Source organism: Balaenoptera borealis (genome assembly GCF_965194805.1).
Source record: "Balaenoptera borealis genome assembly, chromosome: 17".
NCBI lineage: Eukaryota > Metazoa > Chordata > Mammalia > Artiodactyla > Balaenopteridae > Balaenoptera > Balaenoptera borealis.
Genome location: NC_138876.1, coordinates 35,430,450 through 35,502,538, shown reverse-complemented (window position 1 = coordinate 35,502,538; position 72,089 = coordinate 35,430,450). Strand labels below are relative to the sequence as shown.

Here is a 72,089-nt window from a genome sequence, read left to right as displayed (position 1 = left end):
ATACATGGTGCTGGGAAAATTGGACAGCTACATGTAAAAGAATGAAATTAGAACACTTCCTAAAACCATACACAAAAATAAATTCAAAATGGATTAAAGACCTAAATGTAAGGCCAGACACTATAAAAAAATTAGAGGAAAACATAGGCAGAACACTCTATGACATAAATCACAGCAAGATCCTTTTTGACCCAACTCCTAGAGAAATGGAAATAAAAACAAAAATAAACAAATGGGACCTAATGAAACTTAAAAGCTTTTGCACAGCAAAGGAAACCATAAGCAAGATGAAAAGACAGCCCTCAGAATGGGAGAAAATATTTGCAAATGAAGCAACTGACAAAGGATTAATCTCCAAAATATACAAGCAGCTCATGCAGCTCAATATCAAAAAAACAAACAACCCAATCCAAAAACGGGCAGAAGACCTAAATACACATTTCTCCAAGGAAGATATACAGATTGTCAACAAACACATGAGAGAATGTTCAACATCACTAATCATTAGAGAAGTGCAAATCAAAACTACAATGAGGGGCTTCCCTGGTGGTGCAGTGGTTGAGAATCTGCCTGCCAATGCAGGGGACACGGGCTCGAGCCCTGGTCTGGGAAGATCCCACATGCCGCAGAGCAACTAGGCTCGTGAGCCACAACTACTGAGCCTGCACGTCTGGAGCCTGTGCTCCGCAACAAGAGAGGCCACGATAGTGAGAGGCCCGCGCACCGCGATGAAGAGTGGCCCCCGTTTGCCGCAACTGGAGAAAGCCCTCGCATAGAAACGAAGACCCAACACAGCCAAAAATAAATAAATAAATAAATTAATTAAAAAAAAAAACAGAACTACAATGAGGTATCATCTCACACCAGTCAGAATGGCCATCATCAAAAAATCTACAAACAATAAATGCTGGAGAGGGTGTGGAGAAAAGGGAACCCTCTTGCACTGTTAGTGGGAATGTAAATTGATACAGCCACTATGGAGAACAGTATGGAGATTCCTTAAAAAACTAAAAATAGAACTACCATACAACCCAGCAATCCCACTACTGGGCATATACCCTGAGAAAACCATAATTCAAAAAGAGTCATGTACCACAATGTTCATTGCAGCACCATTTACAATTGCCAGGACATGGAAGCAACCTAAGTGTCCATCAACAGATGAACGGATAAAGATGTGGTACATATAGACAATGGAATATTACTAAGCCATAAAAAGGAATGAAATTGGGTCATTTGTAGAGGTGTGGATGGACCTAGAGACTGTCATACAGAGTGAAGTAAATCAGAAAGAGAAAAACTAATATCATATATTAACAGATATATGTGGAACCTAGAAAAATGGTACAGATGAACTGGTTTGCAGGGCAGCAGTAGAGACACAGATGTAGAGAACAAACGTATGGACACCAAGGGGGGGAAATTGGTGGTGGGGTGGTGGTGGTGGAGTGAACTGGAAGATTGGGATTGACTTGTATACACTGATGTGTATAAAATAGATAACTAAGAAACTGCTCTATAAAAAATAAATAAAATAAAATTCAAAAATTCAAAAAAAAAAACCATTTAGCAGAACCATAGTACAAGGATCAAAATTCAGAAGTCAGGACTTCCCTGGTGGCACAGTGGATAGGACTCTGTGCTCCCAATGCAGGGGGCCCGGGTTCGATCCCTGGTCAGGGAACTAGATCCCACATGCATGCCACAACTAAAAGTTTGCATGCCACAACTAAGGAGCCAGCAAGCCGCCACTAAGGAGGCTGCCTGCCTCAACTAAGACCCTGGTGCAACCAAATTAATAAATAAATATTTTTTAAAAAAATTTCAGAAGTCAACACAAGTGCAATACTATTAACTAAACTACTGCCTTTGTTCAGATTCCACCAGTTTTTCTACTCATGTCCTTTTCCTGTTCCTTTCTCCAATCCAGGATCCCACACTATATTTAGTTGTCACATCTAGTTGGCTCTTCCATGGCAGTTCTTCTGTCTTTCCTTGTCTATCGTGACTTTGACACTTTGGAAGAGTATTGGTCAATTATTTTGTAGAATTGTCTTTAACTTGTGATTGTTCAGTGTTTTCTCATGATTAAGTTGAAATCATACATTTTTGGTAAGAATACAGTTCTCAGTGCAAGATCTTCAGAGGGTACACACGTAGATATGTCTTAATACTGGTTATCTCAGCCTCAATTGCTTGGTTAGGGTGGTGTCTGCTGCTGCATTTCTCCACTGTAAGGTTACTATTTCTCTCTCTCTCTTTTTTTTTTTTTTTTGGCCACACCACGTGGAATGCAGGATCTTAGTTCCGCGACCAGGGATCAAACCTGCGCCCCCTGCATTGGAAAAGCAGAGCCTTAACCACTGGACCACCAGGGCCCACTATTTTCTCTTTGTAAATAATAGGTACGATGGGAGACACACTTTGAGACTATGCAAATATCCTGTTTCTCCTCAAACTTTTGCCTGCTAATTCTAGCATCCATCAGTGGACCTTGCACGTAGCAGTTATTACTGTGGTGTTCTAACTGTGATTTTCTATTTTCTTCATTCTTTCTACATTTATTAAGTGGAATTCTTTTGTAAGGAAGAGCTGCTCTTTCTCCTACATTTATTTATTTGTTCAGTTATTTATTTATACCAGGATGGATTCATGGATATTTATTTTATACTTTGACGCTTTAAGAAATTAATCAAACGTCAAATTATTTGTAAAAATTCCCTCTTCTCCCTCCCATGTTCACTTTCCATCCCTTCCTCTTGTGCCCCAGACTTGTTGGTACCCTAACTCCTGGCTGTCGAGTTGTTGCTCTGAAGAGATGGGAGTGAGTTCGTGGACAGCGGCCATTCAGAGGATGGTCCGGGAGGCCTCTTCATTCTGGGCTTGGGGGCAGGTACTGCGAAGGCGTGTTCTCAATGCTGCTGTGACTCACTGGAATGAGGGGCTGAACCCCTGAGGTCCAGGGTGGGGAAGGGGGGGATCCTCACCTCCAGCCATGATGGGCAGGAAAGAGGAAAGGAGTGCTTAGGAAAGCCAGGATGTCGATAATGTCTTACACCTGGTATTTCTCAAGTCCTATGGCTCTGGTCTGAAGAAAATATGATTACGTAGGTCAAAGTCTCTAACCGTAGAAAACCAGGCATTGGCTGGGGATAATCTCAAGGCCACCTCCGTAATGAATATCTGTTTACTCTTTGTGTTAGTCCTGATTTGGGCATGCGAGGACCAGGTGATTATTTGGGTTAAAGGTCTCCTTCATGAAAGGATTCACTTTGAATGCAGAAAACACCCCCCTCTTCTTCCAAGTACACTTGATAATTATTCCTTTTTTTAAGGGGTCAAACTGGGACTTGGTAATCCAGCCAAAATTGGATTCAGGGGGTGAATGAGCCTTATTGACCATCCATGTGTTCACAGATCACCTTGCAGTTTCCAACCTGACCTTGTGTATGGCTGTCCTACCGAGTCAGAGGTCCCCAAAGGAGCAGGGGAGATTGTCTTGTTAGGAAGAAGAACCCAGGCTCACCTCCCACCACTGCAGGATTAGAACTCTTCATAGACAGACTGCCCCTCTGCGTGGTCTCTTAGCCTCACTTCTGCAGGAAATATAAGGCTTTTCCCCCAGGCGAGTAATTTAGGGCAAGGCAGACCTGTACTCTGCAGTAACCTTGGTTTTCCTGTCACCCAGTGTAATGGTTTGTGCGTATGTCTGTCTGCCTGTCCCTTGCTGAGCCTCTTCTATGTACCAGGCCCCAGGCAGAATGCTCTTCTGTCATAACGAAACTTTCAGAAGTACTGTTAGGCCACTTTACAGGTGAAGAAACTGAGACCCAGCGGTTCCCATCACTAGGGAGGGTGGGGCTAGGACTGAGGTCTCTCTAGCTCCAAGGTCGAGCCTCCTTCCATCAGGCCACACCACCTTTAGGAGGGAGTACGTCCAGTTTCAGCCCTTATTTCATTCCCTGTCCTCGTGATCGTCAAATGTTGTGTGTTCGGAACCTCTTTCTTGGCTTTAGGCTTTAAAACTGAGGTTTAGATCTATGAAGAGCCTATCCAAGGTCATACCATAAGTGACAGGGCCAGCATTTAAATTGTCTGTGCTCAGCCCATTGCACATTTTAACCTCTGCTTGACTCCAAACGTGGCAGGAAATAAAAGTACTCAGAGCTGCTCTGCTTGGTTTCCACTTGAGAAACTAGTTATGGCTGACATTCAAATTCATTTTCACTGGGAATGATGAGTAGATTTTCTTATAAATTGATAGGCTAGAGAGCATCTGGGAACACCTTCTCAAAGAGATTAGTGAAACAAAACTCCAGGCATGTCTGGGGAGGGGAGGAGAAGGGTGTGGGACTTTCCCATTCTCGCTAAGGAAATACCTTGTCCTTTCTGTTTTTTCCAACTTCGTGTGCTTTCTTCTTTGGTTCCCTTTCTGCTCTGATTAATGGACTACCAACCTCGGCTCTCCGTTCACGTGGGCTCCAGGAGTTGTTGGCATTTCCCACTGCTGCCTCCCCACGGCTGCTGGGAAGCCTCTTCCTCTTTTCTTAAGTCAGGTCTCTCTTTACCACGTCATTGGCCCCATCGGTCAAGGTTCTCGCAAATCCTCTCGTCTGCTGACGCGAACCCGGTCGCATAACCACCCGTTAACTGAATAGCAGAGAAATAGGATGATTTCACATAAACATCCTCCGAGTCATTCTAGAACTTAAGGGTTTGACATTCTTACTGTTTCAGGGGATTGGAGAGGACAGAAGTGAGATGTATGTGTGTGTCTAGGTGCCTGTGTACATGTGTGTGCGTGTGTGTGTTATTGCCGCTCTGCCAAGGCTCCTGCCTCCTCCAAGTCACCAAGAATGTGAGTACCCAGCCAGCTACTTAGCAAGACACCAGCTTCCAGGGAGCAGAGGAGAAAAGCAAGAGAGACACTGACTTTTTGGCCCTTGAATCTCTGCATTTCAGCTGGACTTGACCTCACTAAGTTATCGTTACAGGCCATTCCCTCTGGATAATGAGGAGAGATTGTGGTGAATTTACACACAGTTGGTTAACTTCACCTTTATATTTTTTCGAGTAAGTATATTGTCCATTGGAGATGTTTGAAGCATGTCCAAACTTTGGTGGGGCACAGCAATTGCTAGTATTTATTCAGGTTATTTGGTGGAGTCTGACATGGGCAAAGGAAAACTAAAAAAAAAATGGATCTGCCCCTTTTAAAATTTTATTTTTCCACACTGATCCCTCTTCTTGTGAAATCCTGTTTACCCCTGATGATCCTATGAAAGATACTCTTTTGTTCTTCAACTTAGAAAACAAGCCACGGAAAGTAACGGGAACGTTACTGATTTTTATTAAGGGCTGATGAATACTTGGGTCAAATCTCTTAATTACAGAGATCAAAGGAGAATTATACATTTTCACTCAAGTTCTTTTTTTCTTCGAAAGAATAGACCTCAGTGAAAACAAGTATTTCCTAACCCAATAAAGAACTCTTTGACAATCTATTTTACGAGCTAATTTACTTCTGTGTTGAAATTATGCATGGTGTGGTGAGTCTTGCCCTCTCTGTGTTTTTTACAACTCAAGCCAGTGAACTAAATACCAGCAAAGATTTTCACGGGCACAGTTTCTTCTGACAATGAAGCAGTCCCTCATTGCTTTGTTTACATATTCCCAGACTCACAGTTCCCATCAAAGCCTCTCTTCTCTCACCTTTGATTCCAGCTCATGTTCTCTGCCCTCGACATTGCAGACTTCTGGTGACACATGGTTTTATATTCAGCTTCTTTATCTTCTTATTCTATACACTGTCCCTCTGTGACTATCCAATGCTATGACTTGCTTGCTCACCTAGAAGCTGGAGACTCTGATGTGTATTCATCCCTGTTAAGCTCTAGAGCTCAGAACTCAATGTCATCCTCTTGGATTCTCTGTTGGGATATTCCACAAGCACCTCAAACTCAACATGCCCCAAAGTGTACTTGTCATTCACAGCTGCCCTTCTTCCCTCCATCACTACCAACTCCCTCCTCCTCCTCCTCAAACCTGTTCTCTCTCTTAGTCTTCAAGCTCAATGGATGGTGTCATCATTTATCCATCTCCTAAGCTGGAGTCATTCTCAGGTCACCCTCCATGACTCTGTCATCCTTCAAATCTGATTAACTCTTCTTCCCAACCACGTTCTTCAGTCACTCTACTTTCCAACCAGCGTTGGGGGCCGTTCCCCTTCTCCATCTCACTGCCATTGTCTTGGTGTAGACGCTCCTTTTTCCTAACCTGCACTCCAAGACCACTAGACACTAATTCCTACAGCCCTGGGTTAGCTTCACTCCCATCCATCCTAACCCTCACCTCAAACCAGCCTTCACACTGTGCTCTCCACTGGAGCTAACTTTCTCAAACACAAATCTGATTTTGTTTTCACCTCCTTAAAGCTCTTCAAGTGTTCCTCTTCATTTTCAAAATAAAGTCCTACCTCCTTAGCACCATATTCCAGGCCTTCCATGTTCTGGCCTCATTGTCTGCCTCTTCTCTTGCCGTATCTTGCCTTGCATGTTTAGATAATTGGCTACTTTTCACGGATCCTTGAACATAGCAAGTGGCTTTAAAACTTTGGGTCTCTATACGTGAAATTCCCTCTACCTAGAATTCTCTTTCCCCTCCTCCACCTAGAAGACACCTACAAGTTCATTCGACAAACATCAATGGGGGTCTACTATGTACCTGAAGACTGTGCCAGGCACTGAAGACAAAAAGAAGGCATGGCTCTTTTTCTAACCATCCAGTTGAAATATCACTCCTTGAAACTTCCTTTAAATATCCCCTCAGCAGCCACACCACCCCTGCATAGTAGACCAATTCTTCCTTTTGCTTTGTGTATCATTTTTCATTGCATGTACATGATATCATTTTTGTTTGTCTGCCTGGGCTCAGAACCAATGCCCATAACCTCGGGGAGAGGAAGTGAGTAGTTTAAAGAATATGTGGGCACTGACATCTGTGTGGTAGGCAGAATTCTAAAATGGTCTCCCAAGATTCCTGACCCTTGGCAAATTCTATGATGCTGATGAATCTTAGATAAGGTCCTGGAAACAAAATCTTAAAGTTGCAAAAATATTAGTATTCTTAGAGAGTACTCCAAAGGAGGTGTCTGTTAATAAGATATTCTCCTCTCCTGACCACTCTCCTGAGCCAGTAACTATCTCTTACCACAATCAAGTATTAATATCCAGATGTTTGTGTTGAGGGTTGATGGTATTAGTGTAGTGTTTTGCCAGCTGTTAATGCAAAAAATTTTTTGATCGAATGATAAAGACAAATTTGAAATTCTTACTTTAGTTATTCAATCAAACATCTTCAAATTCCTAGTAATAGGAGGGATATTATGACCTAAGAGTAAAAATAAAGGGAGTACTTATATATAACAGGTGATGAGATTTTGTTTTATTTATTTATTGCTCTGAAATGATATGGAAGACTCAGTCACTGATAGAGGGAGGTAAAAGAAAATCCTGCTGTAACTGTTGCTGCTATAGTTTGTACTCACACAACATATTTAATTATAAGTATGATCATAACTATTGACTTGTCATTGGTACATTTGGCAACTGTCTTTAGACTAAGATCCCAGAGGTATCCTTGCTTATTATCCAGGGATCTAATAGAATGTTAATTCTCTGAGCTATGTTTCAACATCAAGAGATGTCTCTGGCTAATCTTGCCTCTTAACAAGAGGAAATAGGAGAGGGACTTCCCTGGTAGCGCAGAGGTTAAGAATCCGAACACCAATGCAGGTGACATGGGTTCGATCCCTGGTTCGGGAAGATCCCACATGCCTCAGAGCAACTAAGCCTGTGCGCCACAACTACTGAAGCCCGGGCACTCTAGGGGCCGTGCTCTGCAACAAGAGGAGCCACTGCAATGAGAAGCCCGCACACCACAACGAAAAGTAGCCCCAACTCGCTGCAACTAGAGAAAGCCCGCACTCAGCAATGAAGACCCAATGCAGCCAATAAATAAATAAATAAATAAATAAATAAAAATAAAATGGCAACAGATACATTTTAAAAAAAAGGAAACTGAAGAAAAGTTTCTAGCAGGAGCAAGCCTTGGGTGGAGGGAGATGAGGAATCCCATATGATACGCAGCGCTAGCTCTATCCTGAGCCATAAGTCTTATGTTAAACTTTTTCCTTCCAGTTTTATTGAGATATAATTGACAAACAGCACTGTATAACTTTAAGGTGTATAGCATAATGATTTGACTTCCATACATCATGAAATGATGACCACAATAAGTTTAGTGAACATTCATCATCTCATATAGATACAAAATTAAGGAAATAAAAAAGTATAGTTTTGGGACTTCCCTGGTGGCACAGTGGTTAAGAATCCGCCTGCCAATGCAGGGGACACGGGTTCAAGCCCTGGTCTGGGAAGATCCCACATGCCGTGGAGCAACTAAGCCCATGCGCCACAACTACTGAGCCTGCGCTCTAGAGCCCGCGAGCCACAACTACTGAGCCCACGTACCACAACTACTGAAGCCTGTGCGCCTAGAGCCCGTGCTCCGCAACAAGAGAAGTCACAGCAATGAGAAGCCTCTGCACCGCAATGAAGAGTAGCTCCCACTCGCCACAACTAGAGAAAGCCCACGTGCAGCAGCTAAGACCCAACGCAGCCAAAAAATAAAGAAATTTATTTAAAAAAAAAGTTTTCCTTGTGATGAGGACTCAGGATTTACTCTTAACGATTTTTATATAAAATGTACAGTAGTGTTAATTATATTTATCATGTTATACAATATATCATTGGTATTTATTTATCTTATAATGGGAAGTTTGTACCTTTGGACTGCCTTCATCCAGTTCCCCCTATCCAAACCTCCTGCCTCTGATAACCACAAATATGATCTCTTTTTCTATGAGTTTGTTTGTTTCTTTTTGAAGTATAATTGACCTACAACACTATGTTACTTCCTGGTACACAACATAGTGATTTGATATTTCTATGCATTTCAAAATTATCACCATGATAAATCTAGTTACGATATGTCACCAAAAAAAGATATTACATAATTATTGACTATATTCCCCACACTGTACATTTCATACCTGTGACTCATTTATTTTGCAACTGGAAGTTTGTAGCTCTTAATTCCCCTCACCTATTTCTTCCCTCCCCCTTCTCCCCTCCCCTCTGGCAACCACCTGTTTGTTATCTGTATCTATAACTCTGTTTATGTTTTGTTTTGTTTGTTCATTTGTTTTGTTTTCTAGTTCCACATATAAGTGAAATCATATAGGACTTCTCTGTCTGATTTACTTTACTTAGAATAATTCCGTCTAGGTCTATCCATGTTGTTGCAAGTAACAGATTTAATTCTCTTTTATGGCTGAGTAGTATTCAATTTTATGTATATATCATATCTTCTTTATCCATTCATCTCTGGATGGACACTTAGATTGCTTCTACATCTTGGTCATCATAAATAATGCTGCTATGAACCTAAGGGTGTATGTATCTTTTCTAAATAGAGATTTAATTTTCTTCAGATAAATACCCAGGAGTGGAACTGCTGGATTATACGGTACTTCTATTTTCAATTTTTTGAGGAATCGCCATACTCTTTTCCATAATGGCTGCACCAATTTATATCCCCACCTATAGCGTACAAGGGTTCCGTTTTCTCCACATCCTCGCCAACACATGTTATTTTTTGTCTTTTTTGATAATATCCATTTTGACATATTTGAAGTGATATCTCATTGTGGTTATTTATTTATTTGGTTGTGCTGGGTCTTAGTTGTGGCAGGTGGACTCCTTAGCTGCGGCTTGTGGGCTCCTTAGTTGTGGTTCACCTGTTCCTTAGTTGTGGCACATGGGCTCCTTAGTTGTGGTATGCAAACTCTTAGTTGTGGCACGCATGTGGATCTAATTCCCTGACCAGGGATCGAACTCGGGCCCCCTGCATTGGGAGTGTGGAGTCTTAACCACTGCACCACCAGGGAAGTTCCTCATTGTGGTTTTGATTTGCATTTCCCTGATGATTAGTAATGAGTAATGTTGAGCATCTTTTAATGTGCCTGTTGGCCATCCATATGTCTTCCTTGGAAAAATGTCTATCCAGATCTTCTGCTCATTTTTAATCAGGTTTTTTTTTTTTTGATGTTGAGTTGTATAAGTTATTTGTATATTTTGAACATTAACCCCTTGTCAGATATATAATTTGCAAATATCTTACCCCATTTGGTAGGTGATGTTTTTGTTTTGTTGAGAGTTTCCTCCACCATGTGAAAGTTTTTAGTTTGTTGTAGTCCTATTTGTTGATTTTTGCTTTTATTTCTCTTGCCTGAGGAGAAATATCCAAAAAATATTACTACGATTGATGTCATTTAGCCATCAAATGATACCTACATTTTCTTCTAGAAGTTTTACGGTTTCAAATCTTACATTTAAGTCTTTAATTCATTTTGAATTTATTTTTGTACAAGAGAATAGTCTAGCTTGATTCTTTTGCATGTAGCTGTCCAGTTTTCCCAATACCATTTATTGAAGAGGCTGTCTTTTTCCCATTGTATATTCTTGCCTCCTTTGTGGTATATTAATTGCCCATATAAATGTGGGTTTATTTCTGGTCTTTCTATTCCATTCCATTGATCTATGTGTCTGCTTTTGTGCCAGTACCATACTGTTTTTATTACTGTAGTTTTTAGTATAGTTTGAAATCAGGGCATGTGTTACCACCAGTTTAGTTCTTTCTCAAGGTTGTTTTGGCTATTTGGAGTCTTTTGTGTTTCCATACAGTTATTAGAATTTTTTGTTCTAGTTCTGTGAAAAATGTCATTGGTATTTTGATGGAATTGCATTGAATCTTTAGATTACTTTGGGTAGCATGGTTATTTTAATAATATTAATTCTTCCAGTCCATGAACATGATATATCTTTTCATCTGTTTGTTTCATCTTCAATTTCTTTTAACAGTGTCTTACAGTTTTTCGAAAACAGGTCTTTTACCTTCTTCATTAGATTTACTCCTAGATAGTTTATTCTTTTTGGTGCAATTGTAAACGGGATTGTTTTCTTAATTTCTTCTTCTGGTAGCTTGTTGTTAGTGTATAGAAATGCAACAGATTTCTGTATATTAATTTTGTATCCTACAACTCTCAAATTCATTGATGAGTTTTAGTAGTTTGTTGGTGACATCTTTAGGATTTTCTATGAATAGCATCATGTCATCTGCAAACAGTGACGGTTTTACTTCTTCCTTTCCAATTTGGATTCCTTTTTTTCATTTTCTTCTCTGATTACTGTGCTAGGACTTCCAAATTTATGTTGAATAAAAGTGGCAACATCCTTGTCTTGTTCCTGATCTTAGAGGAAATGCTTTCAGATTGTCACCATTGAGTATGATGTTAGCTTTGGCTTGTCATACATGGCCTTTATAATGTGGAGAGTTTTCATCATAAATGGATGTTGAATTTTGTCAAAAGTTTTTTCTGCATCTATTGAGAGGATCATATGATTTTTATTTTCCAGTTTGTTAATGTAGTGCATCACATTGATTGATTTGTGGGTATTGAAACATCCTTGTATCCCTGGGATAAATCCCACTTTATCATGGTGTATGATCCTTTATGTATTGTTAAATTCTCTTTGTAATATTTTGTTGAGGATTTTTGCATCTACGTTCATCAGTGATATTGGCCTGTAATTTTCTTTTTTTGTGTTATATTTGTCTGGTTTTGGTGTCAGGGTGATGCTGGCCTTGTAGAATGAGTTCGGAAGCATCCCTTCCTCTGCAATTTTTTGGAATAATTTGAGAAGGATAAGTGTCAATTCTTCTCTAAATGTTTGGTGGAATTTACCTGTGAAGCCATCTGATGATCCTGGACTTTTGTTTGTTGGGAGTTGTCCTTTTTTATAACTGATTCAATTTCATTACTAGTAATTGCTCTGTTCATATTTGCTATTTCTTCCTGGTTCAGTCTTGGGAGGTTGTACATTTCTAGGAATTTGTCCATTTCTTCTAGGTTGTCCATTTTATTGGCATACAATTGTTCACAGGGATCTCATAACATCCTTTGAATTTCTGTGGTGTTGGTTGTGACTTTTTCTTTTACATTTCTGATTTTATTTTATTAGGTCCTCTCTCTTTTTTTCTTGATGAGTCTGGTAAAGGCTTGTCCATTTTGTTTATCTATTCAAAGAACCAGCTCTTAGTTTCAATGGTCTTTTCTATTTTTTTTTTCTATCGCATTTATTTATGCTCTGATCATTACAATTTCTTTCCTTCTACTAATTTTGGATTTTGTTTGTTTTTCTTTTTCTGTTTCCTTTAGGTGTAAGGTTAGGTTTTTCATTTGAGATTTTTCTTGTTTCCTGAGGTAGGCTTGTATCACTATAAACTGCATTCTTAGAACTGCTTTTGCTGTGTCCCCTAGATTTTGGATCATTGTGTTTTCATTTTCATTTGTCTCCAGGTATTTTTTGTTTCCTCTTTGATTTCTTCAGTGACCCATTGGTTATTTAGTAGCATATTGTTTAGCCTCCACGTGTTTGTGTTTTCTGCAGTTTTTTCCCCCTGTGGTTGAATCCTAGTCTCAAAGTGTTGTGGTCAGAAAAGTTGCTTGATATGATTTCAGTTTCTTAAATTTACTGAGAATTGTTCTGTGGCCTAGCATGTGATCTATCCTAAAGAATGTTCCATGTGCACTTGAGAACAGTGTGTACTCTGCTGCTTTTGGTTAGAATGTTTTATATTTATAAAGCTATTCTGGCTTTCATTTCCATTTGCATGGAATACCTTTGTCCATCCCCTCACTTTCAGTCCGTGTGTCTTTAGATCTAAAGTGGGTCTCTTTTAGGTAGCTTATATATGGGTCTTGTTTTTGTATCTATTCAGCCATTCTAGATCTTTTGATTGGAGTATTTAGGCCACTTAATTTTAAAGTAACTATTGATGGGAATGTACTTATTACCATTTTGTTAATTGTTTTGGGGTTGTTTTTGTAGTTCTTCCTTGTTCCTTTCTTTTTTTGCTCTCTTCCTTTGTGATTTGATGACAATCTTAACTGTTATGTTGGATTCTTCACACTTTTTTCTGTGTGTATCTATTACAGATTTTTGGTTTGTGGTTAGCATGAGGTTTATATATAGCAATTTATATGTGTGTGTGTATGTAATATATATATATATATATATAATTGTAAATTGCTGATCTCAATTTTGAATGCATTTTAACAATCTTGAATTTTTACTCTTCCCCTCCTCTTTTACTGTTTTTAACATCACATTTTACATCTTTTTGTTTTGTTCCTCTCTTAACTACTTATTGTGGAGATAGATGATTTTACTACTTTAGTCTTTTAACCTCCCTACTAGCTTTATATGTGGTTGATTTACTTCCTTTACTGTATATTTGCCTTTACCAATGAGATTTTTCCTTTCATAATTTTTATATTTCTAATTTCTTTTCTGCTTGGAGAAGTCCCTTTAACATTTCTTGTAAAGCTGGTTTGGTGGTGCTGAACTCTTTTAGCTTTTGCTTGTCTGTAAAACTCTCTCTCTCCGTCAAATCTGAATGAAAACCTTGCTGGGTAGAGTATTCTTTGTTGTAGGTTTTTCCCTTTTATCACTTTAAACATATTGTGCCACTCCCTTGTGGCCTGCAGAGTTTCTGCTGAAAAACAGCTGATAGCCTTATGGGCATTCCCTTGTACATAACTTGTTGCTTTTTCTCTTGCTGCTTTTAAGATTCTCTCTTTATCTTTAATTTTTGTCATTTTAATTACAATGTGTCTTGGTGTGGCCCTCTTTGGGTTGATTCTCTTTGGGACTCTCTATGTTTCCTGGCCCCCAGTCTGGTTGGTTGCCAGACCCTGCTGTGTGTGGAGGCTGCCAGCCACAGGTGGGTGGGGCTGGGTCATGAGGTGGCTGGATGCAGAGTTCTGGGGGGTCCCAGGGCTAGTGTTGGCATATTGGTGGGTGGAGCTATGTTCTGGGGTGGATGGTTGCGGGGCCAGGAGTCCCAGATCTAGTGTTGGCCTGCTGGTAGGTGGGGCCAGTTCCTGACATGGCTGGCAGAAGTGTCCAGTGTGTCCCAAAGCTACTGTCAACCCACTGGTGGGTGGGCTGGATCATGCAGCAGCTGGTTGAGGGGTCCAAAGTGTCTTGGAGCTGGTGTTGGCCTGCTGGTGGGTGGGATCAGGGCCCAGGGTATCCCAGAGCTGGTTCCCACCCACTGATAGATGAGGCTGAGTCCTGGGATCTCTGGGGCCAGGGCCTGGGGTTTGGGAGCAGGTGTTGGTCTGCTGGTGGGTGAAGCCAGGTCCTGGGCCTTCTGGTGGATGGCACTGTATCCCAGAGCAGCTGGGGACTCAGCAGGTCTTAAGGCAGCTGGCCTGCTGGTGAGTGGGGCTCTGTCCCCACCTGGCTAGCTGCTTGGCCTGAAATGTTCCAGTACTGTGCTGACAAGCTGGTGGGTGGGGCCATGTCCTAGTGTTAATAAGCTAGAGGGAGGATTCCAAAATGCTGCTTGCTAGTACCAGAGTCCTCTTGGTAGAATAAGTTCCCCAAATGGCTGCTGCCAGTCTCTATGTCCCTAGGGTAAGCTCCAATTGCCTCCTGTTTCTCTGGAAGGCTCTCCAAGATCAGAAGGTGAGTCTGATCCAGGCTCCTTTCAACTTACGGCTTTTTCTCTGGGTCTCAGAGTGTGTGAGATTTTGCGTGCACCCTTTAAGAGTGGAGTTTCTATTGTCCATAGTCCTCTGGCTCTCCTGAAAGTAAGCCGCACTGGTGTTCAAGGCCAAACATTCTGGGTGTTTGTCTTCCTGGTATAGGACCACCAGGCTGGGGAGCCTGCTGTAGGGCTTGGACCATTTAATCCTTAGGAAAACCTGTGCAATTGTAATTATCCTCCCAGTTGTGGGTTACCTACCTGTCTCCACCCCTACTACTCATCTTGTTGTGGTTCCTTCTTTATATCTTTAGTTGTAGGAAATCTATTCTGCTAGTTTTCAGGTCTTTGTTGTCAATCATTTTTCTGTAAATAGTTGTAATGTTGGTGTGTCTGTGGGAGGAGGTGAGCTGAGGGTCTTCCTACTCCACCATCTTGGCCACTCCCTCTATGTTAAACTTTTCAGTTCAGAGCAGAAGACTGTGTTCCCCACGAAGCCTCAGATAACCATACTATTTGAGCAACAGTTTGTGAAGAACGAGGTCCAGGAAGAGTGACTAGTTAACTTGTGTGTGTATGTGTTTTGTTTCTGTGATTCTGGGTGGGTAGGAATGTAGGTTAAGGGGTTAAACAACTCCTACTCACCCACACCTGCTCCCAGCAGACTGTTGGCTGTCCTAGGGTGGAGCAGGGGCAACAGAGGGTTTTGGGATGATTATTAGTGTCCCGAGGGAGGAAAAAGCCCCATGTCACTTAAAATGGCTTAACCTTACCTTCCAAGAGAGGAGAGGAACTGGTGGGCCTAGGCAGGGAATAGAGAGAGAGGTGTCAGTGATCATCAAGGGAGGGAAGGGAGGGGATAAATGTTCCAGGTTCCTAAAGATGTATGGACCTCAGATAGGCTGTGAACCCCACTCCTTCAGGGGGGTGACCACAGCCAGTACAGCCCAGGAAGCTGTAGCTCCTTCATTGCCTCCTGTTCCAAACACTGGGGTCAGAAACCAGACTCAGGCAAAACACCAGGTCCTCGGATATCCTTGCTTCATGAAAAGTGCTCCTTTCCCCCTCATGAAGAGGTGCAGGGTAGGGTAGAAAAGCCCCTGTCCTGGGCTCTGGGAACTGAGTCACTTGTAGAGTGCTTTGAGGTTACAAAGAACCTTCCTCTGCCCGGTCTCACTGAGTTAGCACCACAGCCCCTGAGACAGAATTGTTATTCTTACCGTGATTATTGTGCAGTAGAGGAGGAAACGGAGTCTTCATGAAGTTAAGGGGCTTTCCCAGGATGACATAGCCAGCAACTGGTAAAGACGACTCCTAGCTCAGGTCTCTGTAGCTTGACCTTCTTTTAATCCTGTGCTCCATCCATCTGATGCTCTAGGGTAAGAGAAGCCAGAGTAGGGATCATGTCCATTCCCAGGCAGGGACCGCAAGACCCTCCTCGACACCACGCTTTCCTGGGCCACACTACAAGTCCGTTCAGGCAGCGGCACTTGGGCTTGTCCTCTGCCTGATTCTCTAATTTAGAGGGTTCTGTGGGATCATAGACTGGAGTCTAGGGGAAGCTTTAAACACCCTCAGCTGTGCACGGTGAGAGACGGCACCAGGCGGAGGTGGATGTAGGAGTACGCGTAGTGGATGTGAGGCACTTAGTGGGAGCATCAGCGGGGGTGCCTTCCTGCCCAGGTGGGTGTGTGGAGGAAGCCCCTCCCCCGCTCCTCTCAGGAGGCAGGAAAGCCCAGGTCAAGAGCCTGAACTGTACAGCCTGACAGGCCTGGGCCAAGCCCCACCTCTACAATTATTAGTTATATGACCTTGAGCAAGTTATTTATTTTTTCTAAGTCTCTGGTTCCTCAACAGTAAAAATGGGGAAAATAATTGCACCTCCCTTGTGTTGTTAAGAGGATTACATGAGATAAAGAATGCAAAGCACTTAGCACAGTGCCAGACCCACTGAAAGAATGCTTTAATGACATAACAACACACACAATGGAATGCTCACTCATTCATTCATTCGGCAAGAATTTATTAAATGTCCATTCTATGTATAGCAAGCAGTATGCCAAAAACTCAGTCCCTGGGGCTTTACCAACACTGGTCTCTTTAGGATCTAATCACACAAAAGATCCTTTATTCATAAGTATTACAGTATGAGCTGGTTTTATAAACATGGAAAATGGTTTTGATGCTTAAGTTATTTCTGCCCTTTATTCCTCCTTTATTTCCAACACGAGAACATAGCTGGAAGCAGATGGGATTTGGAGGGAGACCATGTTTGAGTCACGAATACCTGAGCAATCGCCTCCCTCCTCTAACTCTCACCTTCTCATCTGCAAAATGGAGAGAATCATACCTTCCCCATAGGATTGTTGAAAGGAGAAAATGAAACAATGGATCAGGTAAAGCACCTGATTTAGGGCAGGTGCTCAATACGTATTAGTTGTCTTTCTACTTTTCAAAACATACAGATGGAACTTCTGGTTTCTGGTCTGGTACGTAAGGAGCTTGAAAGTCACCACTCCATCCTAGCAACAAGTAAAAAGCTGAACACACTGAAAAATTAGCAACTTTTCTTAGATCCATAATAGAAGTGAGGTCACAGGGCAAATCACTGGCCCCCAAACTGGAGAGCATGACAGGCAAATACAGAGAATCACAACTTACCAAGGCAAAAGCCTCCATGGGAACCAGTGCCATGTTAGGGAAACCTGAACTGTAATTGATGAATTGCTGGAGGCTCAGTGTGGACAAATTAAAAACTCCAGGGGGATCCAGTCATCAGGGCACCCCGACACTTTTGTGAGTTTTGCTTCCTGGAGCTCCACCAGATTCTCACAGTGAACACTGGAGAAAAATTCTCTCATGCTTCTGGCAGGGGAAGTGGAAACGAAGCCATTTTGAAATATTTAATAGCATTCTGTTCTTAACAAGGTCTACTCTCAAGAGAAACTATTTAGCCAGATCCTCACCTGCTGGGGTTTTATCAGACCCTAACTGATTCCAGCTGTCGGTAGCCTTCCACATAGGTGAAGGGAAATACCAAACTCCAACCCCCTCCAGACACCCTGTCTCACCTAAAGTGAGGGGACTGCTGAGAAGCACTTGTGAAGTTCGCAATTCAGAGGCACAGGCTCACTAAAAGATCCAGCCCTAATCCTAGGACTATAGAATGCTTCCCCTAACCCCGCAACTCACCACTTCACCAAAGGCCTATTTACAGTAGTTCCTTTTAGCCAGTACATCATGTCTGGCTATCAAGGAAAAAATTAAAAGGCATAGTAAAAGACAAAAACACAGTTTGAAGAATCAGAGCAAGCATCAGAACCAGACTCAGTTATGGCAGAGATGTTGGAATTATCAGACTGGGAATTTAAAACAACTGTGATTAATTTGTTCTGGGCTCTAATGGACAAAGTGGTCAGCGTTCAAGAATAGATGGGCAATGTAAGCAGAGAGATGGAATTCTAAAAAAGAATAAGAAAGGAATGCTAGAAATCTAAAACACTGTAACAGGAAACAGAACAAAACAAAAGCACAAGAGAAATGAAGAATGCCTTTGATGGGCTTATTAATAGACATGGCTGAGGAAAGAATATTTCAGCTTGAGGATACCGCAATAGAAATCTGCAAAATTGAAAAGCAAACAGAAAAAAAGACACACACACACACACACACACACACACACAAACAGAACAGAATATCTGAGAACTATGAAACAACTACAAAAGTATAACATGTGTAATGGGAATACCAGAAGGGGAAGAAAGAGAGGAAGGGACAGAAGAAATATTTGAAACAATAATGACTGAGAATTTCTCCCAAATTAATGTTAGACACCAACCACAGATCCAAGAAGCTCAGAGAATACCAAGCAGAATAAATAGCAAAAAAAAAAGCTACACCCAAGCATATAATTTTCTAACTAGAGAAAATCAAAGATAAAAAAAGTCCTGAAAAAGGTGGGAGGGAAAAATTCTTAACCTATAGTGGAGCAAATATAAGAATTATATCTGACTTCTCCTCAGAGACCATGCAAACAAGAAGAGAATGGAGTGAAATATTTAAAGTGTTGAGAGAAAAAAAAAACAACTCCACCAACCTACAATTCTGTACCCTGTGAAATTAACCCTCAATAATGAAGGAGAAATACTTTCTCATATAAACAAAAATTGATTGAGGGAATTGTTGCCAGTGGATCTGCCTTGCAAGAAATGTTAAGTTCTTTAGAGAGAAGGAAAATGATGTAGGTTAGAAACTTGGATCTACATAAAGGAAGAGCATAGGAGAAGGAATAAGTGAAGGTCAAACAAAAACTTTTTTTTATTCTTAATTGATATAATAGTTTGTTCATAATCATATTAGTCACAATGTATTTGAGCGTGGGTGAATGGATGAATAAACTGTGGTACATTCAGACAGGGGAATATTATCCAATGCTAAAAAGAAATGAGCTATCAAGACAAGAAAAGACATGGAGGAATCATAGATGTGTATTACTAAGTGAAAGAAACCAATGTGAAAGGTTACATACTGTATGATTCTAACTATATGACATTCTGGAGAAAGCAAAATTATGGGGACAGTGAAAGGTCAGTGGTTGCCAAGAGCTTGGGGTAGAGGGATGGATGAATGGAAAAAGCACATAGGACTTTTAGGGCAGTGAAACTACTCTGTATGATATTATAATGGTGGATACATGTCATTATATATTTGTCCAAAGCATAGATTGTACAACACCAAGAATGAACCCCAATGTAAGCTATGGACTTTGGGTGATTATGATGTGTCAATGTAGGTTCACCAATTGTAACAAGCGTACTGTTACCCAAAAAACTGGGTTTGCCTCTTGGTGGGTGTTGATCCAAAAGATGCAACCAAGCCAAAGATTGGGAGAAGGAAGGATTTATTACTTGCAGCAAGTAGGGAGAACGCCGGGGATCTTTCCCAAAGCAGAGTCTCCATGAACAGCAAAATTGGGGAAGTTTTAAGCTGAGGGTACATGTATATTCATGAAAGGGCTTGAGCAAATGAGAATTCAGCATAGAATTGGGGCAAAGGTCCACAGAGTCCAAGCTTTAGTTGAAGTCACAAAGGCCAGAAAAAATCAACATCATCAGGCCTTAGGTTCCAGTCTATCTGGAGGTTGAGGCTTCAGGCTAATCTTTACTATTGAAAGAGAACTGGGAATCCTTACAACTGATGTATTACCTTTACTATTGTTACTTCTCTTGCCGATAATGGTCATTTGTTCCTGCATTCTTTTGTTCCCTTAAGACCACTAATTACTGAGACCTGTTCAAGGACATGCACTGAGACCGGGCTTAGATCACAAAATGGCTTAGGCCAAAATGGCTTCTCTTAAGTCAAGAAAGCCATGCCTGCTTCTCTTTCTCTGGGATCCCCCTACCCTATCTGCTCACAGTACCACTCTGGTGGAGGATGTTGGTAAAGGGGGAGGTTATGTGTCTATGGGACCAGGATGCGTGGTGGGAAATTTCTACACCTTCTGCTCCGTTTTGCTGTACCCTAAAACTGCTGTAAAAAATAAAGTATATTAAAAAAAATAATGGGAAAAGAATAAAAAATAAAACATTTTGATGAGATTGAGATGTGTTAGCCCATGGCTGTTCTTCAGTCCACTAAAGAGGACTCCGGCCAGGCCTGCCCAGTTCCCCATCTTCCCTGAGGCCTTGCCAAAGGCAGTGGGGCTTTTATGAAGGAGATTTCAGAGAGGAAGCGGAAAGAAAGGTGATAAGAGGTTGAGGGCCCAGAAGGCTGTTAGAGCTGCTGGAGTGTTTTGGGAGGAGAGCTACGGGCCACTCAGGAGCAGCGGTGCTGGTGGGGACAGCGGCCGCCTGTCCCCTTTCACGGCATTTGAGAAATCTGGGTACAAATGAACTTATTTATAAAACAGAAACAGACTCACAGACATAGAAAACAAACTTATTGTTACCAAATGGGAAAGGGGGTGGGGGAGGGATAAATTAGGAGTGTGAGGTTAGCAGATATACACCACTATCTACAAAATAGATAAACAAGGACCTACTGTATAGCACAGGGAACTATATTCAACATCTTGTAATACCCTATAATGGAAAAGAATCTGAAAAAGAATATATATAACTGAATCACTGCGCTGTACACCTGAAACTAACACAACATTGTAAATCTACTACACTTCAACTAAAAAAGAAAGAAAGGAAAGGATCTGAGGAATTTTGAAATTACCTTCTTTTGCATGGTCTATTTTTTCACTTTTGTTTCTGGCTATTATCTGATCCCAGAATCAGTTCAGAGCAGAGCGTCCTGGGTCATGGCTGCATATGCACTTATATCTACCTTCCCCTGGGTCTGGTGGGAAATACTAAGACAGGTTTCTACCTTTCCTTGGTACCATCCCTGTTGCTAGATATGAGTAAAGAACATATTGAACAACCATTTGGAAATGCAGGCTTCAAGTTCTCTGGGTTCTCCTTACACAAGTAGCTTCCAGACCTGTTGATTAACCTTTTGACACATCCTTTACTTTTTTCTCTCCCTCTTCATCTCCTACTACCAAATCCCGACAGCGGCCCCCCAATGCATCTTCTAGCCTCCACTCTCTTTGTTGCCAGCCCATCCTACACACAGCTCCTGGACTAGTCTTCCTAGAGCACGGTTGGTAAACTTTCTCTAACAAGCCCGACGATAATAAATATTTTAGGCTTTGAGGGTCACTGGGCCTCTGTTACGACGGCTCAGTTCTGCCATGGCAGAGCAAAAGCAGCCATATTTTGGGATAACTTGTGACGCAGCAATAGTGACCAGAACAATTTTTATTCAGGTTCTCGAGAAAGAAGACTTAGCCTGGTTGATTTTGTTCTTCAGGTTACCAGCCAGTCTGTCGCCTGCATTTGGGTTAGGTGCCCATCCCAATGCCCTCACCTGTGGCTGGGGACCCTGATCACGAGAAACAGACATGGGGGCTTAAAAGAGGCTCTGGATAGGAAGCTGAGTAAACACGTGTGGCCCGTGCCCCTTAACTGGCTCCAACCCACCTTCCAAACTTTTTCCATTGATGCCCTTAGCCAAGCACAGCTTCTCCTGCTTTCCTCACTCTGTGGATTCTCCTCCTTTGCCTTCTGCCCTCAATGTTCTTGCTCCAACCCCTACCTCCACCCACTTCCAGAAGCTGCCCAGCCATCAAGGCCCAGCTGAAATGACCCTTTTCCCCAGCTGGAAGCCATTGTGTTCTCTCTTCTGAGTATCCATATCACACTTTATTTCTATCTCTTTTAAGACACTTTCTGTTTCTATCTTACACTTTTGTCACTCCTGGTATAAGTTGTCTGAAAGCAGGACACAGGTCTGATTCATATGTGTATCCTACAGTTTGTGCTGAAAATCTGACTTAAAAAATCACAGATCCTCAGGAACGGTTGCTCAGAGAATGAGTGGATGAACCAATGTAACTGTGATGGAGGCCCATTTTGTCTCCTGAGAAGCATGAGTAGGAGACCATTTAGCAGGAATCATGGAATATAATAATACAACAGTTGTTGAATACTTACTGTGTTCCAGGCATTGCACTAAGAGGGTTTACATGGATTTTTCTCCTTTAGTTCTCACAACAACTTGGTAAGGTCTGGTTGGGCTGCACCCCACAGACCTGCAAGCCCTGTACGTGCCCAGCCTCAAGACCCAAGAAAGAGCCCGGAGTCAGCGACAGAGACATCAGTGGTTTAATGGATAGGGGATCTTACACGTCTGAAGCAAGGTCCTGGAGCGACACCCCACCGCCTGCAGCAGAAGGCAGGCAGACCATGGAAGTAGTCTTTGCTCCCCGGGGAGAGGCTGCGGTTACCAGTTATAGGGGGAATTGACGTAAGTTGGCTCCTCGGTTATCAGGGAAACCAGCAGAGAAGCACGCCCCTCACAGCCCGTTTGAGAAGCTACCATAGTGGAGAAGTTCTGGTGGTCCAGTGGTTAAGAATCGCCTTCCAATGCAGGGGACGCGGGTTCGATCCTCGGTTGGGGAACAAAGATCCCACATGTCGCGGGGCAACTAAGCCCACATGCTCTGGAGCCCACGCGCCGCAGTGAAGATCCCGCCGTGCCGCAACTAACACCCGACGCAGCCAAATAAATAAATAAATATTTAAAAATAAATAAATAAAGATTAGAACAATCACTAGCTGGGGCTGGGGGCTCTATGATTAAGAAGGCAGGTCAGTCCAGTCAGTTATGTGAGTAGGTGTAGGTGAAGCAGGCACTGGTCGAGCAGGGGATGTACAGAGAGCAAGAGAACAGCCATCTTGGGTGGCCTGATGAGACAGGTCAAGACAATGATTAAACTCACTTACAGATGGGTTTAAGAAGGCCCTGAATGGTTAAGACCTTGCTCAAGGACATCCAGCCAGTGGCAGAGATGGGATTCAAACCCAGGCAGCCTGACTCTAAGACCCAAGCTCCAAACCACCTCACTCTGCTGTCTGGGAAGTTCACTTGGGATTTACCAGGGATGTGGGGATATACATCATCATGCTGTCATTCCTACATGACGTTGACTCTTCCGTGCAGGGTCCCCTGTTATTCCGGGCAGGCATGGAATGACTTGGGAAATCTAGCTTTGGGCCTTTCAGAGTCCAGGATAATTCCCGGTCACGTAGCACCAACATTCATTTCCCAAGGCGTTAGAGGCTCTTGGCAGGCAAGGTAGGTGCAGTGAGGCCCAAATGAAAGAAGAGAGGCAGAAGGCCAGGCAGGAAATGAATCTCTGCTCTGCGGAATCTCTCCCTATAGCCTTCCTTTTGCTGATTGGTCATGGACTTAACATCCTTTACCAGGCTGCTTCACAGTATGTTTCTGAAAAGTTTAAATGCTTTTTTTCATTCCATCATTGCATACCAGTTGAACCACTACTGTGTACCAGGCAGTTAAAACAATAAATTTAATCACCTAGGTCAACAAAAATAATGAGGAAATAAGAGGTTGAGGGAGTAAGAGGGAGAAAGCGAGTTCTGATACGTTTCTTATACTCATGCCAATAATTAAATCTTTTCTTAAGAAGTGCCTTCCTTAGTTCTGCATTCCAGGTGAAAGTAGAATAGAAACCTCACCATTTTACTTGGCTAAAGCTGAACATTTGGCTACCCCATACACCAGTGTGTCCCATATATGTCTACCAAAGTGTCCTGTGATAACTGACAAAGGCCACACACCCCATTTCAGTGTTTATTCCTGAACCTGCCCCTCTGCCACGCCCCAGCCATCTCTTATTTGTTAGTAAGATATTCACATTACTGAAAGCCTGGCCCTGCCAACACTTTTGCCCCTGCCCCTTCCCAAATTAGTGTGATTCCCTGACCCATCCTTTCAGAAGATGCCACAGTCCCCATGCCCAATGCCTCCCATCTTAGTCTAGTAGAGCTAAAGGCTCAGGAACCCCCTTGTTTGCCCTTCTGCTGGCCACCACTATGTTTATAACAGACACACGTCATCCTAGAACTGACTTAGTGGGGGTCACCTAGGCTAAATGTTTACACTTATTTATGTATTTTTAAAGCTATATTCCGATTTGGCAAAAACATGCCTGCACGTGCACACACACACATGCACACACGCCTGCACACCACTTCAGTATAAATTAGATTTTGGACAAGTCTCCTAGAGCAGCCAGAAACGCCCTAACCTACAACTGGGCAGTCACGTTGAGAAGCAGGGCTCCAGGATGAAAAACAACCTTTGCTGAAAGCCCATGAACAGCGGCTATTTGGTCCTCGGGAGGACCGAGTCTCAGCTTTCCTAAATGCATGTCCTACCAAGGAATTCTGCCAAGCTTTCCCTGGATCATTATATGGCCCATTTATTGTTGTAAACAGGTATGTGACATTGTGATCTTATTCCAGACCCTATTTATAGCAACCTCATACTGAATAGCTAAGGGATAATTATACTATCTTGCCCTTTGGAAGAACCTTTCAGCAAAAGATTTCAGAGAATTTTATCAAACAATCCCACTTCCTCTTCCTCCCATTTGACAGGTAGAGAAGCTGAGGCATGGTGAAGCCAGAAGCACATAGTCAAAAGGTGAGTCAGAGATGGAACAGGCTGCGCCTGGTTACACCTTCTTGCTCACATATGCTTACCCCCCACCGTCACAGACTTCCTGGAAAGGGGTAGATTCTTTTTGACTTATCTGGTGAGTAAGCATCGCTATGAGCTTTCAAAAGTTCCCCCAGGTCGGAGAAGGTTGTGTCTCTGAGAAGGAAGTAAGAAGAAAAGGGCCCCCTTGGTCAACACTGGTTTCCCTGTGCAGGTTTATTTGCAGCCCTCAGAATCCAGCCTCCTCCTATTGTGATCTGCTGCAATACCTTTCAGCAGTTTCTTGGCAAATTACTGCTTAGAAGTCCTGCAGTGTCACATCGCTTTCCCCACCCAAATCCTACCCCAGTTTGTAACAGCAAAACTATTTGGGATGGCGGGGTCATCTGTTTCACCCCCTGTTATATTATCCCGTGTCCATGAAGATAAGCTTTGCTAAACTTTTTGCCCCTCCACTTTACACACTGCCACCAGCTCCTTGTCTGGTCTCTTTCCCAGGGACGCTGTTCACTCTGTCCTAGTCTGAAGGGAGAATTTGGAGCAATGACATTTCTCCCTCTGTCACGAATGAGACTTACACTTGTCAAGATCTCACAGAACTTAGGATTTATAGAGTTAGGGGGAAAGAAGAAATGCTCCCGAGGATAAGAAAATAGAGGGATCTCTGATTCCATAGAAACAACCATTACACTAAATTCCAAAACAACTTCATCTGTTGCCAACTGGCGATCATTCCTTTCCATTTTCATAGTAAGAAACTGTATGAATATATTTTTAAAAGGTAGGTGTGAGTGAAAGCAGGTTTGGTTTCCATTTTTTCCTTTGGTCGGTAATAAGCTATGAATGCTTTCTTTAAGAATATTTGTAAATGTGCCCGGAGGTTAGTGAAAAATAAGAACATTTGATACAGCAAATAATACCAGCTTTGTGTTCTCCTGGAAGTTCCCCAAGTTTGGATCCAAGCTAGAATCATTTTCTCCAATATCTTAAAAGACTACATAAAATAAAAGGTAGAGAAACTTGGTATAACCTGGGAAAGTAATGTTTACAAACAAATCAAAGAACTTCTCAATGTTCTGTAGATAAGCGGAACTTTAGGGAAAAAAAAATCACATTCAGAAAAAAATCTCTGAGCAGCTAAAATAGTTGTGACAAACCCCAAGCACTTAAGCATCCCTGACTAAGAGGGAGACCCCCTCCATCATTCTTCAGGGCTTATTGGCTCTTAGTTTGCACACATTCCTACAAGACATGGTGTCTGATGTTCACGGACAATTTGAAAAAGGGTGATTGATGCAAGCAGGGCTCACATAACAGAAGTGACAGCTAGGAGTGACAGCTAGAGAAGAGAAAAAAAAACTATTATGTGAAAGCATAATTTAAGAATTACTAGCCATATTACTCGTCCATAAAAAGAAACGAAATTGAGTTATTTGTAGTGAGATGGATGGACCTAGAGTCTGCCATACAGAGTGAAGTAAGTCAGAAAGAGAAAAACAAATACCGTATGCTAACACATATATATGGAATCTTTAAAAAAAAAATGGTTCTGAAGAACCTAGGGGCAGGACAGGAATAGAGATGCAGACATAGAGAATGGACTTGAGGACATGGGGAGGGGGAAGGGTAAGCTGAGACGAAGGGAGAGAGTGGCATGGACATATATACACGACCAAATGTAAAATAGATAGCTAGTGGGAAGCAGCCGCATAGCACAGGGAGACCAGCTTGGTGCTTTGTGACCACCTAGAGGGGTGGGATAGGGAGGGTGGGAGGGAGACGCAAGAGGGAGGAGATACGGGGATATATGTATATATATAGCTGATTCACTGTGTTATACAGCAGCAACTAACATAACAATGTAAAGCAATTATACTCCAATAAAGATGTTAAAAAAAAAAAAAAGAATTACTAGCCATAACCATCAGCATGATTCATTAAGAAAAAGTTAGATCATGTTCATCACCCTCTGTATGTAATCCCTTTTGGGTTTTCTGTCAAAAAGTGGTTACAAGGGTGAGCTGCAAGTATGTGAAACATTCCCTTAGGTGGACCGTGACCTCATTCAACAAGGAAGGCTTCCCCGGGCTTATTTAACATCCTTCCGGACTCCTGCTGATGAAGGGCGAGACGATGGCTTCCTGCCTGACTCACTGGCTCTTTACAGGCAGCCGCTGGCTTCTCAGGCCGCTTCCCCTCCAGTAAAAAGGGGGAAGAAGCTCACCAGTACTTGGTAGGGAGCCCGGGAGACCTTTGATGGCAGGCTCTAAAGCAAGGCCCGCTTCACAATAGGGCAATTACGCTTTAGGCTAATTGGTGCAGAGACGCTGTAAAAGCATCTTTTTGGAACACAAACAAAATAGCACGAGGGTGTTGGTGTTTGGCAGCAACGCTACAACACTTAGAGACACAGGGGAAGCCCACGTGAAGTCTGGAGATGGGCCAGCCCTCGCACCAGTCCCGGGCCAGGTAGGACCACGGAGGGGGCGGCCTCCGGTTGACCCCTTGCTAGCTTCTTGGTCCGTCGACAACCTCCCCACCTCCCGCCAGCCCCGCAGCACAGCCCAAGCAGCCTGCCAGACACCCTGAGGGGCAAGTGTCTTAGAGGCACTCAAGCGATCGGAGAAAGAGCCGGGTGACGGCCAATTTCCTCTGCGCCGCGTCCCTGCCGCCCATCCCCCGCCCACCCTTCCTTCTCCTTCGGAGGCCAAGGCATCTTCTGGGGCCTCATGTGCGATACTGGAGATGCCCGCGTGAGGGTGGGAGGGGCCGTTTTAAAATACGAGGGAGGTTTTTCTCCCCAGTTTCCTGACTCCAGTCTGTGAAGCCACCTGCCACATGTGGCCACTGAGCACCTGAAATGTGGCTAGTGCAAACGGGTGTGCCCTGAGTGTAAAATATACACGGAAATTGAAAGACAGTGCAAAAAAAGGGAAATTATCTCATTAATAACTCTTTTTAATGCTGATGGCATATTGACATGATAATGATTTGGATATATTGGGTTAAGTAAAATATGATAGTAAAATTAATTTCACCTGTTCTTTTTATATTTTTTAATGAGGCTACTAGAAGATTGAAAATTATCCATGTTTGTGGCTTGCCTCTGTGGCTCAGATGAACTTTTTACTGGCTGGGGCTGCTCAGCCTGGCCATCCTTGGGAAGGCAGGGGTTCGAAGGGAAAGGGGTCTTTTATAGCCTTTCAGCTTCAATAATTTGGGCCGATTGGGGACAGATCCTGGAGAATCTTTGGCAATGACATAGGGCAAGGGTCCCCAAGCCCCCTCCCAGCCTTCTCAGATCTGGTGAGGACTCCTCAGCTTGGAGGGAAGGAGGTGAGAAGGTTGGCGGGGAAGTGAGGAGAGCTTAGGTTCTGGTGTGTCCCAGAGAAAGGGGAAAGAGTCCACTGCAAATATATGTTAAGCATCTGGCCTGTGTGCCTAAGATACTGTTCTAAGGTGCTGGGTTCCTACAGTGAAAAGCAGCCGGAGTCCCTTTCTCCACAGTGTGTGAGACAGAGACTAAATGGGAACAAATAAATACGAAAACTACAGGTATTGCTAAGTGCTACAAAGACTCTCTGATGGGTTTGTGGGCCTGGTGAGCACGGTACTAATTGGGTCCCAGACTCCTGTCCTTTCTGCTAAATGAACTTTCTAAGAATGTCTGGTCCTAGTCATTTTAGCTCTTTACAATCCTTTTTAAAAATAGTTTTTTTGGTTTTTTTTAAAGCAGTTTTAGGTTCACAGCAAAAATGAAAGGAAGGTACAGACATTTCCCATATACTCCCTCCCCTGCCCCCATGCGTAGCCTCCCCCGTTACCGACATCCCCCACTAGAGTGGCACATTTGTTACAACTGATGAACCTACAGTGACACATCATAATCACTCAAAGTCTGTAGTTTACCTTAGGGTTCATTCTTTCTATTTATTTATTTTTTAAATTTTTATTGGAGTATATTTGATTTGCAATGCTGTGTTAGTTTCAGGTGTACAGCAAAGTGAATCAGTTATACATACACATATATCCACTCTTTTTTAGATTGCTTTCCCATATAGGCCATTACAGAGTACTGAGTAGAGTTCCCTGTGCTATACAGTAGGTCCTTATTACTTATCTATTTATATATATAGTAGTGTATATATGTCAATCCCAGCCTCTCAATTTATCCCTCCTCGCCTTACCCTCTGGTAACCATAAGTTTGTTTTCTACATCTGTGACTCTACTTCTGTTTTGCAAATAAGTTCATTTGTACCCTTTTTTTTAGATTCCACATGTAAGTGATATCATATATTTGTCTTTCTCTGTCTGATTTACTTCACTCAGTATGACAATCTCTAGGTCCATCCATGTTGCTGCAAATGGAGGGTTCATTCTTGGTGTTGAGCATTCTGTGAGCTTGGACAAATGTATCAAGACACGTATCCACCACTACATAGAATAATCTTACTGTCTGAGAAAATCCTCTGCTTTTAATTTTAATGAAATCCAGCTTATCAATTATTTATTTCATGAATTGTGCCTTTGGTGCTGTGTCTGAAAAAGACAGCACCATACCCCAAATCATCTAGGTTTTCTCTTATGTTACCTTCTAGGAGTTTTACAGTTTTGCCTTTTACAATGAGGTGTATGATCCAATTTTTGTGAAGGGTGTAAGGTCTGTGTCTAGATTCACTTTTTTGCATGTGGATGTCCAATTGTTCAGCACCATTTGTTGAAAAAACCATTTATTTTTTTAAAGTTCATTTGTTTCATTGATTTGTAAATGTATTCCATTTATTTATATTTTTCAGCTTGTGCCTCTAAATGTAATTTCTCCTTGGAGGTTTTTGCCACTGTGCCCAACCCAGGGAGTCTACTCTCTGAGCTTTAACCAACATTTAGGTTTTCTCGCTATAATTAAAGTGAAAAATGTGTTGTTTAATCTGCCTTGCAGAGAAGCAGGAGCCCTGCTGGAATTCTTAAAATGTTTTGTAATAATCTATTTAGCTTGATATTAGAATTTTCCCTGGTGTTTATAATTTAAATTTTTCCCCCTGAACTTTATTTCAGTATGTCTGATTGTATCTGCTATACAATGCTACTTAATTTCTCAGTCTTTCTTTGTGTTTTGAACTAATACATGTTTAACTACTGTACAGTTATCCATCCCTCCAACTGATATTAAACTGCCCTGTGTCCCCAGACCTCCTACATCAGAGCTGGCAGGGGCATCTGTGGGCTAAGCTTTGGTCTCTCTCATGTGCGAGTAACAGGGCTTCCTCAGGGGGAAGTGGGGCCTGTCCCCCACCAGGATGCACACAACTGGCATATCCTTAAAAATAGGAAGAGGTTAAAATGCTTGGCCCCAGTCCCTCAGCTGCCAAAGCTTGACTGTCCCCCGTAGTTAAGCAAGCCCTAAAGAGATATATAACTTAGTACCTTTATGACAGGAGAGTGAGGGACAGATGTGTGATCTGTGGCCTTTCTTTTCCATCTCTAGCTTCTACCTCTGTGCAAGTAGAAAATGTACCATCAGGAGTGTGTAACTAATTGGTTTTTCTTTGTTTGTTTGTTTTTATTTTTTAATTAATTTTTATTGGAGTAGAGTTCATTTACCATGTTGTGTTAGTTTCTGCTGTACAGCAAAGTGAATCAGTTGTAAATATACATATATCCAATCTTTTTTAGATTCTTTTTCCATATACGTCATTACAGAGTATTGAGTAGAGTTCCCTGTGTTATACAGCAGGTCCTTATTAGTTATCTATTTTATATGTAGTAGTGTGTATTTGTCAATCCCAATCTCCCAGTTTATCCCTCCCCTCCCCTTTCCCCCTTGGTAACCTTAAGTTTGTTTGTTCTATATCTGTGACTCTATTTCTGTTTTGTAAATAGGTTCATTTGTACCATTTCTTTAGATTCCACATATAAGTGATATCATATGATATTTGTCTTTCTCTGTCTGACTTACTTCACTCAGTATGACAATCTCTAGGTCCATCCATGTCACTGCAAATGGCATTATTTCGTTCTTTTTTATGGCTGAGTAATATTCCATTGTATATATGTATCACATCTTCTTTATCCATTCCTCAGTCGATGGACATGTAGGTTGCTTCCATGTCCTGGATACTGTAAATAGTGCTGCGATGAACATTGGGGTACATGTATCTTTTCAAATTATGGGGTTTTTTTTCCAGATATGTGTCTAGGAGTGGCATTGCTGGATCATATGGCAGCTCTATTTTTACTTTCTTAAGGCACCTCTATACTGTTCTCCATAGTGGCTGTACCAATTTACATTCCCACCAACAGTATAGGAGGGTTCCCTTTTCCCCACACCCTCTCCAGCATTTATTGTTTGTAGATTTTAAAAAATTAATTAATTAATTAATTTACTTTTGGCTGTGTTGCGTCTTCGTTGCTGTGCGTGGGCTTTCTCTAGTTGCGGTGAGCGGGGGCTACTCTTCATTGTGGTGCGCAGGTTTATTGTAGTGGCTTCACTTGTTGCGGAGCACAAGCTCTAGGCGCGTGGGCTTCAGTAGTTGTGGCACACGTGTTCAGTAGTTGTGGCTCGCGGGCCCTAGAGCACAGGCTCAGTAGTTGTGGCACACAGGCTTAATAGCTCTGTGGCATGTGAGATGTTCCCAGACCAGGGATTGAACCCGTGTCCCCTGCATTGGCAGGCGGATTCTTAACCACTGCGCCACCAGGGAAGTCCTGTTTGTAGATTTTTTTTGATGATGGCCATTCTGACCTGTGTGAGATGATACCTCATTGTAGTTTTGATTTGCATTTCTCTAATAATTAATGATGTTGAGCATCTTTTCGTGTACCTCTTGGCCATCTGTATGTCTTCTTTGGAGAAATGTCTATTTAGATCTTGCACCCATTTTTTGTAACTAACTGTTTTATAGGAAAGATCTGTAAGTGGCACACATAACTTCTGCTCACAGGCTCCTGGGAGGAACTGAGCTGCAAGGCAGACTAAGAAATGTAGTCTTTGCCTGGGCAGCCATGTACTCAGCTAAACCCTGTTACTGTGGAAAGAAGGGGAGACTGGATAGAGGGGCAACCAGCAGTCAGCCACAGGTATCAGGCCCCATTCCCACGTAGAACTAAAATCTCCAATTCCAGGAACCAGGAACCCAAGATGATAGCTGGGAGTTCTCAGCTTGTCAGATAACTGACAAGTTCTCTGAACATCTGCTGCTGTCTCCAACATCTTGTCTAGTGTCATCTTAAAGGCATTGTGTGGCCTCTGACACCATGACTACTGGAGGATTATTTTCAGGAGTCCACAGGGCCAACAAACATGTTACCCACCAAGGTCTTTTGAGGATTTAAATTCTTTGGCATATCTTAGGCTTTCTGGCACACTTGATGAATTTTAGCTGGTCTTCCTATGCCTACAGTGACCTTAGTTTTAGAAAAACAAAGGACATGACACATAGTCTGACAATGGAACAGGATACCTAAAATTTGGACAGTCCTGGAGAAACTAGCACATATGGTCACCCTGCCCACGCTCATGTATTGCGCTACTCCTGTAACAATCCATTGAAGGGGCCTTGGGGAATCATCTCCTTTCCCAATGGAGTTGTCACCCACATAGCTCCAAGCTCCTTCTTGGCAAAACACTTTTGTGCAAAAACATGTGGCATGAAAGCATGGAAGAAACAATAGTTGCCTAAAATAGATTGCTTTCCAATTAAAATGCTTACAAGTCAGTATAGAATCCATCCCTTGCAATACAAGAGAAAAGGAAAGATTTTGCAGCCATGTCTCCACTATAGTCACTAAACAACGCTGTCTGGAAAAAGACAAAGTCACAAGCATTCAGCAATAGAGAGCAGAGACCCAGACGATTAACCGAAGATAAATTCTTATCACTGGGCTGGTCACAATAAGATGTTCAAAGGTGGTAAAAATATTAATCAAATCTTCTTTGTTCCCAGCAAAGAAATCCAGACTCCTTAGCCTGGCATTCAAGGGTCTTCAAAAGTTAAGGTCCTATTCTCATTTAGGAACATAGATGCAAAAATACTAAAAAAAAGAAAAAAAAATTTAAAGTAATTTTTTACTTAAGCACTATGACCAAAGCAGTTCAATTTTAGGGATGCAAAAGTGGTTCAACGTCAGGAACTCTATTAATATAATGCAGTACATTAATAGATTAAAGGAGGAAAATCATTTGAGTTTCTCAGAGATGTCAAAAAACTTTTCATTAAATTCAATACCTATTGCTATTAAAAATTCTCAGTAAGGAGTTCCCTGGCGGTCCAGTGGTTAGGACGCTGCACTTCCACTGCAGGGGGCACAGGTCCTATCCCTGGTTGGGGAATTAAGATCCCACATGCTGTGCGGTGTGGCCTAAATAAATAAATACTTAAAAACAAAAAACAAAAAACCTCTCAGTAGATGGAGTAGATGGAAACTTAGCTACTGGGACCACACAACAAACAAGATACTTAGGGTTGCGAAAGTAGTATTCCCACAAAGCCAGGAAAATGATGGTATTATTTTCTACCTCTGCTACTATTCACTGGAATCTACTAAAAATCTTACTAAATCAATAAAATCAGTACACGAAAAGAAGTATAAAGACTGAAAGGAAATTATCACACTACGTGAAGTAAGCCAGACAAAGACAAATATCATATGATATTGCTTATATGAGGAATCTTAAAAAAAAAAAATGCAAATGAGCTTGTTTTTCAAAACAGAAGAGACTCACAGACATCAATAACAAACTTATGGGACTTCCCTGGTGGTACAGTGGTTAAGAATCCGCCTGCCAATACAGGGGACAGGGTTCAATCCCTGGTCCAGGAAGATTCCACATGCCGCAGAGCAACTAAGCTCGCGCGCCACAACTGCTGAAGCCTGCGTGCCTAGAACCCGTGCTCCGCAACAAGAGAAGCGACCGCAATGAGAAGCCTGCGCACAGCAACAAAGAGTAGCCCCCGCTCGCTGCAACTAGAGAAAGCCCGCGTGCAACAACGAAGACCCAATGCAGACAAAAATAGAAATAAATAAATAAATTTATAAAAAAGTAAATAAATAAATAACAAACTTATGGTTACCAAAGGGAAAGGGGGGCAGGGGGGGATTAATTAGGAGTTGGTATTAACATATACACACTACTATATATAAAATAGATAACCAACAAGGACCTCCAGTATAGTACAGGGAAGTATACTCAATATTTTGTAATAACCTGTAAGGGAAAAGAATCTGAAAAAGAATATATATATATATTTTTTCACGTATGTGTGTATAAATGAATCGCTGTGCTGTACATGTGAAACTAACGTGATATTAGAAATCAGCTATACTTCAATTTAAAAAAAACCTGGAAAGAAGGATTCAACTGTCACTATTTGTAAACAATATCACTGTCTATATAGGAAATGCAAGATAGTCAAATGAGATATTATGAGACTAATAAGAAGGATACAAAAGCAACACACCAGGATTCTATTTATTATTGCAATACACACAAAAATACTAAAATAGGCAAAAATATTATCAGAAATATGTAAAATATGAATAAAATCATAAAAGTTTACTGAAGGACATACAAAAAGACCAAAAGAATGGAAAGGCATTCTAGCTGCTGAATGAGATTTGTTATTGTATAGATGTCAAGTTTCCCTCAGATTAATCTATAAACTCAATTCAATTCTAATGGAAATGTTAATTGAATTTTTTTGGCAGAACTTGATAAACTTATTTTAAAGTTCATGTGTATGGGCTATTTCTAGAAGGGCAATAAGAAACTAGTAATAGCAGTTCCTTCTTGACAGAGAATTGAATGATGGGATGTAGTGGAGAGACATTTACCCGCTGTTTACCCTCCTGTGTCTTTTGTAATATACACCCTCCTGTGTATATTCCCTAAACAACAAATGATATAAAATGAAAATATAGGCCTTGTGTGAGGAAAATCTTTTTTTTTTTTTTTTTTTTTTGGCTGCACCATGCGGCTTGCAGGGTCTTAATTCCCCAACCAGGGATTAAACTCAGGCCACAGTAGTGAAAGCGCTGAGTCCTAACCACTGGAAGGCCAGGGAATTCCCAAAAATCTATTTTTTTAAAAGAAGATTTTTTTTTGAAAAAAAAAGTGTAATGATATCAAATAGGAAGATATACAGTAAATGAAGCCATAATGAAAGGCTTCGGTATTGAGGCAGAAATAGCTGGACACATCAGTGGAGCAGAATAGAGAGTTAAAACAGAGTCATGTGTATACCGCAATTCACTTTATGTTAAAGGTGACATCGTAAATCAGTGGATAAAAGAATGGACTATTAAATAAATATTGAGCCTCTCAGCTCCTTCTCTGTAACTGGGGACAGTGACTTCCTAGGATTCTTGGGAGGATTCATTGAAATGATGTGTGTAAGTGTTACGCAAAGTGCCTGTTTAATAAATGCGATTAGTAATGTCAATAATAGTAATAGTGTGATTACAACAGTTAATAAATGATAGAATAGTTTAAAAACTTAACCATGGGATATATATTAATTATATTTATAATTCTAGGCTGTTAGAAGCCAGTAAGGAGCCCAGAATATTTAAAGTGGACTTGCATTTCTACAGTGATTTTTGGTTTTTTTAAGGCACTTTTCAGTATGTCATCTCATTTAATCCTCTCAGCGCCTGAGCAACAGTTTTTGGGTTTTGCTGTTGTTGTTATCCCTCAAAGTATTATAAACAGGGCATGGGCGACAGACACCCAGGTGTAGCAGGACATAGATTTAAAAGAGGGCTTTGTAAATCCCTTTACCAGTTTTGCTTAAAGACTTTCCCATGAAGTCTCTGAAGCTGCTTTTTTAAAGGTGGAGATGGGGTGGAGAAGGGGCTCAGGTTGTTGTCATTTTGAGCAGTGTTTGGGCTTCCTCCATAAGAAAGCAAGGTGACCAGGGCTGGGTGGAGACAGGGATGGGTGTCGGTGTTGATGGCAGAAACAGTGGGGCAGCAGCGCCAGGCCAGTCCTCTCTCAGCAAGGTTCTGATGGACGTATTAGCACGTGGGACCAGGGAAGGAGGAGAAAAAAGCAGGTATTTCTCATGACTGTCCTTTTTGTGTCACTCTTTTGAATCATCACCTTCCCCTATTCTTTGCTTTTCCCTCTGGACACAGTTTCTTTGTCAGGGTCTCTAGGAATGGATGGAGAGGAGAAAACAGGTATCCTCACGCCTGTCTTGACCTTTCTCCTGGTGTAGGATGGAGTCCACCACATACCTCTGCCTTGCTTCTAGATGCCAAGTGTCAGCTTCCCCAGAGCCTACCTCCCACTTCCTTAGCCTTCTCACCCATGGTCCACCCACATATAAGGGCCCTATTAGACCCTGGCATCCCTCCTGCCTCTCCTCAGAATAGGCTGCAAGCTCGAAAAGGCTCTCTGGCCACATGGATCTTAGGACCCAAGAAATTCTGTGCCCTGGAGGATTTCCACTGTGCTCTGTGGATCTGAAAGCCGTCAGCTACGCTCAATTTACAGTGGAGTAGGGGGTAACAAAATGAGTTAAAAATTAATTACCCTGGCATCTTTTCTTCCACTAAATGACATTCTCAACTCTCAGCAGAGAGTTGAACTAAACCCAAAGTAGGAAACTGATATTTTAATTTGAATTGAAACTGAACTCAAATAACAATATTGTTCTCTCTTTGAAGTTTGAACTGGATCTGACCTGGACAAAATCCAAAAAATTTCTTACCCTATTTCTTCTCTCCAAAAACAACCCACAAGACTAACCTAGATCTTTCTCAATGCTGAAACTGCTTCATGTTTTGCTATATTTTTCCAACTGAGAAGAGTAATATGTTAAATAATTTTTTTAAAAAATATATTTTATTATCATGATAGAGGCATGACCTTTTAAATACAGATTCTATCTTTGCTTTTGAGAGAATATTAAAATGAGTTGGTAAGTTTCAAAAGTTTTTTTTTAATTAGAAAAATTTTGAAAATCAATATGAAATTTGATTTGAAGTTCCATACTGTATTTCCAGTTTTTGTGTGTCTTTTTTCAAATGATGGATTCAAGTAGCTAAACAGAAACAAAATTATAAAACTTGGTGACCATTATATTGCCCTATTTTTCTCACTAGGTCTTTAAGGAAGAATTTCAGTAGGAGAGGGTAAGGTGGTAGTAAATGTAGATTCCTTGAGTCAGTGGTGATCTCTCCTCAAGACATGGCTTAGCATCCTGAACACAGCTGGAGCTCAGTACCTATTTGTTGAGTGAATGAATCGAGAGAGAGGCCGCTCAGCCTTCTTCTATTCCAGGACATACTTGCCTCTGTTGCTCTGTAGACCTTTGGTCTTGATTTCAGGTGTCCTCTCAGTTCAGCTCTTTTAGTCTTCTAGGCTTGTCTCTCTCTGTCTCTCTGTTTCTCTCTCTCTCTCTCTCTCAGAACTGCAACCATCTGTCTCATTTCCTGTGAATATCTATGTAATTCATTTTCTTCCTGACTTATTTTATTTTTTAAATTATTTATTTGGTTGCGTCGGGTCTTAGTTGTGGCAGGCGGGCTCCTTAGTTGTGGCATGCAAACTCTTAGTTGCGACATGCATGTGGGATCTAGTTCCCTGACCAGGGATCGAATCCGGGCCCCCTGCGTTGGGAGTGCAGAATCTTTTTTTTTTTGGAAAATTTATTTATTTATTTATATTTTTGGCAGCGTTGGGTCTTTGCTGCTGCGCGCGGGCTTTTCTCTAGTTGTGGCAAGCGAGGGCTACACTTCATTGCGGTGTGCGGGCTTCTCATTGGGTGGCTTCTCTTGTTGCAGAGCACGGGCTCTAGGCACGCAGGCTTCAGTAGTTGTGGCATGCAGGCTCAATAGTTGTGGCTCGTGGACTCCAGAGCGCAGGCTCAGTAGTTGTGGCGCACGGGCTTAGTTGCTCTGTGGTATGTGGGATCTTCCCGGACCAGGGCTCGAACCCGTGTCCCCTGTATTGGCAGGCAGATTCTTAACCACTGTGCCACCAGGGAAGCCTGGGAGCATGGAGTCTTAACCATTGCTCCACCAGGGAAGTCCCCTTCCTGACTTTTAATTCATTATAGGTATGTGTGTGTGTGTTTATGTGATTTTTCTAAACATTTGATCTCTAATATGATCTATCTTTCTGAATAACTATTTATTAGAAGCTTTAATTTAATTTTCTTCGCAGATGGAAATGTGTACTTTTAAAAATATGCACAAGAATAAAGAGGGACTATGTTGATTGAAGACATTTATTTCTTTTTTCTTTAGACACCCAAACATAGGTTAGCCCTTATGCTTTGGCTCAAAATTTGCAAATTTTTTCCTTTTCTTTCTTCCATATTTGTCTTGTACCTATGTAAAAGCACTGGTACCTTCCCTTGGGCACAGCTAATTGGGGCGTTTTTCCCAAATTGTACATGGCAGCTCTGAAGAGCAGTGAACAGGAAGAGAAGTGATTGTCCCTCCTCTCCTCACACACATCTCTGAAGGATGCTCTTTCTGACATTGCCTCCCGTTTCTCCTGTACTCCCTCCTGCAGTACTTTCTCTGTTGCTGTTTCTACTATTTCCAGTCTCAATTCTAATGACCAGTGCTGCATTAAAACTCACTCCAGGGCTTCCCTGGTGGCGCAGTGGTTGAGAATCTGCCTGCTAATGCAGGGGACACGGGTTCGCGCCCTGGTCTGGGAAGATCCCACATGCCGCGGAGCAACTAGACCCGTGAGCCACAACTACTGAGCCTGCGCGTCTGGAGCCTGTGCTCCTCAACAAGAGAGGCCACGATAGTGAGAGGCCCGCGCACCGCGATGAAGAGTGGCCCCCACTTGCCGCAACTAGAGAAAGCCCTAGCACAGAAACGAAGACCCAACGTAGCAATCAAGCAATCAATCAATAAATAAATTAAAAAACTTAAAAAAAAAAAACAAATTAGCTATATGTAATGCAAAATACTTTAAAAAAAAAAAAAAAAAAAAAACTCACTCCAGTGAGAGCCTACCTGCACATCCCTAGGGAAAGCCCAGGTGAGTAAATACACATGGGGGCATCCCTTGTGCAGCCTCCGTGTCTCCATCTATTTCCCATGCAGACACTGCCCCCATCCACGGCACGTAGGTTTGGTGAGGCTGTCCCTCAAGGTGCCCCACTCCCAACCAAACTAAGTGAATGGGGACTCTTGTCCTGTGGAAATTAGATCTTGGGCCTCATGACACAAGGACCCAAAATGGCAAAACAGTTTCATCCCCAAGGACAGGGTTGCCCATTACTTCCTGCTTCCTGGATCCCTGAGCTGCCCTAGTTCTGCCCCTGCTGAGGCCTTTTCCTGATTCTCTGGGCTGCTCATAATCTTTCAATACTCTTCTTTTTGTCTTCAGTCATCCAGAGTTCCTTTCTGTTGTTTGCAACCCAAGAGTCCCGAGTGATACAAGTGTTTGCAATTATTTGAGAACTTCCTCTATTTCTTCCTTGTGGTTTATCTAAGACTCTTTTCTGCTGCCACATAGATCGGTGTGGATCCTTAAGCCTTGGCTACCAGGTTGTTGGTCTCTTAAGGCTACTTTCTCCAACCCTCTCCAGGTACCTGAGTATCCACCTTTGCTTCCCTGGATCACCATTGCCTTTGGACAATGTGGAACTATCCTGTTTATATTAAAATCAGCTATCACTTTGGGATGACAGGGTACATTTCACTGCCATTTGGAAACCAGCTGGAGCTCTACCCCTACTCATTTACTTAAAGAGAAACCAGCTACCTAGAGAGTATCATACTAAGTGAAGTTAGACAGAGAAAGACATATGGTATCACTTATATGTGTAATCTAAAGAAATGTTACAAATGAACTTATGTATAAGACAGAAAAAGACTCACAGACATAGAAAACAAACTTGTGGTTACCAAAGGAGAAAGAGGGGGGAAGGATAAATTAGGAATTTGGGATTAACATACACATGCTACTATATATAAAATAGATAAACAACAAGGACCTACTGTGTAGCACAGGGAGCTCTACTCAATATCTTGTAATAACCTATAATGGAAAAGAATCTGAAAAAGTATATATATATATATGTGTACATATGTGTACATATGTGTGTATATGTGTGTATATATGTGTGTGTATACATATGTATGTATATATGTGTGTATATATGTGTATATATGTGTGTGTGTATATATGTGTATGTATATATGCGTGTATATATGTGTGTATATATATGTGTGTATATGTGTATATATGTGTGTATATGTGTGTGTATATGTGTGTATATATATGCGTGTATATATATGTATATATGTGTATATATGTGTATATATATGCATGTATATATACATGTGTATTTATGTATATGTGTATATATCTGTGTATATATCTGTATATATATGTGTGTGTATATGTGTGTGTATATATATAATTTGTGTATATATATGTGTGTATATATGTGTATATATGTGTGTATATATATGTGAATATATGTGTATATATGTGTATATGGGTGTGTATATATGTGTGTATATATATGTGTGTATGTATATGTGTGTGTATATATATGTGTATATATGTGTGTATATACGTGTATATATATGTGTGTGTATATATGTGTGTGTATATATATGTGTATGTATATGTGTGTGTATATATGTGTATGTATATGTGTGTGTATATACGTGTATATATATGTGTATATGTGTGTGTGTATATATATGTGTATGTATATGTGTGTGTATATATGTGTGTATATATATGTGTGTGTATATATATGTGTATATGTGTATATATATGTGTGCGTATATATGTGTGTGTGTGTATAGATGTAATGGAGCAGGACCCTATGGGGCCTTCCTGGGACAGGCCCCCCCCCATCCCCTCTGCTTTAGCTCCTCTCTGAAGTACCTAGATAATAGTATTTGATGCAAACTTCCTGAGTTGTTTTGCAGATGTGAGTCACCCACCCCCCCACCCCTACCAAATGGAAGAACTACTTGATGACCATAAGCGCACAGCTCCAGGCCTCCTGGAGCCTAAGGACTGATAATGTTAACCCCTGTGACACCACCCTGCTGCCTCACTATCAGCTAATCAGAGAATTGTGTGCAAGCTGATCACGTACCCTGCCACCCCCACTCTCCCTGCCTTTAAAAATGCTTTGCCGAAACCCTTTGGAGAGCTCGAGGCTTTTCAGGGCATGAGCCACCTCGTCTCCTTGCATGGCCTTGAAATAAACCTTTCTTTGCTCCAAACTCCGCCGTTTCAGTTTGTTTGGCCTCACCGTGCATCTGGCGCACGAAATTGCATTAACATATGTATATGTATGTACGTATAACTGAATCGCTTTGCTGTACACCTGAAGCACTGTAAATCAACTATACTTCAATTAAAAAAATTAAAAATAAAAACAGAAACCAGAAAAACCAGAATGAAATCAGCCTACTGGACTCCCCTCTCACTTCACTTTCCACCTGGGCTCCGTCTGACAATAGGTGACCTTTGGGTGAAGTTGGCACAGAATGGCGAGAGACAGGACTCCCAGTTGGATGACATTTTCAGCACAGAGCACGTCTTTGTGAAGCAGCATCTTGGAGAGCTTTCCTCAGGAACGTCAGGCATCTTATCTGTGACTGGCACTCTGCTCCCTCTCCCCCCACCTCTTGCTACCTTCCCTCTTCCAATCTCTGTTTCTGCCTCTCTGTACCTTTGGCCAACTGAGGTTCCCTCTGCAGAACAATGCCTCTGGAGAAGGCTCAGGGACTCCTCAAAGACCTCATGTCAGAGTCAACACAGCCCTTTTCCTTTTTCTTAGTGGGCCTAACTGAGAGACCTGATGGCCTTAAGCAACAATGGTGGTGGCTTTTTTTTCAACAGTAGGACAACATCCACCCTGGCAGTCCTGAAATGAAACTGAGAAGGACCCTATGGAACCCTCCAGGGTATAAAAGGCTTTCTGTGTTTCTTGTTTATAGGGAAAAGGCTTCAGCCTCCTAGACCTTCCCTGAGTTCCAAAGGGCAGATTCAAACAGTTACTAATTAGGGAAGGGAGGGAACGCAGAAACAAAGGAAAAGCAGTCAAGAAACAATGTGCAGCCTTGGGGCAGGGTCCTGGTTCCTCCTCAAAGACTATAAATAACAGTATCTTTGAGTTCTTCTGCAGGAACTAAGGCCCCCACCCAGGTGGAGCAAGAAAACTTTAAGCTGAGCGCAAGATTCCTGGGGCACCACCCTGTTACCTCACCACCAACCAGTCAGAAGAAAGTCACACACCCTGCAGCCCTCACCCCAAATTTTGCCTATAAAAACCTTTCCTTAAAAGCCACTGGGGAATTGAGGTCTTTTGAATACAAGCTACTAGTTCTCCTTGCTTGACCCTGCAATGAACCTTTCTCTGCTCCAGATGTTTTGGTATGTTTGGCCTCACTGTGCATTTGTAACAGGGAAGAGCAAATTCTGACTCCATGTTTGTTCTGCATCTTTTACTTTAACCTTTGCTTTTCGTTGCTTTTGTTATTATTATAATCACTGTCTATAGCTGTAAGCATACATAATGGCCTGCCACAGGGAACCTTGCCCCTCTGCCTGACTGTTAAACTAAAAGACCTTTGTTCAGCTCATAGAGAGACATTCTGACCCTGCCCACCTGTGAATGGCTGCAGAAAAGAAGAAATTAACACATCCCCTCCCCGTGCAGCTGAGCGAGGAAATTTTGCAAGACAAATGGCCTTTTTACTTTACTTCCTCACCTCCTCTCCCTCTTTGTTGTATAAAAGAAACTGGCATCCAGACCCCAGTAAGACGGTTTTTTGGGTACGCTCGTCCGCCATCTTCTTGGTCTGCCAGCTTTCTGAATAAAGTTGCTGTTCCTTGCCTCCACACCTCGTCTCCCAATTTACTGGCCTGTCGTGCGGCGAGCAGAGTGAGCTTGGACTTGGTAACACATTGGGCATACGGACTTGTGTTAGGCAAAAGAAGCATTTAGAGCAAACCACTCGGCACGCTTGGTGTGAGCTTCTGGAGGGCAGGGTCTCAGTCTGGTTCCCCCTCTACCCTGGCTTATAGAATAAACAGTTGACTGCAATATATATAGCAGAGCACCCACAACTACTTAATTTTAATCCTCATCTAGCACCAGGACTCAAGAGTCACTGAAGCAAAGAGGAGAGTAGGAAGGTTTCCAGAGCCTTCCAGAGGAGGAAGAGTTTTACAGTGAGTAGCTAAGAGCATGAACACTGTACTCAAACAGATCTGTGGGTAAGAACCAACAGCTCTGCTACTTAGCCATTAATTTAGGCACATTATTTTTGTCCTCAGAGCCTGTCTATAAAGGGGAGATAATATTAATACTTATAGGAGTCTTGTGACAATTTTTTTTAACATCTTTATTGGAGTATAGTTGCTTTACAATGGTGTGTTACTTTCTGCTTTATAAAAAAGTGAATCAGCTATACATATACATATATCCCCATATCTCCTCCCTCTTGCGTCTCCCTCCAACCCTCCCTAACCCACCCCTCTAGGTGGTCACAAAGCACCGAGCTGATCTCCCTGTGCCATGTGGCTGCTTCCCACTAGCTAGTTATTTTACATTTGGTTGTGTATATATGTCCATACCACTCTTTCACTTCGTCTCAGCTTACCCTTCCCCCTCCCCATGTCCTCAAGTCCATTCTCTACGTCTGCGTCTTTATTGGTTCATCAGAACCATTTTTTTTTTTTAGATTCCATATTTATATGTTAGCATCTGGTATTTGTTTTTCTCTTTCTGACTTACTTCACTCTGTATGACAGACTCTAGGTCCATCCCCTCACTACAAATAACTCAATTTCGTTTCTTTTTATGGCTGAATAATATTCCATTGTATATATGTGCCACATCTTCTTTATCCATTCATCTGTCAATGGACACTTAGGTGGCTTCCATGTCCTGGCTATTGTAAATAGTGCTGCAATGAACATTGTGGTACATGACTCTTTTTGAATTATGGTTTTCTCTGGGTATATGCCCAGTAGTGGGATTGCTGGGTCGTATGGTAGTTCTATTTTTAGTTTTTTAAGGAACCTCCATACTGTTCTCCATAGTGGCTATATCAATTTACATTCCCACCAACAGTGCAAGAGAGTTCCCTTTTCTCCATGCCCTCTCCAGCATTTACTGTTTATAGATTTTTTTGATGATGGCCATTCTGACTGGTGTGAGGTGATACCTCGTTGTAGTTTTGATTTGCATTTCTCTAATGATTAGTGATGTTGAGCATCCTTTCACGTGTTTCTTGGCAATCTGTATATCTTCTTTGGAGAAATGTCTATTTAGGTCTTCTGACCATTTGTGGATTGGGTTGTTTATTTATTTGATATTGAGCTGCATGAGCTGCTTGTAAATTTTGGATATTAATCCTTTGTCAGTTGCTTCATATGCAAATATTTTCTCCCATTCTGAAGGTTGTCTTTTCGTCCTGTTTATGTTTTCCTTTGCTGTGCAAAAGCTTTTAAGTTTCATTAGGTCCCATTTGTTTATTTTTGTTTTTATTTCCATTTCTCTAGGTGGTGGGTCAAAAGGATCTTGCTGTCATTTATGTCATAGAGTGTTCTGTCTGTTTTCCTCTAAGAGTTTTATAGTGTCTGGTCTTACATTTAGGTCTTTAATCCATTTTGAGTTTATTTTTGTGTATGGTGTTAAGGAGTGTTCTAATTTCATTCTTTTACATGTAGCTGTCCAGTTTTCCCAGCACCACTTATTGAAGAGGCTCTCTTTTCTCCATTGTATATTCTTGCCTCCTTTATCAAAGATAAGGTGACCAAAGGTGTGTGGGTTTATCTCTGGGCTTTCTATCCTATTCCATTGATCTATATTTCTGTTTTTGTTCCAGTACCATACTGTCTTGATTACTGTAGCTTTGTAGTATAGTCTGAAGTCAGGGAGCCTAATTCCTCCAGCTCCGTTTTTCTTTCTCAAGATTGCTTTGGCTATTCGGGGTCTTTTGTGTTTCCATACAAATTGTGAAATTTTTTTGTTCTAGTTCTTTGAAAAATGTCATTGGTAGTGTGATAGGGATTGCACTGAATCTGTAGATTGCTTTGGGTAGTAGAGTCATTTTCACAATGTTGATTCTTCCAATCCAAGAACATGGTATATCTCTCCATCTGTTTGTATCATCTTTAACTCCTTTCATCAGTGTCTTATAGTTTTCTGCATACAGGTCTTTTGCCTCCTTAGGTAGGTTTATTCCTAAGTATTTTATTCTTTTTGTTGCAATGGTAAATGGGAGTGTTTCCTTAATTTCTCTTTCAGATTTTTCATCATTAGTGTATAGGAATGCAAGAGATTTGTGTGTATTAATTTTGTATCCTGGTACTTTACCAAATTCATTTTTTAGCTCTAGTAGTTTTCTGGTAGCATCTTTAGGATTCTCTATGTATAGTATCATGTCATCTGCAAACAGTGACAGCTTTACTTCTGCTTTTCTGATTTGGATTCCTTTTATTTCTTTTTCATCTTTGATTGCTCTGGCTAAAACTTCCAAAACTATGTTGAATAATAGTGGTGAGGGTGGACAACCTTGTCTTGTTCCTGATCTTAGAGGAAATCGTTTCAGTTTTTCACCACTGAGAATGATGATGGCTGTGGGTTTGTCATATATGGTCTGTATTATGTTGTGGTAAGTTCCCTCTATGCCTACTTTCTGGAGAGTTTTTATCATAAATGGGTGTTGAATTTTGTCAAAAGCTTTTTCTGCATCTTTTGAGATTATCATACGGTTTTTCTCCTTCAATTTGTTAATATGGTTTATCACATTGATTGATTTGCATATATTGAAGTATCTTTGCATTCCTGGGATAAACCCCACTTGATCATGGTGTATGATCCTTTTAATGTGCTGTTGCATTCTGTTTACTAGTATTTTGTTGAGGATTTTTGCGTCTATGTTCATCAGTGATGTTGGCCTGTAGTTTTCTCTCTTTGTGACATCTTTGTCTGGTTTTGGTATTGGGTGATGATGGCCTCATAGAACGAGTTTGGGAGTGTTCCCCCCTCTGCTATATTTTGGAAGAGTTTGAGAAGGATAGGTGTTAGCTCTTCTCTAAATGTTTGATAGAATTGGCCTGTGAAGCCATCTGGTTCTGGGCTTTTGTTTGTTGGAAAAATTTTAATCACAGTCTCAATTTCAGTGCTTGTGATTGGTCTGTTTATATTTTCTATTTCTTCCTGGTTCAGTCTCAGATGGTTGTGCTTTTCTAAGAATTTGTCCATTTCTTCCAGTTTGTCCATTTTATTGGCATAGAATTGCTTGTAGTAATCTCTCATGATCCTTTGTATTTCTGCAGTGTCAGTTGTAACTTCTCCTTTTTCATTTCTAATTCTATTGATTTGAGTCTTATCCCTTTTTTTCTTGATGAGTCTGGCTAATGGTTTATCAATTTTGTTTATGTTCTCAAGGAACAAGCTTTTAGTTTTATTTATCTTTGCTATTGTTTCCTTCATTTCTTTTTCATTTATTTCTGAGATGATCTTTATGATTTCTTTCCTTCTGTTAACTTTGGGGTTTTTTTGTTCTTCTTTCTCTAATTGCTTTATGTGTAAGATTAGGTTGTTTATTTGAGATGTTTCTTGTTTCTTGATATAGGATTGTACTGCTATCAACTTCTCTCTTAGAACTGCTTTTGCTGCATCCCATAGGTTTTGGGTCATCGTGTTTTCATTGTCATTTGTTTCTAGGTATTTTTTGATTTCCTCTTTGATTTCTTCAGTGATATCTTGGTTATTTAGTAGTGTATTGTTTAGCCTCCATGTGTTTGGTTTGTTTTAACAGATTTTTTTTCTTGTAATTGATATCTAGTCTCATAGTGGTGTGGCTGGAAAAGATACTTGATACAATTTCAATTTTCTTAAATTTTCCAAGGCTTGATTTGTGACCCAAGATATGATCTCTCCCTGAGAATGTTCCATGAGCACTTGAGAAGAAAGTGTATTCTGTTGTTTTTGGATGGGATATCCTATAAATATCAATTAAGTCCATCTTGTTTAATGTATCATTTAAAGTTTGTGTATCCTTATTTGGATGATCTGTCCATTGGTGAAAGGGGAGTGTTAAAGTCCCCTACTATGATTGTGTTACTGTCGATTTCCCCTTTTATGGCTCTTAGCATTTGCCTTATGTATTGAGATGCTCCTATGTTGGGTGCATAAATATTTACAATTGTTATATCTTCTTCTTGGATTGATCCCTTGATCATTATGCAGTGTCCTTCTTTTACTCTTGTAATAGTCTTTATTTTAAAGTCAATTTTGTCTGATACGAGAATTGCTACTCCAGCTTTCTTTTGATTTCCATTTGCATGGAATATCTTTTTCCATCCCCTCACTTTCAGTCTGTATGTGTCCCTAGGTCTGAAGTGGGTCTCTTGTAGACAGCATATATACGGGTCTTGTTTTTGTATCCATTCAGCCAGTCTATGTCTTTTGGGTGGAGCATTTAATCCATTTACGTTTAAGGTAGTTATCGATATGTATGTTCCTATTACCATGTTCTTAATTGTTTTGGGTTTGTTATTGTAGGTCTTTTCCTTCCGTTGTGTTTCCTGCCTAGAGAAGTTCCTTTAGCATTTGTTGTAAAGCTGGTTTGGTGGTGCTGAATTCTCTTAGCTTTTGCTTGTCTGTAAAGTTTTTAATTTCTCCATCGACTCTGAATTAGATCCTTGCTGGGTAGAGTAATCTTGGTTGTAAGTTTTTCTCTTTCATCACTTTAAATATGTCCTGCCACTCTCTTCTGTCTTGCAGAATTTCTGCTGAAAGATCAGCTGTTAACCTTATGGGGGTTCCCTTGTATGTTATTTGTTGTTTTTCCTTTGCTGCTTTTACTATTTTTTCTTTATATTTAATTTTTGTTAGTTTGATTAATATGTGTCTTGGCATGTTTCTTCTTGGATTTATCCTGTATGGGACTCTCTGTGCTTCCTGGACTTGATTAACTATTTCCTTTCCCATATTAGGGAACTTTTCAACTATAATCTCTTCAAATATTTTCTGAGTCCCTTTCTTTTTCTCTTCTTCTTCTGGGACCCCTATAATTCAAATATTGGTGCATTTAATGTTGTCCCAGAGGTCTCTGAGACTGTCCTCAATTCTTTTCATTCTTTTTGCTTTATTCTGCTCTGCAGTAGTTATTTCCACTATTTTATCTTCCAGGTCACTTATCCGTTCTTCTGCCTCAGTTATTCTGCTCTTGATTCTTTCTAGAGAATTTTTAATTTCATTTATTGTGTTGTTCATCATTGTTTGTTTGCTCTTTAGTTTTTCTAGGTCCTTGTTAAACGTTTCTTGTATTTTCTCCATTCTGTTTCCGAGATTTTGGATCTTTTTTTTTTTTTTTTAAATATTTATTTTATTTATTTATTTTTGGCTGCGTCGGGTCTTAGTTGTGCAGCCTCTTCGTCGTGGTGTGCGGGCTTCTCTCTGGTTGTGGCTCGCGTGCTCAGTAGTTGCAGCATGCAGTCTTAGTTGCCCCACGGCATGTGGGATCTTAGTTCCCTGACCAGGGATCGAACCCATGTCCCCTGCATTGGAAGGTGGACTCTTAACCACTGGACCACCAGGGAAGTCCCCGGATCTTCTTTACTATCATTACTCTGAATTCTTTTTCAGGTAGACTGCCTATTTCCTCTTCATTTGTTTGGTCTCGTGGGTTTTTACCTTGCTCCTTCATCTGCTGTGTGTTTCTCTGTCTTCTCATTTTGCTTAACTTACTGTGTTTGGGGTCTCCTTTTTGCAGGCTGCAGGTTCGTAGTTCCCGTTGTTTTTGGTGTCTGCCCCCAGTGGCTAAGGTTGGTTCAGTGTGTTGTGTAGGTTTCCTGGTGGAGGGGACCGGTGCCTGTGTTCTGGTGGTTGAGACTGGATCTTGTCTTTCTGGTGTGCAGGACTGCGTCCGGTGGTGTGTTTTGGGGTGTCTGTGGCCTTATTATGATTTTAGGCAGCCTCTCTGCTAATGGGTGGGGTTGTGTTCCTGTCTTGCTAGTTGTTTGACATGGCGTCTCCAGCACTGTAGCTTGCTGGTCGTTGAGTGGAGCTGGGTCTTAGCACTGAGATGGAGATCTCTGGGAGAGCTTTCGCCATTTGATATTACGTGGAGCCGGGAGGTCTCTGGTGTACCAATGTCCTGAACTCAGCTCTCCCACCTCAGAGTCACAGGCCTGACACCCGGCCGGAGCACCAAGACCCTGCCAGCCACACGGTGTGCCTCCAGGAGGGCTGAAGAATCTCCAAACTCTTCTCTTGTGACAATTAAATGAGATAAAGTCTAAAAACCTCCAGTATGCAGACTGTCCCATAATAAGAGTGCAATAAACTTTCGCTATTATCAATCATCAGTAACTTGCTACTGGGAGAGGAGCAATCTATGTACGTTTGGCTACCACTGGGACCTTTCTGGAAGCAAAGGCTGTGGAAGGGCCTCTGCAGTGAGTCAGGACTAGAAACTATAGTGGGGACTCCCCATGCCCCCTCCCCCAAGCCTATTCCCTCACATCACAACGGAGGTCAGCATAGGCCAGACCAAAACCGAGAAGAGTTAGCCCTTCCCCACCAATATCAGGCTATTGCATAAGCCCTGAGATTTAGAACTAATCCTAGGGAGGAGGAAGAGGGGAGGGTGAATCATGTGGTTGCATAAGTTTGTGAGTGGAAAATAGTCATACCTGTTACACCTGTAAAGGTCTGTCCTGGAAGAACTACAGCAGGGATGCAGACGATTTGGCATATGGAGTGAAGCAACCCACCTCCCACCTGTACCCTACATCCTCGCCACCATCCTACTCTCCTCAAGGGAAGGATGAAAGTCTGGTTAAAAGAACAGTGGGACACTACTAGAAACCTTCACTCACATTCAAATATGGAAGACTAAAACCCTGCACTTGATCCTGAAGGAATGGGTTCTATTGCTGGAGTTTGAGCAGGGAGGTGGCATGGCCGTATGGGGTGATGACTGGCTTGCTAGCAGAGCACACAGTAGTTTGGTGACTGCAGAGACAGGATGATGGAGACGGGAGATGAGAGGTGGATAGAGTGGGGATGGAAAGGAAGACACGGATTCTGCAGAGGTTCTTGAGTTTTTTCCCGAGTAAAAAGTGTAGGAGATGCACAGACGGGAAATGTTAGAGGTGGCTGAGGGAAAGACGATGCCAGAAATTGAGATGTCAGGAGAAGGAATGGCTTAAGGGTGAGCAGGGCTGGTGAATATACTGTTAGTCAAGTTGCATTAAGGTGCTGATGGGATGTCCAAGTGCAAGTATCAGGAACACTGTTGAAAAAGTTATTACAGGCCTAGCGTGGTGGTTCTCAAACTTTTGGTCTCAGGACTGTATTACACTCTTAAAAATTATTGCGGAGCCAAAGAACTTTTGATTAAGTGGGTTTTATCTACCAATGTTTATTGTATTAGAAATTAGAACAAAGACATATAAAATTTTTAGTAATTTGTTTAAAAGTAACAGCAAACCAGTTACACCTTAACATAAATAATATTACTGTATTTTCCAAAACAAAAAAATCTCAGTGATTGTTTTACACTTTTGCTAATCTCTTTAATGTCTGGTTAAGAGAAGACAGCTGTATTCTCAGATCTGCTTCTACATTCGATTTGTTATGACAAATTGTTTTAGTTGAAGTATACGAAGAAAATCTAGATTCACGCAGATATGCAGTTGCAAAAGGGATTATCTTTAGGATTTACCCCCCTCCCCCACCAGGGACATTGGAACCATACTTTGAGGACTGCTGATCTACAGAAAGGCTTTTTTTTTTTTTTTTTTTTTTGGCCACACCGTGTGGCTTGTGGGATCTTAGTTCCCCAACCAGGGATTGAACCTGGGACCATGGCAGTGAAAGTGCTGAGTCCTAACCACTGGACCACCAGGAAATTCCCCAGAAAGGCTTTAAAATGAATGTTTTGAAGTAGTCTGTCTGGAGATGATAGTTGACAATGTAAGAATAAAGCAGCTCTTATTGGAAGAGGAAAGAAAAAAGTGCAGAGAGCCGAGATCCTATCTTTGGGTGCATTTGTACAGTTGATTCTTGTTATTCATAAATTCTGTCTTTGCAAATTTGCCTACTTGCTAAAATTACTTTGTAACCCCCTAATCAATATATGGTGCAGATCAGTAAAAAATCTGAGTTGCCTGATGCATCTGTTCCCAGCTGAGAAAAGTATCCAAATGGAGGTACTGATCAACTTGTCAGATAACAGCAGTGGAAGCAGAAGAAACACCCTCTCCTGCCTAGACAGGTTCTCCAAGCCTTCAGCCTGTCTCTACAACTCAATAAAGCCTCCAGGCTTGCCCCCAAGCAGAGCGTGTGGTCCTTCCTAGGAATGTAAGGAGAGGGGAGGGGCTCCTCTACTGTACAAAGAGGGGAAAGGAAAATAGAAATAGAACGTGTTAGATGACAAAGGTGAGCTGATTGGAAAAGGAGGGTTCTGAACTCCTGACTTTCTCAGAGGTGAACAGAAGGGTGAAATTTTTCAGCAACAGCATGCTGGGTTAAAACCTAGACCTTTATAGCCAGGAATTGCCAGAAAGGCAAACATCTTTTGATGAACTCCAGGTTGAATATGGCTGAAAGGAAAGGAAGTCCTAGCTCACCGTGGTTTTAAGACGATTAGAGGCAAGGTGAGCTCAGCTTCTCCAGCTACCAGTAAGATTCCACGGACATGGCCCACTTCCACCACCTGGTGACCACACACTTAAATTGCAAGGCCTGCTTTTAGAAGCCAGGGGGACATCCTTTGGCTGAATGGAGAGAGCCAATGAAATTAACTTATAGCAAAAAACTGCTAATTTTTTTAACCTAGAAATAATAACTGATCATTCTAGATCAACCTATACTAATCACTCTCTTCTGTGGATTAGTGTACCTTTTTTGATGTGTTTTTTGAACAATACCTGGTAGATACTGAACTGCTCTTGACTTGACAACGGACGTTAAATAAAAGTCAACTGACTGTTCAACAGCAGGGAAGACCTAATAGCATCTTCTCCTGGATCCCTGAAGACTTTTAAACCAGGCCCCAGAAGAAGCTGGAGCTCAGCTATCTTGCTACAAAGACAGAGTTTGGTTTTGCTCCCCTGGTGTGATCTGAAAAGCCAAGGAAGACACACCTCTGAAGTGCAAAGGGCCCTAAAATCCCTGCATTAGTAACCAGATCTATTTCCTTTCAAGTGTTCTCTTTGAAAAGGTAGACACCCATTGTGAAGAGGGAGCTGTTAATTCATTAGCACTTCAGTGTGAAAAACTGTCTTAGCCATGCCCTTAGAGCACCCTGGGAGAAGGGTGAAGAAGAGGGCCCAAAATGGGGAGGAGAGGGCTTCACATAAGGTCTTTCTGATTATCCTGGGCCAACAGGGCCAGGGAGGACCCCTGGTGAGAGCCTTGCACAGGGTAACCTGCTTCACCCCAGGCTGCAGGAACATCGACAAAACTGTTGACCAGCTCACCAGAGAAAGCCATGTGTGGAGTGACTGGAGGACACTGGGGGAAAGGCTAAGAAAGAGTGATTCCCTCAGGATCCCACAGAGATTCTCTAGCTGGGGGACACTTTTGTTTCTTTAAAGCAGAGCGTGCAAGGCTTGTGGGCCCGCTCCTCTCCACAGATATGAATTGCTTAATTCTCAATATGTAAAATCAGGAGATTTCACATAAAAATCTGGATTTCCAGCTTTTCCTGAAAAAAGAATAAGAATGAGGAGAATGATGAGGAGTCCGGCATTTTTCTCTGACAGGAACTGGCTGGAACTGACTCGGGGCTGCTCCCCCGGGAGGAATGCGCTCACTCCACAGTCCCTACCCGGCCCACATGCCTCATTTACGTTCCTGGCCTGGGTCTGAAACCATTTGAGGTTGCAACTCAGCTTTTAAACAATAATTAAAACAATGAGAAAAATCCTGCAACTATCAGTAATAACCAGTTATTTAATGTTACTACAAGTCAGACATTGTGCTGGTGATGTTATCCAAAGATTATCATTAATTCTCACAAAAACAACGGTGTTGGGACTTCCCTGGTGGCACAGAGGTTAAGAATCCACCTGCCAATGCAGGGGACAAGGGTTCGATCCCTGGTCCAGGAAGATCCAGCCTGCCGTGGAGCAACTAAGCCCGTGCTCCACAACTACTGAGCCTGTGCTCTAGAGCACGTGAGCCACAACTACTGAGCCCACGTGCCACAACTACTGAGCCGGTGCACCACAACTACTGAGTCTGCGCTCTAAAGCCTGTAAGCCACAGCTACTGAAGGCCGTGCACCTAGAGCCTGTGCTCCACAACAAGAGAAGCCACCACAATGAGAAGCCCACACACCGCAACGAAGACCCAACACAGCCATAAATAAATAAATAAATAAATAAATAAATAAATAAATAAATAAAAATGTTTAAAAAACCACAACAGTGTTTATATTCCCATATTAGAGAGAAGGAAACCATGGGACAAGGGAGAGTTTTATATTCACATGTTCCTTTTCATACTTGTTTAGAATATGGCCACTGTAGACGTTCTTGGGTATTTATTACATAATTTGTATTTATTTGTCTTTATTCTCATTTCATTATAGATGCAGGTAAAAATGACTAGTACTACATTCCCTTTCAACATAAGCAACAATCTAACTCTGTCTGTAGCACCAAAATCACCACCAAACTGCACATCCTACTTGGTCTCACCTCTGCTACAATTCAAGAGTCAGAACAACACCCCTCTAACTTTTCCCATCTTGCCCAGGAGATAATGGAATTTCTAAGACTTCTTTCTAAACCACAGATATTCATGGCTCCTTATTATTTTGCTAATTCATTAACAACTATGCTGTATTTCAAATGACCAAGTACATGTGTGCCAACAGGGGAAAAAAGAGGCATTTCCATTTGTGCCCATTTATTAACAATGAAAATCGATTTAAGCTGTTGTTTCTCTGGCTGTGAGGGGTAATCCTTAGGGAGCCAGTGGAGGAAGGCTCAGAGGGCAGCAAATGGAGCATTCTTTTTTTTTTTTTGTCCAGTTTTATTGAGATATAATTGGCATACAGCACTGTATAACTAAGTTGTACAGCATAATGATTTGACTTACAAGCATCATGAAATGATGATCACAGTAACTTTAGTGAACATCCATCATCTCATATAGATACAAAATTAAAGAAATAGAAAACATTTATTTTCCTCGTGATGAGAACTCGTAGGATTCACTCTTTTAATGACATTTTTTTCCTTTTTTTTCTTTTTTTATTTATTTTGGCTGTGTAGGGTCTTCGTTGCTGCACGCGGGCTTTCTCTAGTTGCGGCAAGAGGGGGTTACTCTTCATTGCGGTGCACAAGCATCTCATTGCAGTGGCTTCTCTTGTTGTGGAGCATGGGCTCTAGGCACGCGAGCTTCAGTAGTAGTGGCACACGGGCTTAGTTGCTCCGTGACATGTGGAATCTTCCCAGACCAGGGCTCGAACCCGTGCCCCCTCCATTTGCAGGCGGATTCTTAACCACTGTGCCACCAGGGAAGTCCCTTTAATGACTTTAATATACAACATACATCAGTGTTAACTATGTTTATCATGTTGTACATTACATCCCTAGTACTGACTGCTGTGGCTAGGACTTTCAAAACTATGTTGAATAAAAGTGACAAGAGTGGGCATCCTTGTCTTCTTCCTGATCTTAGAGGAAAGCTTTCAGCTTTTCACCATTGAGTATGATGTTAGCTGTGGGCTTGTTGTATGTGACCTTTATAAGGCTGATGTATGGTCCCTCTATACCCACTTTGTTGAGAGTTTTTATCATGAATGGATGTTGAATTTTGTCAAAAGCTTTTTCTGCATTTATTGAGATGATCATATGATTTTTGTTCTTCAGTTTGTTAATGTGTTGTACCACATTGATTGATTTGTGAATATTGAACCATCCTTGCATCCCTGGGATAAATCCCACTTGATCGTGGTGTATGATCCTTTTAATGTATTGTTGGATTTGGTTTGCCAATATTTTGTTGAGGACTTTTGAATCTGTGTTCATCAGTGATATTGGCCTGTATTTTTTTTGTCATATTTTGCCTAGTTTTGGTATCAAGGTGATGATGACCTTATAGAATGTGTTCGAAAGCATTTCTTCCTCTGCAATTTTTTGGAATAGTTTGAGGAGGATAGGTGTTAACTTTTCTTTAAATGTTTGGTAGAATTCACCTGTGAAGCCATCTGGTCCTGGACTTCTGTTTGTTGGGAGTTTTTTTGTTTCTGATTCAATTTTATTACTGGTAACTGGTCTGTTTATATTTTCTATTTCTTCCTGATTATTTCTTAGGAGATTGTATGTTTCTAAGAAATTGTCCATTTCTTCTAGGTTATCCATTTTATTGCCATATAATTGTTCATAGAGATCTCTTATGAGCCTTTGTATTTCTCTAGTGTTAGTTGTAACTTCTTTTTCATTTCTGATTTTATTTATTTGCACCCTCTCTCTGTTTTTCTTGATGAGTCTGGCTAAAGGTTTATCAATTTTTTTTATCTTTTCAAAGAACCAGCTCTTAGTTTCATTGATCTTTTCTATAGATTTTTAGCCTCTGTTCATTTATTTTTGCTATGATCTTTATGATTTCTACTAACTTTGGGTTTTGATCTTTCTTCTCTATTTGCTTTAGGTGTAAGGTTAGGTTTTTTGTTTGAGATTTCTCGTTTCCTGAGGTAGGCTTGTGTCACTGTAAATTTCCCTCTTCAAACTGCTTTTGCCACATCCCATAGATCTTGGATCATTGTGTTTTCATTATCATTTGTTTCCAGGTGTTTTTTGATTTCCTCTTTGATTTCTTCAGTGACCCATTAGTTCTTTAGTAGCATATTGTTTAGCCCTCATGTGTTTTGTTTTCTGCAGTTTTTTTCTTATAGTTGATTTCTAGTCCCATAGGGTTGTGGTCAGAAAAGATGGTTAATATGATTTCAATCTTAAATTTACTGAGACTTGTTCTGTTGTCTAGCATGTGATCCATCCTGGAGAATGTTCCACGTGCACTTGAGAAGAATGTGTATTCTGCTGCTTTTGGATGGAGTGTTCTATATGTATCTATTAAGTCATCTGTTCTAATGTGTCATTTAAGGTCAGTGTTTCCTAACTGATTTTCTGTCTGGATGATCTGTCCATTGATGTAAGTGGGGTGTTAACATCCCCTACTAGTATTGTGTTACTGTCAATTTCTCCCTTTATGTCTATTAATATTTGCTTTATGTATTTAGGTGTTCCTATGTTGGGTGCATATATATTTACAATTGTTATATCTTTTTCTTGAATTGATCCCTTGATCATTATGTGATAGCCTTCTTTGTCTCTTGTAAGTCTTTATTTTAAAGTCTATTTTGTCTGATATAAATATTGATACCCTGGCTTGCTTTTGATTTCCATTTGCAATGGAATACCTTTTCCCATCCCCTCACTCAGTCTGTGTGTGTCTTTAGATCTGAATTGAGTCTTGTGTAGGCAGTATATATCTTGTTTTTGTATCCATTCATCCACTATATATCTTTTTTTTTTAATTAAAAAAATTTTTTAGGCTATGCCACGCAGCATGAGGGATCTTAGTTCCTCGACTGGGGATCAGACACGTGCCCCCTGCAGTGGAAGTGCTGAGTCCTAACCACTGGACTGCCAGAGAATTCCCCACTATATCTTTTGATTGGAGCATTTCGTCCATTTACATTTAAAGTAATTATTGATAGATATGTACTTATTACCATTTTGTGAATTGTTCTTGGGTTGTTTTATAGTTCTTTTTTGTTCCTTTCTTTTTCTTTTGCTCTCTTCCTTTGTGAGTTGATGACTATCTCTAGTTTTATGTTTGGATCTCTTATAGATTTTTGTTTTGTGGTTACCATGAAGTTTATATATATGTAATTATTTTAAGTTGCTGCTCTCTTAAGTTTGAATGCCTTTTAACAGCCCTGCATTTTTACTCACACACCCCACATTTAATGTTTTTGGCATCATATTTTACATCTTTTTGTTATGTGTCTCCTTAAACTAATTATTGTGGATATTGATGATTTTACTACTTTTATCTTTTAACCTTTCTCCAAGCTTATAAGTGATTGATCTACTACCTTTACTGTTAGTTTGATCATGTATTATGTGATTAATGAAAAACAAACTATCCCAATGACACATCTTTTGATATTCCACAAACTTTGTAACTTTCTTTTCTTCCTTCTCTTTTTGTTTATTTGTTTCAACCTCAGTGATTTTCTTTTTATCATTTTATTTCTTATCAAAGTTATCTATGATGATAAAGAGTCAAATACAAGGTTTGTTACAAAAATGGCAGATACCTCACACTTCATTTCCTAATACAACCCCTTTCAAATCTCCAAATAACAATCTTATACTGTATTCTATATATTTTTCAATTTTATATTTTATTTATCAACTTCCTACCATGGAAGATAAGGATTTAGCTACCTTCTCTCTCTCTCTCTCTCTCTTTTCCTTTCTCTCTCTCCCTTTTCCTCTCTCTCTCTCTCTCTCTCACACACACACACACACACACACACTCTTTCTAACTCCCCATCTTCCCAAAATAGTTAAACAATTTTTGTTAGTTAAGTATTTAGTGTTGAATTAATCAAGGTCCAATCAGGAGTCAGAAACTGCACAGTGACTTGTAGAGGGAAAGTTTAATATAAGAATTATTAACTGCATGCAAGAGGGAAGAGATATGGGAACATATTGTATATGTATAACTGATTCACTTTGTTATACAGCAGAAGCTAACACACCATTGTAAGGCAATTATACTTCAATAAAGATGTTTAAAAAAAAAAAAAGAATTATTAACTGCAATATAGGATCATCTATGGAAGAAAGAGAACTCTGGAATATACCCTAGAGATGAACAAAGCTACTCAAGGAAGAAACATCCCTTCCTGAGGCTGAGATGGCAGAGAAGTGTACTGAGTTGCTCCAGGCCAGAGCTGGTCAACAGTTACTGGACAAGCAGGAGACACTGCTCCAGGGTGCAGGTGGGTAGAAAAGCATGGCCAGGACTAGCAAGCAGAAGAAGCCTCTCTGAAGGGCTGTCAGGCCAGGGCTGAGAAGTCAACCACTGGGGTGCTGGCATGATTCAGTGGGAATCTACTCATTGGAGTGCTGCAAAAATTTGTTAGGAAGCTCTCTGTGATGTACCACTGAAACTTAATATAGGTGAATGCCACTGAATGTCTTCCCCAACCCATCCACAGCTGGCACCCAAACAGTAGGAGCAAGAAGAAGGAAAACAGAAAACACTGGTACTGGGAAGAGAAGCCTCTTCCTCCTGCAGTTTCCCTCCAGTGCCCTCTACTGACAAAGCTTTTAACACCATGTCAGCGCAAAGGAGGAACTGAGGATCCAGATCAATTTTCACAGGTCAAGAAATGGAGTTTGAATCTGGGGCCAAAGGCAACAAATTGCTAACTGGTATAAGTGTTTACCTTTTATGATTGTAAAAATCTTACTGACAGCTGAGCCGTGTAGTGTACTATAATCACTTCTCCTTCCCTACTTGGTTTTTTGTTTTCTCTTGAATTAATAATTAACTTTGTTGTTTTTGTTTCTTTAATTATCACCAATCCCCAAATTCTCCCCCAAGTTATGTAAATCTCCCCTCCATTGGGGGAGCAATAGTCTCAGTCCTAATTCTGGCAGCTTTCAGTACCAGAACCACTAGTTAGGTGAGGAAGGCTTGGCAGCAGAGACCATCGTTATTATTTGAGGAAGTTTATGCATCTTCAGCAGGATTCCCCACAATGGCCTTGGGGCCAATTCACAGAGGCCACTGACTCTTTTCTCTACCATCTCCTTTCTTCCCCCGAGGGGTGATCTCACAAATGCTGTGCCCTCTCCTTCATTAACTCACTGCTCTCCTGGCTTCTCAGCATCCCATTTATTAATTAAAACAGAGCAGTAAAGATGGCTGATAAGCATGAACGGTGGAGCAACACATTGTATTAAAAACAAGGAGAAGAACAATTGTGACATAATTCAGACCCATGCCATCAACCTCTAACCCCTTGAAAAGGTCTCTGAAACTTTCTGGAATTTCCACAAAAGTCATTCTCTTTGTACTAAACTTTTAACTTCCTTAAGGACTATCATTCTAGATAAACAGACTGTGTCTTATTAAGTTCTATTGTTTTCCTCTTTTAATCACTAGTATCATATCTGAAAAGTATCCCTTGTAACAAATGTATATAATTTCAACTACCTCTCATAGAAAATGTGTATAATTTCAATCAAACAAAAAATCTATAGTTAGGATGGTTCTCACCACTACTTAGAATCTTATTTTTATAGTGACATAATTTCTGAGTTTTGAACCACTGATTTAGAAACAAACCTTTGAAATTCAACACATTTGTGGATTGGAAACTACTCATTTTCAAGGTCTGACTGTGAAATAGAAAAATTACTTTCACAGTATTAGTTATAATGTACCATGTAATATCACACCATATATATAACACATAAATTTATGTATTAACTCAACAAATTTGTATTCCATCTCAAAATTATTTGCATCACAAATGTTTGTTTTGTTGTCATGCACTTTTTACTGCCTGGAAACACAGGGCCAAGACACATAGTAGGAGCTTAAGAAAGGCATTGGATTAAATGGGAATTTTAATCCAATTGAATATTTAATCATTAAAATCACTTTATACCTGTTATTGTACTATTATATAATGTGTTATGTTATTTTAGAATTAGGACTATTAATGTATAATATACCAGCATTGTGTGTAGTTATAAATTATTGAGTCTGTTTCGTAAGATTTAGAACTCGCCTTTCTGCAGTTTGAAGCTTTACCCCAACCTTTCACTCCCAGGCACAAACATTTCATGCTGGCTTGTGCAGAACACTAAGTGGCCCCAAAAGATAAAGCCCAAGTTTTTTAAAGTTCAAATATATAAATAGTTTTCTTCCATGGATAGTGTTTTTCCATTGGTTTTGAAAATCAAATAACTTCAGGATTCAAAGGAATGTGAAAGCTGTAAGTACACATTCATATGGGTTGATGGTAAATTGCTATACACAGAATGCTGTTCAAGCCTGAAATATTAAGGAAACTCATTGTTTCCTTTAACAAAAAGTTGGCTTTAGTTGTTGGTCTTTTACTGAATGAATGGATTTTCCAGAAAGACAAAAAGTAGTTTTCTACAACTAGCAGAGAAAGGGAAGGAAGAAAACTGGTTTCAACGGGCCAGTATTCAGATAATGGCAAATCCAGGTCTCCTGTCTGGTTAAAAGCTTATGTCCTTCGAGACTATTTTGAAGCTGTTATTTGAAGAATAAAATGGCAAACAAAGTACTTTAACTGGCAAAAAACAGAGTCAGAACTTACCCCAAATTATATTCCAGAATGATTAAAATTTGAATGTAAAATAAGGCAAATATATAAAAGTTTAAGAAGAAAGTGTATGTACATGGTTATGTATCTCTGGTGAAAGAGGCCTTGCTAAGCTAACATATCACTGCAGACAAAAGGCATCAAGAATATGACTGACAGATTAGACCACATGAAAATCCAAATTTTTCCTGTTATGGACTGAATGTTTGTGTCCCCATAAAAGCCATAAGTCCTAACCCTCAATGTGATGGTATTTGGAGATGGGACATTTGGAAGGTAGTTAGGGTTAGATGAGGTCAAGAGGGTGAGGCCCTCATGACCTTATAAGAAGAGACACCAGAGAGCTTGTTCTCTCCCTGCCGTGTGAGGACACAGCAAGAAGGTAGCCATCGGTGAGCTTGGAAGAAAGCTTTCTCCAGAAGTTGACCATGCTGACACCTTGATCTTGGAGTTCTAACCTCCAGAACTGTGAGAAAATGAATTTCTGTTGTTTAAGGTACCCAGACTATTCTATTTTGTTATGGCAACTCAAGCGGACTAATACACAGCCTAAAGGAAGTTTAAAAACCAGAAATGTGAAGAAAAAGATTTGCATCATACATAATAGGCAACACGTCTATAATTCCAAAATATATAATTTTTGTTTTACAAATCCGCTAGAAAAATACAAATACCTTAATAGCAAAATGAGCAAAGGTCACAGAAAGATAATTTATCAAAGAACTACAGATTGTCAATAAATAAAACATGCTCTATATCATTAATGTGACAGGTAGAAAAATGACCCACCAGAGATGTCACGTCCTAATCCCCAGAACCTGTGACAGCAAAAGAGATTTTGCAGAAGTGATTAAGGATTTTGAGATGTGATATTATTCTGGGTTATCTGGGTGGTCCCAAAGTAATCACAAGGGTACTTATAAGTGAAAGAGGGAGGCAGGAGGGTCAGAATCAGAGAAGGAGATGTGAGGAGAGAAACAGAAGTTAGACTAATGATGGTGGAAGGGGCCACAAGCCAAGGAATGCAGGAGGCTTCTAAAAGAAAGAAATAGATTCTTCTGTTTCAACATAATAAATTTATGTTCTTTTAAGCTACCAAGTTTGTGGTAATTTATTACAGCAGCAATAAGAAAGCAATATAATGACTAATCAAAGAAATAGACATTTTAAAAATGATTTTGCCTTTATAGCTTTATAAAGGCAAAGTGTTGGTGTGGGAAACACAGGCACACATATGCTTTTGGTAGGAATGTAAATTAGTATACCCTTTCAGGAGTCATTTGGCAGTATGTATCAGATCTTTAAACATGCATACTCTCTGACATAACAATTTTAATTTTCCTTGACTATGTCCTAAAGCACTGGATTTCCAGCTGCATTTAGTGATGGAGCTCTTTCTTCTCCCCAAATGGAGCCGAGAGACGTGAACCTATGATTGCTGAAGGAAGATTAAGGGCTGAAACCCTGCAGCCTTCACCTCACCCTTGCAGGAGCACCTCACACATTTCCACGGGCTCCATGGAACACACTTTGAGAACCAGTGTCCTGGGAGAAGAACTGGACAAGCAAACCAAAGACCCCCAACACGCAAGGATGTTTATCACAACATTGTTCATAATTGCAAAAAATTAGAAACCACCTACATGGCCCTCAAAAAAGTGACTTATGGTTTATTTATAAGCAGTATACAATACTACGTACCTATTAAAAATGATGACATGCAACTATATTGACATGGAAAGAGTTACGCATTTATGGAGTGGGAATAGGCTATAAAATATCTTTGCATGGTAAGGTTCATTTCTGAAATATATACGTACAGATATGCATAGAAAAGACGTCTAAGGGGATATAGATCAAAGCATTAACAGTGGTCATCTCTGTGTGGTGGAATTAAGATGAGTTTTACTTTCTTTTTTACACCTTTATGTATTTTAAAATATGAATATATATTACTTTTATAATCAGAAAAAAAATCTGGCTGGGGACTTTCCTGATGGTACAGTGGTTAAGAATCCACCTTCCAATGCAAGAGACGTGGGTTTGATCGCTGGTCGAGGAACTAAGATCCCCATGCCACGGGGCAACTAAGCCCGCGTGTTCTGGAGCCCACACGCCACAACTACTAGAGAGAAGCCCGCACGCCGCAACTAGAGAAGCCCATGCACCACAACGAAGAGCCTGTGCGCCGCAACGAAAGATCCCGCATGCCGCAGTGAAGATCCCACATGCCACAACTAAGACCTAACTCAGCCAAATAAATAAATAATAAATAAAAGAAAAAAATCTAGCTGTACCTTGAATAACAATGAGCAGCAAACGAAGGAATGGCTAGAACATGCGTGGGTTGGGGGGAGCTGAGAGAGGGAGAGAGAGGGAAGTGGTAGAGTGAGATAGAAGCAGATATTTAAGGTGAGGACGTTGGAACAAAGCCGTCAGTGTTGTATATCTGCCACTTCCCCCGCTAATTCCTCTTTTTCCCTTTTCCTTTCTGCTCTGTGCGTGGGGAGCAGAAAGGAAAAGGGGAAAAGAGGCTCCATTCCACTGGGGTGGTAACACCTAAGGTCACTCAGTATGGGACTTACTCCACCACCTACTTTTCCCCAGTTTCATGCCTAAGAAATGGGGAGCTTTCCTGGTGTCAAGGCACTGGCCGGTGGGATGTCATTGGATGTCACTCCTGGGACACCCCGTTGCTCCTCTGTTCTCAGAGAGCGATTCAAGAGTTTCAGTGTTTCCTTCTCCTCCTTCTATGCTGTCCACAGGCACGCAGGTATTGTTCTGCTCTTCCTGTCATATTCTGGGGTGTAGGAGACTGGGAGGCTGCCTGAGCCCCATCATCACATCATATGTACAGCCACTGCTTCTCTAGGTTTGGCCACTCCCTTAGGGCTTTGCCAGGGGAACATGACACACACCCCTCTGCTGCTCCCACTCTGACCTTCCATGATGTATCTTACAGTCTTCCTGGGTCCCAGCTTGTGGTCCAGGCTACAGGGCCTCACTCTTTGGGACCCACCAATACCCACCCTTAAATTGTTCCCCCAGCAGCTCTACTGCCCCCCAGTCTACGAAAGGTATTTTCTAGTCTGATTGTGGGGAAGCTTTCTCATTATACATTCTCCTAAATATTTGGTTTAGTAGTTATTTAATCTATGCATGCTCACCTATAAGGCCAATTTGATAGTGATAACTGTGAATGTGGTACAAAACCTAATTACATCAAAAAAGTTCAGCATCATGACAGGTGAATATGTAGAGACTGTTAACAGTCATTGTTTTTATTGTCTAATTTTCTCTTTCACACACTTTATACAGTTGGGTGCATCTAAAACTTTGGGGAGAACAGGCTTAAAGTAGACTTACGGTACTTTTTATTAAATACAATACCACACTAAAGATGCTCAACACTGCTAATTATTAGAGAAATGCAAATCAAAACTACACGGAGGGCTTCCCTGGTGGCGCAGTGGTTAAGAATCCGTCTGCCAATGCAGGGAACGTGGATTCAAGCCCTGGTCCGGGAAGATCCCACATGCCGCGAAGCAACTAAGCCCGTGCGCCACAACTACTGAGCCTGCATTCTAGAGCCCGCAAGCCACAACTACTGAAGCCCACGCACCTAGAGCCTGTGCTCTGCAACAAGAGAAGCCACCGCAACGAGGAGCACAGCAACGAAGAGTAGCCCCCGCTCGCCGCAACTAGAGAAAGCCCACGCAGCAACAAAGACCCTACGCAGCCAAAAAGAAAAAAAAAAAAAAATTAAATAAATAAATTAAAAAAAAAAAAAAAACTACACGGAGGTACCACCTCACACCAGTCAGATTGGCCGTCATGAAAAAGTCTAAAAATATTAAATGCTGGAGAGGGTGTGGAGAAAAGGGAACCCTCCTACACTGTTGGTGGGAATGTAAATTGGTATAGCCACTATGGAGAACAGTATGGAGGTTCCTTAAAAATCTAAAAATAGAGTTATCAAATAATCCAGCAATCCCACTCCCGGGCATATATCCAGAAAAGATGAAAACTCTAATTTGAAAAGATACGTGAACCCCAATGTTCATGGCAGCACTATTTACAATAGCCAAGACATGGAAGCAACCTAAATGTCCATCAACAGATGAATGGATAAAGAAGATGTGGTACATATATATATACACAATGGAATATTACTCAGCCATAAAAAGAATGAAATAATGCCATTTGCAGCAACATAGATGGATGTAGAGTTTATCATACTGAGTGAAGTAAGTCAGACAGAGAAAGACAAATATCATATATCACTTACATGTGGAATCTAAAAAATGATACAAATGGACTTATTTACAAAACAGAAACAGACTCACAGACATAGAAAACAAACTTACGGTTATCAAAGGGGAAAGGGGTGGGGAGGGATAAATTAGGAATTTGGGATTAACAGATACACACTACTATATATAAAATAGATAAACAATAAGGAACTACTGTATAGCACAGGGAACTCTACTCCATATCTTGTAATAACCCATAATGGAAAAGAATCTGAGAAAATATATATATATATGCATATGTTTGAATCACTGACGTATACCTGAAATACTGTAAATCAGCTATACTTCAAGTTTAAAAAAATACTGTACTCCTACAAGTGGAAAACCTGTACATTCCTTCTCTTTCAAAGTAATTTAACCTAAAGTCTCCCAATTGGAGTATGTACAAAAGTCTCATAAATTAGAACATTTTCAAGTCACTTATTTGGAGAGGATCTGCTAGGGCTGCAGATACAATTTTCTGCCACTAGATGTCTCTGAGTCTTAAAGAAGCACAATAATGAGGTCTTCGTCTATTTATACACACAGATCACCTACCTCCCTGTTAACAGAGTTTCATAATCCTCTTATGTAATGCAGGGTTGTCAGTTACAGTTAATCATCATTTGGGAAACGGGCAGGCGGGCGCCTCAAGAGCTCCATGCCCCCAACACAAGGCCGGAAGTGTTGAGAGATGGGTCTGTGAGACCCTGCAGAAACCCACAACCCTGAAATGTGTCCCTGCGTTGGGCAGGGAAGGCATGGACAGGGAAATTGGGCAGAAGAAACAAAGAGCTGCCTGGGGCATGTGACCAGATGGATGTGGAGACCAAATCCTCCTTTCTCTTACCGCTTGGAACCAGCAGAGGAGCTGGTGGGCTGAGTAGTATCTCAGCCCTGCATGTCTCCCCCTGCCTGCAGGCATTTCTTAAAACCCTGATGCCTGGGACACCTGCCCACCCCTCCCGACCAGGGAACCCAACAGTCAGCAAAAGCCACAGAACGCTCCCCGGCCTCCTTAGCACCTGTCAGGCCATCTCATCAGTCTGCTTTCTGTGATGTGTACATGGATGCGTCTGTTAGTCTAGACAGGGACTCCCAGCGGGTGAGGACCCTTCTTCAACTTTGCAGCCCTTACGCCCTGCGCCCAGTGCTTTTACACAGTAGGTGTACAGTGAACATCTGTTGAAACCAAAGTGTGATCGCTGAAGTGTGAGAATGATGAAATTATTCTGCTCTGATGAGTTTTTGAATCTTAAGAAAATAGCTCAGATCCTCCTCTAAGAGAAATCGCCTTTAATGAATGCACCCCACCACCCCCATAGTTATTGGGAGGCTGATTTAAGCAGCTTTTTAAAGCCTAGCATTTCAGCGCGAGGGTTAAGGATATGAACTCTGGAGTAAGATTGGGGTAGATCTCAGCTCCAGTATTTATTAGTTCTGTGATCTTGTGGCCAGGGCTAGGCAATCTTTAGCTCAGTTTGGGCTTTTGTAAAATGGGAATAATAATAGCACTCATTTCACAGATTTGTTGTACAGACTCAGTAGGTTAATACTCATAGCACCGTTAGCCCAGCTCCTGGTATATAGCAGCTGCTCAACAGTGGTTAAGACCTAGGGGCCAAAGCGAGAATGCCTCAGTTCAAACCCTTCTCCTGTAACTAGGACAAGTTACCTAAACTCTCTTAGGCCTCGGTTTCTCCATCTGTAAAGTGGGGTAACACTGCTTGCCTCAGAGGGTTGGTGTGGGAAATCAGTGGGACAGGCAGCTACAAGCACACCTTAGCTGTGATTATCAGTACCCTTCAGCACTTACAACATTAAGTAAACAGCCCGTGGACAGGTCCGTCACGAGATGGGGAATCAGTCATTACGCTAACATTCACAATACTGGCAACCCCCTACCTTTTCAACTCCTTCCTTTTGTATGATTTTGTAAAGTATTTTTATATTTATTATTTCACTTGGTTCAAAAAACCCCTCCAGCTCACTTTAATCCACAGGTGGGTGGCGATTCGCGAAACACGTGGTTCCAGTCTAGTCCCTCATCAGATCTACATGGAAACCCAGGAATGGAGACAGCTGGGCAGAGGGAAGGAGGGGAGGGAGGAGAGGTCGGGAGTGGCTTGAGAGCTTTATCTAAGCCATTGGCTCCCGTCCTTTTCCAGTTGGTGGTGCTTTTAGTAATGCAATGAAAGCTATGAATACTCACCCAGAAAACTGGACAGGCACACATTTTCATAGAGTTGATGTTGCCAGAGCTGCTTCAGGTCTTTGCTCACAACCCTCCAACCCGCACCTTTGGCAGAGTTAACATAAATCTTTAAGTTAAAGCGTTCAGAGATTAGAAGGGAAGCTACAAACAAACAAACAAAAGCCAGATGGAACCAGCTGAGACCAAGATGGCGACGAATCCGACCTCCACCAGACGCTTTAGTCTCATTATACTCTGATTTTACTACATCAGCATATAAAATGACACACCTATCCGCGACCATGACCCGACAGTAGGGACCAAAAAGGATAAAAAGAGGGTGGCGCCTCACTCCCTCAGAAGAAGCCCTGCCCCTTCCCAGCAGACTAATGCATATGCCTCCCCCTCATTAGCCTCACTCCTCCTCCTTTTGTCTTTACTCTAAAATTAAATCCCTCTCGCCACGTGGGTGAGAAGTTAATCTGTGAACTTAGTTCCCGCTTCTCCATTCTTTGGTCACTGAATAAAGTTTGCGCTGTCTCCATCTCGGTTATTTGTCTACTTGAACCTGAACAGAAAAAGAACCTTCCCACTCCAATGCAGAGCCTCGGCCAGCCTAGGGCCTGAGCTAGGTCCCTATGACTTAATTCAGTACAATTTACACAGGGTCAGATTGAGATCTGTGGCAAGCTATCATTTTGCATCCCCTTCAAATCAGTATGTATGTATGTATGTATGTATTTGTTTATTTATTTATTTATTTATGGCTGTGTTGTGTCTTCGTTTCTGTGCAGGGGCTTTCTCTAGTTGTGGCAAGCGGGTGCGCGGGCCTCTCACTATCGCGGCCTCTCTTGTTGCGGAGCACAGGCTCCAGACGCGCAGGCTCAGTAATTGTGGCTCACGGGCCTAGTCGCTCCGCGGCATGTGGGATCTTCCCAGACCAACTCGAACCCGTGTCGCCTGCATTGGCAGGCAGATTCTCAACCACTGCACCACCAGGGAAGCCCCAAATCAGTTTTTAACAAATATTTATTAGCAGTAGCAGAGAGAAATTTTATATTAATAAAATTCCTGGGACTTCCCTGGTAGTGCAGTGGATAAGACTCCACGCTCCCAATGCAGGGGGCCTGGGTTCAATCCCTGGTCAGGGAACTAGATCCTACATGCACGCTGCAACTAAGAGTTCGCATGCCACAATGAAGGAGCCAGCGAGCCACAACTAAGACCCAGCATAACCAAATAAATAAATAAATAAAAACAAAAAACTCCTGCACCTCTTTGTGCTTGAGTTTAGAATTTACTCATATACACGCAGTTTTCTGAACTTTTTGAATTCATGTGAAAGCTAGTGAAATAAATTACTAGCTTCCGGTAGCCAGCACAACTCCATGATTTATTCCATTGACTGCGAATGTCAAGTAGCTGTCTGCTGGCTGGGCACCGTGCAAAAACACTCAACAGAAAGAACCCCAGTGAGGAATGTTCTCTTTCTTCGCTACAGGCTGAGAACAGGGGCAGTTGAAGTGTTTCCACCTGGGCAAGTGTTGCCTGTGGAAACTTTAATTAGGAGGCGCCATCTTTCTGAATCCTCCAGTGCCATTTGGGGGCACGTTACAGATGACACCTGTGACCTACCCACCCTGTAGTCCATATTTGGGCTCAGGGCCCAGGTTAAGACACGTGGACCAGAGAGTCCGGGTTTAAACACCAAGGAGGTCGGCAGTAGCTCTGCGTATGCACAAATCCCTCTCTCTTCACCTGAAGTTCATAGTGATGGGTAAAGGGAGAGAGAACAGGAAACTTGTGACTCTACCTGAAAGCCAAGGAGGGAGAAACCATTGGGCGTCCATGGAAGCTCTGAGAAGGAGAATCAAGTCAAGTGGGGCTGCCCTGTAGCTCCACGATTGTCTGTAACGCTGATATACCTGAGCTGGCCTGAGCCGCTCCCCACCGCCAGCCCCGGCCCGTGTCTCCGGTTGTGAGCGCTAGGTCGGGGCACACACAGGCTCTTTAAGGCCGAAGGGGAAGAGGCTGAGGCGGCTGTGGAGTGGAGTGTTCCTGCCTTAGCTGCATGGGGTCTTGGTATCAGCTGACACAGGAAGCAGCTCTCAGACCTCCTGCCGGCCTGGCTTCATCTCTGGGCCTCCCGCTCCGCCTGCGTGCAGAGGAGGGCCGGGGGGGCGGGGGGGGGGGGGGCGGTTGGCTGGGAAAGCAGGGGGAGTTTTCGCATCAGTTTTCAGAGCCAGGAATCCACGGGTCTAATGTTATGAAGATTTGGTTCATCCCCAAAACACAGGGTGGTGCTTGTCAGCAAGTCTGCACCACAGAGGACGCTTTGTGTGGACCATCAGCTAAGCAGAGGGCTGGGGCCTCCCTGGCGGCTTTTGCTGATGCTGCCGAACTGCGTGCTGGGAGCGGGCAGGAAAGGACGGCCCCTAGGCTGCTCCCAGGCTGCGCGCGCAGCAACAGTTTAGCAGTCAGTACAGGAACGGCGTCACGCCTCAGGGGAGAAGGCGGCCTTCTGCACCGCAGTGGTTCTCAGAGTGGGGTCCTCCTCGCGGAGGTAGCTGCAAGCAGCTGGGACCTTGTAAGAAAAGCACATTCTCGGGCCTCGGATGCTCTGGGGGCGGGGCCTGGCGGACTAAGCCCTCCAGGGGATGCCGACGCGCACTCGAGTTCGCGAATCACCGGGAACGGGCCCCGCAGTCACATGCTAGCCTGCCTTCTCACACCGTGGGGACTCCCAGGGGCCAGCTGCCGAGCAGACGAGGGTCTAGCTGGCCAGTCCCAACATCCATTCCAGCACCTGCCCCTGAATCCAGGCTTGGGGATCAGTGCAGGGAAGCCAGGCCGGAGGCTCCTCTGTCAAATCCCGCGCTGTCCGCAGCGGCCCCAGGTGGGACCCAGGAGCGCAGCTGGGAAGGCTGTTCCCCGAGGAGAGCGCTGGTCCCTGGCTCCCGGGAGGGGCTAGGGGGATGGGAGACCCCACCCTCCCCTTCCTCCTTGGGCGCACCAGGCTTCTGCAGACATGGGCGAGGGGGCTTCAGAGCAGGAGGCCAGGGTTATCAAATGCCAGAAGAGAAGGTCGCTACCCTCGCTCCTTCTGATGGCCTACTTACTCCAAGGCCAAAGGGCTGGGGAGGCGGCTTGCCGTTTCTGTGCCGCCCAGGTGGCTGCGACAGGATGAACGTTCGTTATTGAAGACCCGGCTGTGCGTAAACATGGAGACACCAGTGCTTTGTCCTCTGCACCAGGAGAACAGCACCGGGGCCAAAGCAGACTCTTAGCTCACGTTTATAAGGTGAAGAGAGAGGCGGGGGATGCAGAGGCCCGCCGGGGTTACACCCAGCTCAGGGGACTCAGTCCCCAGGAGTCCAGAACCTGCAGAGAGACAGGAGGAGCCTAGAGGTGGCGCCCGCCCCTCCTCCTGAGAGCCCACCTCACCCCTCTGGTGGCAGGGCCTGCACTCATGAGGTTAAAGCAGAGGAACCAAGAGAGGACAAAATGCAGATTCTCTGAGCAGTTTGTTTTCATCTTGACCCTCTATTTACTGGAACACACATTCCTTAGCCCCCAAAAATTCAACAAACCACTGCCATTGGGAGAGTCCAAAATAAAAACACAACCAATCACATAAACAACTCTCCAAATAAAGTTCTACAGCTCACCAGGTTCCACTTTTAAATATCCATCTGGCCAGGGAGCAATACTGCCTTTGCACAGTGCAGTAGTGGAGCAAACAAACCCTGGAGTCAGACTTTCTGGATTTAAAACCCAGCTCTGCCACTTACCTGCTGTGTGACCTCAGGCAGCTTACTTAACCTCTCTGTTCTCAGTTTCTCCCTCTGTAAAATGGGGATATTAATAATAATAGCTACTTCTTAGGAGAATTATAAAAATGCGTTAATATACATACAATGCTTAGAATAGTAGTTGGCACGTATTTATATGTGTGCTATATGAGTGTTAAGTATGATTTCCAAGTGAGCTGTGGTGGCTTTGTGATAGGCCCGCATGGCTAGGCTGAACTACATTTCCCAGAATTCCCTTCCCTGTATATTTTGGTTGGGTTTGGCCACAAGAGAGACTGTTGAGCGATTTTGAGGGTGGAAGTGAATCAGCAACCAGCTTGCAGCTCAGATTATCGGTGGGCTCATCTCCTGATGAGCAGCACCTGCTCCATCTTCCCCTGGATCCTCCTTCAGCCTCTCTGACTCCTGGGCTGGGTGTGTGTTTGGCCCCATGACCAAAGACGGACACCCACTCCACGCCACCAAGGGCAGAGGCAACACAAACAGGCACTGGTGTCACTCCGTCCTCCCTGTGGGGCACAGCTCATACTTGGGGTTCCACTTTGTCCATGCTCTTCCCACTTCACCCCCATCTTCCCCTCCCAACGGCCTGCCCGCAGGCCTTCAAGCTGATTAATGAGTTCCAGAAATAGTGAACATGGAAAATAAGGGTGAAAAATCATCAAATAAATAACAGAAAATAATTTTCTCAAGCTGAAGGACATCAATCTTCAGAGTAAAATATTTATAATATTAATATTTATATTTATAATATACAAATATGCATCTATTATGTATATAATATACAATATTTAGATATGTATAATGTAATATATGCATATATACACCTTTATAATATACAAATATATAATATTTATATTTATAATATACAAATATATTTATAATAAGAAATATTTATATTTATAATATACGAGCATATTTGTAATATATAAATAATATAATATATAATTGACAAGAAAGTACCAAAAAATAAGAAAAAAGAAAGAAAGGAAAGAAAAGAAAGGAAAAAAAAAACCAATTCAGAGAAAGGCAGATCTCAATAGCAACAAACATCTGAAAAGATGCCCAAACTCACCAGGGAAATGCAAATTAAAGTAACTTTATATCTACCGGACTGGAAAAAATGAAAATAGCTAGAACACCTTTGTTGGCAGTGATACAGGGAACTGTATAAAGGGAACTCTCAGTGATAAAGGGAACTCTCTTGCATTGTTCGTGGAGCGGCAAATGGTTAGAGGCATTTTGGAAAGCAATCTGACAACATCCATTACAATAGAAAAATTAAAGTTTTGACTCAGCAATTCCACTCCTGTGAATCTACCCCATGGAACCTAAAGCACCCAAGGATAATGTCCAGGGATGTTTATAGCCACATTATTAGTAATGGAAAAAACCTTGGGGGGTTGGGAGGTGAGGGTGGATGAGGCAGGATAAATCCTGGGACCTCAGTGCACATCCCTGGCCGGCCCCTGGGAGCTTGCACCTGCCCTCCCTCTAGGCTCACATCTCTCCGTTCCTCCACCTCCACAGGACAGAGAGGCTGCACATAACTCCTCCAATTTGCCCCCATGGCCAGCAGTGGTGGCCTCCCTGCCCTTGGTACCCATTCTTTGTTGGTGTGGCAGGAAGGGAGATGTATAATCTTTCATGCCTCTCCCTGATAA

General features: G+C 41.8%; 1 long non-coding RNA gene across 1 annotated transcript; it reads right to left on the bottom strand.

Annotated features, from left to right (window-relative positions):
• Positions 1 to 13,224: 13,224 nt before the first annotated feature.
• Positions 13,225 to 67,330, bottom strand: LOC309615193. The gene is made up of 2 exons (XR_014236615.1): positions 66,632 to 67,330; positions 13,225 to 22,774 (listed from the first exon to the last, which is right to left on the bottom strand). It is a non-coding gene; the product is annotated as an uncharacterized lncRNA (long non-coding RNA).
• Positions 67,331 to 72,089: the final 4,759 nt, after the last annotated feature.